Here is a 72,089-nt window from a genome sequence, read left to right as displayed (position 1 = left end):
GTTTTCTTTACAGGCACGATATTGTATGTACGGTTCATTTGAGGCTGGTGCAACCAGACGAACCGCACAGGCACGATATTGTATGTCCGGTTCATTCGCAGCTGGTGGAACCAGACGAGCCACACAGGTATTGTATCCTCCGAGTGAGACGTATTGAGAATTGCATAATTCTCTTACATCCTTTCTGCATTGTAGTGTAGTTTGGTGTATGCTAGCTTAAAGTTGTCGCATGTATGCTTCATTACAGCTTTCTCTACATGATCATAAGTTATGCTCGGCTTCGTGCATTGTCTTGCATTTTGCCCCTGCCTTCGGGCGCATACCTTGTTTGTCTTGCATGTTTGTCTAAGTCTTCGGCCTTGTCAAAAATGGGTCGTCTCTGGGCTTTGACATTTCACTCCTGTCATTATTATGACTTTCGAGTTCTGTCAAAGAGGGGCAACTGTAGACACCCCATTTTTGACCGTCCTCAAGACTTGGACGTCACCGTTTGAACACTCGGTGATCATCCATGTTTGTGTTCGTTTGGAGTTCCCGGAGGTCTCGGCTACGTGCCTTGCCTCAGGATCTCCGAACTCGACCGTTTAGTGTCTGGTTTGCACCAAACACTTGCATTTTGCCTTGGAGGGGCAGGGAATGCCTTGTGAGGCATCCTCACACACCACCGGCCATGGCCAGAGGCCACCGGCTAGTTTTTGCTTCCACCGGCAATGTATATTGCCGGTCGGCACTATTCATTGCCGGTTGGCACTCCCTTTTGCCAAAATGGCATCTTTGGCCGGCCGACTACTGTGCATCTGCTTTTGCAGATATTTTATCACAGCTGTCTTGCATTTGGCTCCCCTCCATACAGTGTATGGAGGGATCTCCCTCTTTAGAAGCTTGTCTTGTAAGCTTTACAAGACAAGAAGCTCTATAAAAGGAGCCCTTCTCTCCCTTGCTTAGGGTTGGTTGGTTAGACATTTTAGAGATAGAAAATACAAAGGAAAGCTCTGGTTTTAGGGTTAGGGTTTGATACATATCCTATCTCTATTTCCCTCTCTTGAGTGTTCTAGGTGTTTTAGTCGATACTATTGCACACAAACACCTAGTGTTTCACCTTCCTTTGGCTACTGAGGTTCTAAGGGGTTGGTTTTGGTGTTTTGGAGTTGGATTCAAGTCAAGGAGGGCTGTTGGAGCATCATTTGTGAAGGGGTCTTCAAGGGTAAGAAACTAGTCCCTTTATTCCCCATTTTTGCATTGCATTTTTACCCACCTTTGAACTGTTTTTGTACTTAGTGTATAACATAAAAAAGTTCTGTTTTTTAGCCCTCTTGATTGTTTATTAAGAGTGTTTTGTGGTTTGAGATTGTTTGACCCCTCTTAAGCCTTGTAAGGCCTCATTTTGTGCTATTTTGAGTGAGTTTTGAGACTTTGGTGTTTGGGCCTCTCCGCCACTGAAATCCGGTGCCTTGAAGTCTCCAAAAGAGAGGGTCACCCCCTCCCCTTGTTGTCCTTGAAAGGGACCCTTTTTGGCCTCTTGAGGGAGCATCATGTTAGAGTGTGTATTGATCATGTCTTGGCTGTTTTCCATGCTTATTGTTCCATGATATAACCTTGTTGTGTGTTGGTTTTGGTACACCATGCATGCTTAGCATACCTACCATGTAATGCCTTGTTATTGCCTCAATATGCCTTAGGTTGTTAGCCTTTGCTCTAGCATGTTTTAGGCTTAGTCTTGTGAAGGTTTTGTGCTCATTTTGCCATGTTTTAGGTCTGTCCTAGGTTGTTTGGGTCGGATTTGGCATGCTTAGTATAGCCCCTTTGCATCCCGGCTTGTTGGCCTTAAGTATGTGAATGTATGACATGATATTTTTGCATTGATTTGGTGGTTTGGAACCACCCTACATGTTATTTCAGTCCCTTTGGCATGCCCATATGTTTGCCTTGGATGTCTCCTTAATGCTTTGAAAGCTTGTGTAGCATGTTCCATGTTTTGGCCATTGTACATGCCTTTGAATTTGAGCCACTTAGATGCCATCTAAGGGGCCCCCTTTGCATGGTCTAGGTCTGTCTTGAACCTATTTTAAGTCCTCTTAGCCTTGTGAGGCTTGGTTGGCTTAGCCATGGTTCAAGTCCCTTTGACTTGCTTCAAGTACTTGGGCCATTCATTGCATGCTTGGTCTATTTTTGTTTGCTTGGTTTGACACCATCCTAACATGATTTTCAATGCTTACCTTGCATGCCATATGTCCATGATTGGCTCATTTAAATGTGCTTGAGAGTTGCCTCATTTGTGCCTAAGTGTTGGCCCTTTAACATGTGCATGCGTGTATGTGTATTTGGTCCTTTATTTTGGTCACTTTGGCCGCTGTTTTGGGCCTACTTAGAGTTGCCTAAATCATGTATAAGTCCACCTTTTCATCAATCCGCATTGCCTCATGTTTGCTTGTATGCTTGCATAAGTGTCTTGCCATGTCATGTTGCATCCTTAGTTTGCATGCCTAGGTTGCATTGCATCTTGCATGCATGCCTTGTCCCTTGACTTGGTGATAGGAATTGGGCCTTGGTTCATTTGTTTGATTTGCATTTCATTTGACATGAAAGTTGCACACTTGATTCTTTGGGCCATCATACATGGAAATGCGTGATTGGTGGTCTGAGAACCAAGGAGCATGTTCCTTTGAGTCATTACCATGATAAGGGACATGATTGGTGCATACATTGCTTGAATTGTATTGCCATGCAAGTTCTGTCCTCTGCTGCTGTGAGTTGCAGGTTCTGCAGGCATTCTTTGCCGACCGGCAGTAAATCACCAGCCGATGGATTCATTTTGTGCCGGTGGCTACAACACACTGCCGGTGGCAATCCTACACAGCCGGTGGCACTCCTCAATGTCCAGAGAAGCAGTCCTGAGACTTTGGAAGTCTCCAGAGGAGTGTATCAAGGAAAACAGAGGCAGACTATGCATGGCGGTGCACTTCTGAGCAGGACCCGAACATGCGCTGCATCTAGCTCTCCTCCTGAGGCGATTTACTGCTTTTCCTAGTTTAAATTAGTTTGTTAACTGATTAGGCAATTTGTAATATTTAATTAGCTTGCGTAGTTAATTAATTTGTATTATTTATTTGGTCCCTCCGAGTGAGGGCAAATCTGTAATAAGTGTGCATGAGTGGTGTGTATGTCTTCCAATCCCCACTTCTTTCTTCCCTTTTATTTACCTGCTTTGATGGTTAGTATTAGGGCACGTTTAAAAGTAGCATACCATATGCTATGCATGCGTGCATTCATGCATTCGTATTGCATACATCAGGCTCGGTACATCACACTAACTGTATTTGTATTTCGATTCTAAATTGAATACGTGCATCAATTGATCGCATTTCATATGCCATGCTTAGGTTAGCCGAGCCCACTTCTATTGCATCCTGTATGTGTTGCATTAGGCAATTTAACATGAGCTAGGACATGCATGTTTGCTAACTAGTTTATTATTTCGGCACGGAGTACGATGTAAGTATTTTCGCTTTAGCATATTGCATGCGTGCGAATGTTGCCATGATAGCATACATATCATGTGGCTAGATGCTTATGTGAGATGAACTGTTTGAATACCTGTGGGTGAAGGTTGGATTGTTTGAGTTGGAAAAACTTGTTGAAATCCGTGTTTTAGCCTACTTGCGAGTAGCAAATTCCAAAGCGCTTTTCAAAACAAACGGATATGCAATGCTTGTTTCCAAATTAGGCAATCTAGTCTATACTTGTTTGCTGTGCGCATAACATAGTAATTCTAGGCTAATAACCGGAATAAGAACACATAACGTTTTCAAAATCAGATATCATGGTTAGTAGAGGCCGGTCTTCGGACCGGGCGAAAGGGGGTGCTCATAGCTGACCTTCCCCGATCGTACCCAAGCTCCCGAGCCGAGGCAACTTTGGCAACGACGGACACGTGGCCTTCGGCACCGAGTCAGGGTTTCTTAAATTTCCCCATTAAAAAATATTTAGGTGGCGACTCTGTATCTGGCAAAGCAGTCCATGTTTGGCACTTCTTTCAAAAATCTGTTTTTCTCAAAACGATTTGCCGGATTTGGACTCTTTGGTTCAGATTAGGAACCGTGACGATTTGAGAGTCCGAGCTGTAGTAACCCCAAATGAACAGAACGGGACTCACCCTCCCGGGGCGTTCGGGGACGTCTACAATCTCTTAAAAAACGATGTCGAATTTCAATATGCTTTGTTCGTGAGTATTGAACCGGATTTTTGCGTAAATTGATGGCACTAGTATTATCACATTTAATAGGGATATGATCATAATACAAATCAAAGTCCTCCAATTGTTGTTTCATCCAAAGTATTTGGGCACAACAACTTCCGGAAGCTATATATTCAGCTTCGGCCGTTGATAACACAACAGAATTTTACTTTTTGCTAAACCAAGATACTAATGAGTTACCAAGAAAGTGACAAGTGCCACTGGTGCTTTTTCTATCAAGTTTGCATCCGGAAAAGGCGGCATCTAAGTAACTAATTAAATCAAATGTAACACCTCTAGGATAAAACAGTCCCAAATTTTAAGTGCCAACAAGATATCTAAAAATTCTTTTAACAGCACTGAGATGTGATTCCTTAAGATTTGATTAATATCTAGCATACATACAAACACTAAAGATAATATCGAGTCTACTTGCAGTTAAACAAAGAAGTGAGCCGATCATATCTCGATATTTTGTTTGATCAATGGACTTACCTTTTTCATTCTTGTTTAGTTTAATGGATGTGCTCATAGGTGTTCTAACTATTTTTGAGTCATACATACCAAACTTTTTTAGTAGATCTTTTGTGTACTTAGCTTGGTTGATAAAAATTCTTTCTTTACATTGTTTGATTTGAAGCCCAAGGAAATAATTTAGCTCCCCCATCATGCTCATCTCAAACTCACCTTGCATACACTTAGCAAATTTCTTGCACAAGGTTTCATTAGTAGCACCAAATATAATGTCATCCACATATATTTGCACAATAAGTAAGTCATCATTTTTATTTTTAACAAAAAGTGTTGTGTCAATCGTTCCTCTAGAAAAATTATTTTCAATCAAAAATTTACTTAATCGTTCATACTATGCACGAGGTGCTTGTTTCAAACCATAAAAAGCTTTTGATAGTTTAAAAACATGATTTGAAAAAGCATAATCTTCAAAACCTGGGGGTTGTTTAACATAAACTTTCTCATTTATAAAACCATTAAGAAAGACACTTTTTACATCCATTTGATAAAGTTTGAAATCTCTAAAACATGCAAATGCAAGTAACATGCGAATGGCTTCTAATCTAGCAACCGGAGCAAAGGTTTCATCGAAATCAATACCTTCTTCTTGATTGTATCCTTGTGCAACAAGTCTAGCCTTGTTTCTTATAATTGCGCCGGATTCATCAAGCTTGTTTCGAAAAATCCATTTGGTACCAATAATGGTATGATCTTTAGGTTTTGGCACAAGTTCCCATACTTTGTTTCTCTCAAATTGGTTAAGCTCTTCATGCATAGCTATCATTCAATGTTCATCGAATTCGGCTTCTTGAAAGTTTTTAGGCTCAATCTGTGAGAGAACAGCCAAGTTACTATAAATGTTTCTAAGTGAAAAGCGAGTTTCAATACCTTTTGTAGGGTCACCTAGGGTTAAATTCTTAGGGTGATTATAAACAAACTTCCATTTTCTTGGCAAATCATCATTGTTTCCTCCTTCTTCTTGAGGTGGGAGAATATGTTGTTTAATCTCTTTGTTCAACTTACATGGTTGGTTCTCTTCTTTGTAGATACTTGAATCTTCCACATTTGGTTCCAAATCTATATTATCACTAACAATTTACTTTTGAGTAAAGATGTCAGTTTCATCAAATGCCACATGTATAGATTTTTCCACAACAAGAGTTCTTTTATTAAAAACACGATAAGCTTTGCTAGTTAAGGAATAGCCAAGAAAAAATTGCTTCATTAGATTTTGAATCAAATTTACCTAAGTTATCCTTACCATTATTATGCACAAAACATTTACAACAAAAAACATGCAAGTGACTAATGTTGGGCTTTCTATCATGCCAAAGTTCATAAAGAGTCTTTTTTAGAATAGGTCTAATTAATGCACGATTTAAAATAAAGCATGCGGTGTGAACGGCTTCGGCCCAAAAATATTTAGGAAGATTATTTTCGCAAAGCATTGTTCTACTCATCTCTTCTAAAGTTCTATTCTTCCTTTCTACAACACCATTTTGTTGAGGGGTTCTAGGTGCTAAAAAATTATGTCCAATACCATGCTCATCACAAAACAATTCAAAATTCTCATTTTCAAGTTCTCTACCATGGTCGGTTCGAAATTAGTAATAAAAGAGCCTTTTTTTCATTTTGAATTCTACGACAGAGTTTTGTGAAAGAAGAAAAGGTTTCATCTTTGTGTGCTAAAAACATAACCCATGTAAATCTTGAATAATCATCAACAATAACAAGACAATAATGTTTACCACCTAGACTAGATGTCCCTGAGGGACCAAATAAATTCATATGCAGTAGTTGTAAAGGTCTAGTTGTGGAAATGTGAGATTTTGATTTAAACGATGTTTTAGTTTGTTTTCCTTGTTGACAAGCACTATAAAGATGATCTTTTTCAAATTTAATTTTTGGAAGTCCAATGACCAAATCCTTTCTCAAAAGTTTAGCAATTAAATCCATATGACCATAACCAAGTCTTCTATGCCATAACCAACTATTTTCATTATTAACATATAGACATTTAACATCACTAGCATAGAGATCATTGAGATGAAAAACATAAACATTATCGTGACGATTACCAATGAATAAAGCTTTATGATCATTTGTGCTTTCAATTGTACAATGTGATTTATCAAAAATAACTCGATTACCTTTATCACATAATTGACTAATACTAAGTATATTATGCTTAAGTCCATCAACAAGTAAAACATTTTCAATAGAAGGGCTGGGAGAAATACCGATGTTACCAATACCGATGATTTTTCCTTTCTTGTTGTCACCAAAAGTAACAAAGCCTCCATCTTTAGATGACAGTGTAGTAAAGAAAGATTTATCTCCGGTCATGTGTCTGGAACATCCACTATCAAGGTACCACTTCCCTTCTTTAGCTTTGGACTTAAAGCAAACCTACAAGATGACAATCAAGTGTTGGTTTTTGGTACCCATAGTTTCTTGGGTCCTTCTTGGTTAGTTTTGTTAGATCCCTTAGCAATCCAAATCTTTTAATTCACATATTTATATTATTTTTGAATGGACAAGAAGATATATAATGGCCTTTCTTTCTACAATAATAACAAGTAATATGAGGGTGAGTCATGAGAGATGCCTTTTTAAAAATTCTATTAAGATTCTTTTGTTTTTTAATAGGGCCATATCCAATGCCCACTTTATCGAAAACACATCTTTGATTTCCAAGAAGCATGTTGAGATTATTTCTACCTTTTACAAAATTTTCAAGTGTTTTTGTTAAATCATCAATATTGTTTTTTAAAGTAGTTTTCTCATTAGAGATAGTATCAAAATCATTTTTCAAAACAATTTTTTCTTTCTTTAATTCTTCTACATTAATAGATAAAGATGCAACAAATTTCTTCAACACATTATTTTTGGCACAAACTTTTCTAAATTCATCTTGTAGTTCATGGAATGCACTTTCAAGTTCTTCATAAAGAGTAGTTACCTCATCTTGAGTAGAGTCTTCATCTTCAAGAGTCATGAGACATAAGTTGACTACTTCATTTTCAATTTCATCACTTGAGCTTTCATCTTCACTTTCTCCCCAAGGTGCTACCATGGCATTTTTGTTTCTTTTGTAGTCCTTTTCATGATTCTTCAATTTTGGACAATCCATTTTCATATGTCCAAGATTTTTGCACTCATAGCAAATAATAGGCTCTTTCTTGTTATCTTCGTTGTACTCTTTCTTGAAAGGTCTTCTTCCCTCCATAATTGTTTTTCTTGAAGTGTTTTTTGAGATTTCTACTAAAAATAGCATAGCTTTTATACTCACTGGAGTTTTCATGTTCTTCTTCATTTGATGAGGCTTTGAATGTAATTCCACTTTTCTTTTCTTTTTCAACATCCTCTTGTCCTTCATGGTGATCTCATGAGTCATAAGGGAACCTATAAGCTTATCTAATCCAAGTGTGGAGAGATTTTTGGCTTCTATAATGGCTGTGACCTTTGCTTCCCAATTCTTTGGTAAACACCTAAGAATTTTTCTTACCAACTCACTGTTAGTATAAGTTTTGCCAAGAGATTTCAAAGAGTTTACAATTTCAGTAAATCTAGTAAACATACTTGAAATAGATTCATCATAATTCATTTTAAACAATTCATAACTATGAACAAGCATATCAATACGAGATTCCTTCACTTGGTTTGTACCTTCATACCTTACCTCAAGTTTGTCCCAAATTTCTTTTGCCGAATCACAACTTGAAATTCTATTATACTCCTTAGAGTCTAATCCACAAATAAGGGTGAGTTTGGCTTTAGCATTGGCTTGCAATCATTTATGATCCCTCTCATCACATTCATCTTCAGTTTTAGGTACACTAATATTGTCTACTAATTTAGTAGAAATTTTTGAACCTTTGGTGACAATAATCCACATGGCATAATCAGTGGCTTGTAGGTATAGGGTCATCTTATCCTTCTAATGACTATAGTTGTTTCCGTCAAATAATGGTGGCCTATTGTGGCTTGTCCTTCAGCTAAGATTGTCATAGATCGAAACTCCTAGATGGTTAAATCTAAAACAAGAGTCTAGGCTTTGATACTAATTGTTACCCAAAAGACAACCTAAGAGGGAGGGTGAATTATGTTTTTACAAATAAAAATAATAATACCCTAATAAAAATTATGTCTAGCACAATAGATAAATATAGTTAATGAAATAAAAATAATTAAAACAAGTGTTCTAACAACTATGTCAGTTAATGATTTTAGCACAGTGAAAATGTGAGACATAGCTATGGCAATTTAAATAAAATAAAGAGATAAGGGAGAGAGAGGCAAACAAATTTATAATGGTTCAGCTTCAACTCAGCCTACGTCCACTCCTCAAGCTTCACTTGAGATTTTTCACTATACTCTAGCTTCACAGGATGCTAGCAACCTTTTCACAGATAGAGCAATCCTCTACAGATTTTACACAGACTTTCTAAGTCAAGAACACTGAGTGTTCTACACTCTTACAAGGTTGAAAAGAATGTGTTTTTGCTTTCACAGAAAGATACAAGAATTATCTCTCAAAGATAGATATAAAAATGAAGCTCTGATTTTTCTGTAAACCTCACACGGGAAAGATGGGCTTAAAGCTATACGACTTAATGTATAATTTCTGAGAGAGGATGTAAACAAAAATTGAAGAACACTTCTCAGAAAATTTTTCAGAGCATAGATGAGAGTGATTTTAGATCAAAGAATATTTTCTGATTTCTGTAACTTATTTGTAGTTGTTGTCTCTTGTTCACATCAAAGGCTTTAGTATATATAATGAAACTTATAGCCGTTTATAGCCGTTGTATTCATTTGAATATCTTCCACTCTATCATTACTAATTTGAATATCTTCCACTTAAATCTTTTGGCCTGCTGTTGTGCTGGGTTGTTTGAACTTTTGTTTTGGACTATTTGAACCTCTGGTTTGGGCATTATTTTTGGGTTGAAATAAATTCCTAATTTAAGCAAATATTAAATACATTCAAATAATATTTAGAATAAAAGTTTAGGTGAGAAATAATGGGATAAAATAAATTTTGATTCTATATTTCTCTTTTAAATAAATTAAAGCATAATTAAATAAATCATCAAAATAAATAAGTCTAGCAAGACTAATACAAGAAAAATATAAGCTAGGAAATGCAAGATTACAACATAATTATTATGAAACTAAAACAAGAAAACAAATATAAGACAGAACATGCAAGATTATAACAAAACTAACATGAACCTAAAATAAATAATTAAAAAAGCAAATATGAGGTAGAATATGCAAAATTACAACAAAACTAATATGAGACTAATACAAGAAAAATATAAGCTAGGAAATTCAAGATTACAACACAATTACTATGAAACTAAAATAAGAAAACAAATATAAGATAGAACATGCAAGATTACAACATTAACTTAAAATAAGAAAACAAATATGAGGTAGAACATGCAAGATTACAACAAAACTAATATGAAATTAAAGCAAGTGAATAAAATAAATAAATAATTATGAGTTAAACAAACCATTTAGATTACAACAACATACTATGAAATATAAAGTTAGAAACTAAATATGAGATAAACAAACCACTTGATTATAACAAAACTCTATGAAATAAGAAGCAAGAAAACAAATATGAGATAGAAAAATAAAAGAAAATGAAAGACTAGAAATTCACCTTCCAAAGAAAGATTGAACTTTTTGATTTCCAAATTTCCTTTTGATCACCCTCAAGTTTAGGAAGTGTGTTCTGAATCCTCAATTTGAAACTAGAATGGAACTCCAGGTATGTATGGTGGAAAAGTGGTTAACTCTCTTATTTTTTCTCACTTTCAACAACACTCACTCTTTCCTTTTATCAATCACTACTGAAAATTAGCTATTTCATAATTTTTGGAGCAGTTTTGGGTGTAGGAAAGATGGAATTTCAGTTTGTATGGAAGGTATTGGGTGTATATGGAAGATAAAAGAATTTTTGGTTCAAAAACTCAATTTTTCTCTATTTTTTCACCATTTTCTCACTATTTTCTCTTTAATTTCGTGGTCCTCTCTCTCTCTCTCTCTCTCAATATGATCATTCTATATAGGCAATGAGGGAGAATGAAAGTCAAAAAGAAGGTGGGAGACAAGAATGTGATAGAAGGGCAAATTTTCAAGGTGGTTGCATAGGATACTCCTTTATAGATGCAAACAAAGTCTCTTTTTGACAATAGAGGATGATTAGGTATGTATTTGGTGATATATGGGTCGGCCAATAGGGTAGGGAAGTGTCTCACACACAAGGAAAAAAATGCAAAAAATACACCTTTGCTTGCTAGTTTAAAATGGTCAAATATTATTTGAAGGGAAATATAACACAAGGCAAAGCTTTGGCAAAGTGGATGTGTTAGGTGTGGAGTCTTAGGTTGGGGGGTTCAAACCCCTTCACTAGCATTCCTTAAATTCATTTTTTTGGGTAAAGACAAGTCAGCGCCACGTCATCAATAAGGACCAATCTAGTCATGCCATGTCAGCAAGACCGCCACGTCAACGTCCTAGTCAACATTGATAGAATATTCTACATATGGACGGAATATTCCCTGAGTTTACAATTTGGTCCAGAAGTTTCAAATAATTTTGGTGTAACCCAGATTTCGGGACAATTTTTCAGTGAGGCCCCCGGAAGTATAGAGAAGGTTGATCCTAGCTAAACGAACCATTCTGGACGCAACTGTGAAGTCAGAATATGCCCTTGAAAAGGTAATTTGTGGCCGTTTAGAGTTGGAAACAGGGCTCAAATTCTAAGTTTTCTTATTGAAGATTCTGTGAGAAACACCTTCTTGTTTTGTCATCATAGGGTAATAAAAAGAAAGCGCCCAAGTCTTAGGGTCGGTCAAAATAGGGTATCTATAGCCCTTTCCCTAGATTGGAAAGGAATCTGCTTACTACTCCAATAGCATGAGCAATATCTGGTCGGGGTGGATTATTGCATACATTAAACTCCCTACAGCAGATGAGTAGGGAATAGCCTCCATCTCTTCTCTTTCTTTAGTAGAGGAAGGACAAGACCTCTTGCTTAGCTTGAAATGATTAGCCAGCGGAGTATTGACTGGCTTGGCATTTTTCATGTTGAACTTCTCAATCACCCGTTCAACGTACTTTTCTTGTGACAACCACAACTTCTTGGTTTCCCTATCACGCATAATTTTCATACCCAAAATTTGTTGTATAGGGCCTAGGTCCTTCATGTTAAAGAATTGTGATAACTCTTTCTTCAGTGACTTGATTGCGGTAGCATCTTGTCTAACAATTAACATGTCATCAAAATAGAACATGAGTATGATAAAGTTTTCACTGGGAAATTTCTTGACATAAACACATTGGTCTGCAGCAGTTCTATTGTACTCATGACCTACCATGAATGAGTCAAACTTCTTGTATCACTGTCTCGGTGTTTATTTGAGGCCGTAGAGACTCTTTTAATCTACAGACTAAGTTTTCTTTCCCTTTGACTTCAAAACCTTCTGGCTGCTCCATGTAAATTTCTTCCTTCAAATTATCATGGAGAAATTCCATCTTCACATCCATCTGTTCAAGTTCCAAATTTAAACTGGCCACTAGTCCCAAAACTACTCGAATAGATGTCATTTTCACAACTGGAGTGAAGATTTCATCAAAATCAATACCTTTTTTCTGTCCAAAACCTTTGACAACCAATCGGGGCCTTATACTTGACTAGCTTCCCGCTGCCATCTTTCTTCAACTTGAACACCCATTTGTTCTTCAGTATTTTTCGACCCTGGGGAAGTTTTACCAAATCATAAGTTTGGTTTTTCTACAAGGACTGCATCTCTTCTTGTATAGCTTGCTGCCAGCTACTATTCTCCCTATGATTCTAAGCTTCTTGAAAGATTTCTGGCTCCCCCTTATCAGTAAGCAAAATATACTCAGAAGCATGGTATTTTGACGACGACTTAGGTGCTCTTGTTGATCTTCGTAACTATGGACCAACAGTCTCTTGCGGAGGGGGTTGTGGCTCCCCCTGCTCAACACCCTTTTCTTCTGGATCTTCTTTTTCTTCTAGAAATCCATCCTACAACTCTACATCATTGGTTTCATGCTACGGCAGCTCTTCTTCGTTGGTAGCATTCTGTAATGGTGTAGGATTGAGAATAATTTCTGAAACATCATCAATTTTGGGTTTGACTGGTTGCCCAAAGTCTTCTAAGGTCTGGCCTTCTTGAAATACCATATCTTGGCTTCGAATGACCTTCTTGTTTTTTAGATCCCATAATCTATATCCAAATTCTTCATCTCCATAGCCAATAAAGATGGATGGAGTGACTTTATGATCTAGCTTCTGTATGTGGCCCTTGGATACATGTGCAAATGCTTTGCACCCAAACACTCTCAAGTGAGAGTAAGAGATCTCTTTTCCAGACCATACTTCTTCTGGAATCTGAAAATTCAGTGGAACAGATGGCGATCTGTTAATATATAGCAGGCAACACGAACAGCTTCTCCCCCAAATGGCTTTGGCAGCTTTACCATTTTGAGCATACATCTGACCTTCTCCACAATGGTTCGGTTTATCCTTTCAACTAGACTATTGTGTTGTGGGGTTCCAGGAATAGCCTTCTTATGTCAGATGCCGCAAGTAGCACAGTAGGCTTCAAACTCCTTTGATGTGTACTCGCCTCTATTATCTGTTTGGAGACACTTCAGCTTCTTTTCGGTCTCTCTTTCCACCATAGCATGGAATGTTTGAAAATTCTGGAACCCCTTAGCTTTGGTCTCTAGGACATAAGCCCATACCTTCCGTGATACGTCATCAATAAATGTCAAGAAGTATTTTCTGCCACCCAAAGATTTCACTTCCATGGGACCGTATACATCAAAGTATACTCTGCTCAACAATTCTAATTTTCTTCTAGATGATAAGTGGAAAGTGACTTTATGATGCTTTCTAAATAAGTAGTAATCACAAGGATTCAATTTTGCATCTTTGGCAAAGGGAATAAGAGACTTCTTTGCTAGAATTTGTAACCCTTTCTCACTCATGTAACCCAGCCTTTTGTGCCACAAATTTGGTGTTGCTTCATCTTCTGCTGCGTTGAGGCTATCTGATTCACCTCCACATGAATCTTGTACAGCGTGCCACTTGCTTGTCCTCTAGCTACCACCAGAAATCCCTTTTTCAACTTCCATATGCCTTTGTCAAAGTAGTTCTTATAGCCTTGTCAATCTAAGGCTATCCCTGAGATAAGATTCAGGTGTAAATCGGGAACATGCTTGACATCTTTCAACACCATCGTGCACCCAACTTTGATTTGGATGCGAACATCACTGATTCCCACAATCTTTAAAAAACTAGAGTTACCCATCTTCACTGTACCAAAATCTCCAGCTTGGTACGTACTGAAAAACTCTTTCTGGGATGTAGCATGGTAGGAAACTGCTATATCTACCACCCACTCGGTGTCGTTGTTTGACATATGGAGGCATTCTTCTTCTCCAACAGAGAATAATGCAATATCCTCTAAGACAGTAATTGTAGTTTTCTCATCTTCGGTCTTTCGCTGTCTATTGCCTTGTTTTTTTTCTCCCTTCAAGGCATAGCAATATTTCTTTATGTGACCCTCCTGGCCACAGTGTAAACACTTGAACTTTGGCCAGCTCATACCTTCTCTGGACTTCCCCTTGTCTTGAGATCTTCCCCTACTACGTCCTCTGCTTTTACTTCTTCTTCTGCTTCTGCCTCTACCTCTACCTCTACCTCTACCTTTACCTTTATTTTCTGTGAGGAGGGCATGGGACTGATCTCTACCCATGTCTTTCTTTCTTGCCTCTTTACTGAATAGAGCATATGTAACCATGCTCATGGTCAGTTTTTCTTCTGGTATAGAGTTGCTGAAGGACACCACCAACGTCTCCCAATTGTTTAGCAAAGAACTGAGCAGCAATAAGGCCTGCATCTCATCATCTAACTCCATTTTGACAGTTTCCAGTTGGTTCACCAGATTTTGAAACTTATTGGCGTGTTTAGTAACAGAGATACTGCCTTTTAGCTTCAAATTTATAAGGGAGGCTTTGTTCTGAGTAGTCTTCAATTGGTACATACTTTCTAACTTTGTCCAGGAAGCATAGGCATCAGTTTCTTGGGCGACATGGTGGAAGACACTGTGATCGATCCATTGTCTGATGTGGCCAATGGTTTTTTGATTCTTTTGCTTCAAGTCTTCGTTGTTTTCCGTTGATGGTTTAACTCCATTAAGTTCAATGTGGTCAAACAAATCTCGGCAATACAGGATATCCTCCATTCTAGGTTTCTAGATTGCATAATTAGAAGCATTCAGCTTTATCATGGATCTCAAAGTCGACATTGATTCCTCCATCAACACTTGTCTCTATAGAAAATGATTTCTATTTGAAAATCGGGCATCGCTGTTGAGTCCGGGCTAATCAAATTAGCCAAAAAAGCACTTCGGATTGCCAAAATAAAAAATGAAATTTTTTTGACATCTGATTTGAAAAATCTAATCGTGCAGATGTGTCCGGAATATTCTAAATAGTTGGAAAGCACTATTGGATCACCCAAATCGAACCTCAAATGGCTTAGATCTAGCTAAAACAGTTCAATGGTTCAGATCGGTGCAATCTGGTATGACTGAGAAGCATCGGATAATTTCTCTAGTTCAGCTAGTGTCAGCGGTGCTGCGGCGTGCCGGCTTGGTCACCGGCTCAGTCAATGCCGGCTTGGTCAGTGACACGGCTTGGTCAACAAATCCGGCTTGGTTCGGCGGCTCAGATGACGTCAGCGTTTGGTGTGTACGCGTGTAGTGCATGCTTGCGCGTGAGATTATGCGTCTTCTTCCTTTGAAAATGCATACGGCGTGTGGAAGCGCGTGAGCATGGCGTCAGGTGGTGCGTGTGACAATGTGGCTACGTCCGATCTCCTTTTTCGACGTGGTTTTCACCGTTATGCTTATCTCGTTGAGGACTTCAACCTGGTGTGATGAAAAGTGGATTTCGATCACTTTGAATTTTGGGTAATTTTTGCAAAACACACTCTGTTTTGTCGAAAAACACACAGCATAGCTCTGATACCACTTGTTAGGATTATGGACACTTAGAAAATAAACAACAAACAATCACACCAACAACCGAGACACAAATATTTACGTGGTTCGGTCCAGTGCCTACGTCCACGGAATAGAAATGAGAATTTCACTAAAATAGAGCAATACAAAAACAGAGGAGGAGAAATACTCTCACTCAACTCACAACTCTCTATCTCTCCAATTTCTGATGATACCATTCACCCTCTCATTCTCGTCTCTATTTATACACAAAGAGAGAGAGAGAGATATAGATAGATACAAACTCACCCAAAATTTTCACCTTTTTTTTTTTGTTGGTGAGGGTCAACAATGGCAAGAATGTGAAGAGAAGGGAGAGATACCCAGCTTAGACTTCCTTCCCTTGTGATGGAGGTCCTCATACGCCATTCTTCTTTGACTCTCTCCTCTACATGCTCGTGGGTTGGAGCTAATAATGAATATTATTGTAATGTGAATTTTAATTTGAGATATTTCAAAACCCATAACCCAATTGTCACCTTTATCATTAAATTTGAATCCTAAACAAGTTTTTTTCTACTAATGATGGTACCTTTATCATTCTTGTCACTTCTTACCCAATTATTGTGGTCTTTAGTGTAACCACGAACTTAATTAGATTGCTTTGCTTAATTAGGTGTAATATAAACAACCTCTAGAATTTTAAATTTTCACCTTACTTTTACTATATTTATTTTAAACCATCTTTGTTAGTTACTACTTACTATGTACCATAGCTCTACTTTGTGCCAAGGTTTATTTTTTTGGGGGCAAAATAAAAAATTTATTTAAAAAAATAAAAAGCATACGAGCGTGTTTTTATTTTCAAATGGCGTAACCAATCCCCCTAGAAAAAATGAAGGAACCATTGCAAACATAACAAAAAAAGTAAATATTGAAGCTAAAATTATAATGGCCTGTTTGGTAACACTTACGTTTTCAGTTTATATTTACAAAAATTTTATAAATTGGTTTTTGTTTATTTTTTGTTTATTTTTAGAAAAACAAAAATTACAAACGCGTTTGGTTTAGACAAAATGTTTAAAAAAAATTAAAAATATAAAAAAGAGCGAGAAATGGCAAGTGGTGGCGGGTGGTGGGTGGTGACGAGTGGTGGCGGCGGAAGACGGTGGTGGAAAATGGTAGCAGGTGGTGGGTGATGGTGGCAAAAGACGGTGGTGGAAAGTGGTGGCAAGTGGCGGGTGGGTGGGTGGTGGTGGCAGAAGACGGTGGTAGAAAGTGGTAGCAAGTGGTGGGTGGTGGCGACGAAAAATTGTGGTAGAAAGTGGTGACGGGTGGGTAGATGGTGGTCGTAGGTAGGTGGTGTTAGATGGTGGCGGGTAGGTGGTGAGTGGTGGTGGTGGGTGAGTGGGTGACAGTGGCGGGTGGTGGGTGGTGGCGAGTGGGTGGTGGTAGTGGCAGGTGAGTGGTGGGTGGTGGGTGGTGGTGGTGGGTGGGTGGCAAGTGGGTGGTGGTGGCTGGTGGCTGGTGGTGGCGGGTGGTGGATGGTGGTGGCAGGTGGGTAGTGAGTGGTGGTGGCGGGCGGATGGATGGTAGTGGTGGGTGGTGGGTGGCGGGTGGTGGGTGATGGGTGGCGGGTGGGTGGCAGGTTGGTGGCGAGTGGGTAGCAGCTGGGTGGGTGGTGGTAGTAGTGGTGGTGGTGGCGGGGGGTGGGTGGTGGTGGCAGGTGGGTGGCAGGTGAGTGGTGGGTGGTGGTAGTGGTGGCGGAGGGTGGGTGGTGGTGGCGAGTGGGTGGTAGATGGTAAGTGGGTGGTAGTGTCGGGTGGTGGGTGGTAGTGGCAGGTGGGTGGTGAGTGGTGGTGGCAGGTGGTGGTGGGGGGTGGGTAGGGGTAGCAGAAGACGGTGGTGGAAAATAGTGGCGGGTGGTGGCTAGTGTTGGGTGGTAAAAAAAAAAAAAACTCAAAACGTAAACTCATTTTTTGAGTTTACATTTTTTGGCCAAATTTATAAACTCAGACCACTAATTTATAAATCAAAAATTTACCAAACAAGTTTTTATTTGAGTTTTTAAAATTTTTGTAAATATAAACTGAAAATGTAAGTGTTACCAAACGGCACCTAAGCAATCAAACTCACAATGAGCATGAACCGCTTGAAATTTTTGTACTCCATCATCCAAAACTGGAGTCCATATCAACTCATTTGAATTCCACTTGTAACAGAAAAAGAATAAACACAAACTATGCAACTTCGAATTTGACATCCTTCTAGAAAACTAGGTTAGCAATCTCATTAGTATCATTCAGTCATAATTTTAAAACTTTGTTTCTCCTTTTGTGGTGGCACTTGAAGATTACTGTGGCTTAAAACTTCATCATTTTAAATATATTCAATGAGTCCAAAGCCAATTATTCAAGTTTATACCCAAATGATGAATGTATATTGTTAAAACTTCAAAAATAAGAATTTACTCCATACTTTTTGTGTGCCCTTTAATTAGTAGAAATATGTGTGAATTTCTAAATACACTCACTTTAATTTCTCTTTACACCCTTCACTTGCATTGTAAAACTTTATTCTTTTGTGAAAAATTACTTTTACATGCCAAAATATAGAGAAAAAAATATTAAGGGTAATTAAAAGTTATCAAAATATATTGAGAGGCTCGACTTTTACTGAGCACATGTAAATTTTATGGTATGAGAGAGAGAGAGAGAGAGAGAGAGAGAGAGTAACATCACCCACAGTAGCACAATAGCTCACTTACCACATACATGTGTGACATGCATGTGTGGTCTCTTTTTCTTTCTTTCTCATTGTTTAGACATTGTTTAGGGTGTGCTACATAAGCATATTTATTTATTTTTTTTATCTTTTTTAGATTATATCATCTTTCTATTTTTCTACATATTTTTTAGTAAAAAATCAAAAAATACACTTATTTGGATCATCTCAAATAACCCCAAGTTAAAATAATTTAAAAAAGAATGGTTTTAGAATTATCTTGTCAAGGGTTAAGACCACCCTAGCTATCTATATATAATTACCATTTTGATTTATTAATATATGTTCTTGAGGCACTCTAGCAAGTATACTTCTCTATTAACAACTAATGGATGCTTGAAAATAGAAGTAAGATTAATTATTGAACTGACAAAACCTTGTTAGGTAAGAAAAATGCTTCAGACCACTAATAGATCACTAATGACGTGGCGCTGGATGTAAACCCACCACTGATATGATAGTTTGGCCTTTGTTTTGTTTTGTTTTGTTTTTTTTCCTTATACTGCCAGCTCATTAGAGCTGGTATTAGTTGTGCAAATTTAGAGCACTAAATCAGTGCTGGTTAGGTAATAATATCCATTGTGTAAATACAGAATTCTTTTATCTTAATCAAAAGCTAAAACATGATACCAATTTCAAGTATCTCATATCAAACTTGTTCATACATGACAAAAAAATAAAAATGATGAAAATGATGCAAAAGAAAGCAAATTAGACAAGTATAAACTCATTTGATCAATGTGTAAATCTAACTATTAACACGCTAACATAACATAATATTTTATACACACAAAAAAAAGGATAAATCACACAAACCTCCCTTGAGATTTGAAAACATTACTAAAAGTTGTAGAGTTTTGACATAATTACATTGACTTTCCTTTCAGTAAGATTAAATGGACCACCTACACTAATATAGATAGTGTTAAAATATAAAAAACAACGTAAAGTATGTATTTTCATCTAAAAGAGATAACAATATTAATTTTTTATCCATATAACTAACAAATTATTAATGAAAATGAAGTTGTATTTTATATGAATTAAAATCTTAAAAGAGCTTAATATAATTATGTCAAAATTATAAAACTTGCTATATTTTCTTTAAATCTCAAGACAGATCAATGCAATATACCTATTAGAAAAAAACAAAATAAAATAAAAAAAAAAAGAAGAAAATAGAAAATAGAAAATTACCTAGAAGACTGCAAGCCTAGTTTTAATAACTTGGGCTTTTGAAAGGTTGAACAACAAAAATCAATTATTTGGGCCTACCAGGTAGATAATGGATTGGGCCTTCACAGTTCACATTCTCGAACTCGAAGTCGCACTCGAAGAAGCTTCACGACCTGTTTCTTCAAGATCTCCTTCTGCAACATTTGGAACCCTAAAAAGTAACAAAAAATCTTCCTGAAAGTCTCAAATCCAACTTGTGAATTTCATAATCTCCAATAATAAAAAAAATGGCGATTTCTAGAGCTATGAAATTGTTTTCAAGAAGCTTTGCTTCTCTCTCTTCAACTCCGCTGCGCGTTTGCGTAGTCGGAAGTGGACCTGCTGGCTTTTACACTGCCGAGAAGGTGCATATCACTCTCTCTCTCTCTCTCTATATATATATATATACACAGAACATGTATAAGCATCTCAGTGAATGTCAGTGTATAATTTCAAATTGATTTGAATTGTTGAATTTACATTACTAGATGTTGAAGAGACATCAAGGAGCTGAGGTTGATATTGTGGACAGGTTGCTGACGACGTATGGAATAGTCCGGTCCGGTGTGGCACCGGACCATCCTGAAACTAAGGTTTGTATGTAGGTACAAGAATTTTTTAGTTTAGCTTCTTATACGTGTTATTTGCTTGTTTTGTGTTGAATTGAATAGTTTTATGTCTACTGATTAATTGTTTGTTCGTAATTTGAGTGATGGAATTCCTGTTTAATCTCATATGCATTGGTATGAAAAGAAACCACAATGTTGTCTGGTCTATTTTTCCCCTAATACTACTTAGTTATAGTTGAAGTGCAGCATCTCTTTATATTGTATTGTAACCAGCGTTTTTAAATAACGGTTATGTATTGTATCACCAATTATGTATTGAGATTTTGGACTTCTGATACTGTTATTCATTGATATGTTCGCTGCTACTATCTGATATCGTATGGTATTGCCAATACCGGTACATATCCTGATACCGTTATCTAAGATCATGATTGTAACTCTTTTTAGAAGCCACCACATTCTGGAGTGAACAACGTAAGCCTTTATGTTGTTGTGTGCTTGATTTAGAATCTTATTCTATTATTGTTTGTGTTTCATATACCTCACCATCTCTAGTTAGGTGTATCAATTCCAAGCACTATGTTCTAAGCCTCCTATTACATAGTGCAACTAAATATGGTTTATCTTAATCTTTAGAGATCCCAAAAGTTAATAAAATAAAACCCATTTAAATTAAGCAAGTGTTATAGTATATATCTGGCCATTTTTAATATCATTGACGGCATAAATTTTTTCTAAATGTTTTATTCTGATTAGCATCTGGCATTTTTTAAAGCTTCTATATTTGTAGAAATCTGATAGTATCTGTATATTAATGAATTACATTGTGTGTTTCTGACTTTCTGTTTTTAAAGAATACATTGTTCAAATAGTCCTCTTAATTGAGCTTAGTTTACCAAAAAACTTGTAACAGATTGTGACCAACCAGTTTTCTCGAGTCGCTCAAAATGAGCGTTGCTCATTCTTTGGAAATGTGTCACTTGGGTCTTCTGTATCATTGTCTGAGCTCAGGGAGATGTATCATGTGGTAAGATGCCAGCTCTAGATGAGATCTTGTGCTGATTTGTATTAATTGATCACAAGTAGTTTTGTTATTTGATGAATATGTGTTTTGCTAACCAGGTTGTGCATGCCTATGGTGCTGAAAGTCATAGAGTTCTTGGTATCGCTGGAGAAGTATGTATAGAATTTTTGGTTTTGTTTCTGTTTTTGTTTAGTCATCTATACAATCGATATGCATAACTATGTTGATGGAAGACTTTGTGGCCTATTATCTTTAAACTGGTGATAGTCAAATGCTTCGAAGGCAGTTATAGTCTCTGTTGTTTATGTCTTTCTTCTTGGTTTTCTTTCTAGGATTTGGCAGGGATACACTCGGCTAGAGAATTTGTTTGGTGGTATAATGGGCACCCTGACTGCAAATATTTGGCTCCAGACTTAAAGAGCACTGATACAGCTGTTATTCTTGGTTAGGTATCTTATTATTTCTCTCTTTCTTTCTTCTTCTTTTTCTTGTGAATTTTTAGGGAGACAGATTATAAGATCTCGTGCAGAACAGGGGCTTTTAACTTATAAGATGAACTGGTGGTTTTCCATTTCTTACTTTTTCGGTCATAATGCACAATTTACAAAATTAATGGAAGTAAGGGCAATGCTAATTGTATAAAATGATGTTTGATTGAGGAGAACACCAATAAGGACATGGGATAACAATGTATGACACTAACAACTTACTTGATAAACGTTAACTTAACAGAAAATAAGACCCAGATAACATGTGGTGGAAAAATAGGTCTTAGGTTACTTGATAGTTATGAATAATGCTTTGTAGGGTTCAATTTATAAATGAACAAGAAGTCAAATTAATGAGGTAAGATAAGTAGAAGTAAAGTTTATATTATTTTAATGTTATTTCAATAGTAAGGATTTCCTTTAGTCAAATATTCTTTTGGTAAATAAACTAGAATAATTGAAACCGCACAAACTTAAATATGTACTTATGACTTGATTGAACATTAAGCAGTAGTGAGATTTAAATATTTACTCAAAAAGTTTTTTTCAACGTTCACTTTTCCTTTACACTTCATCTTGTTATCATACAAAATTTCAATTTATGGTACTTAAAGTGATATGTTGGTTGCTGACAGTATAATGCCATTCTATTTCATTGCTACATCGTTTGGCGCGTTGTATTTGAGGTTTTTATTTTTGAATTGTCAAGTCGAAATTAAAATTCTAACAACTACAATTAGCAAATATACCTGTTCACTTATAATGTGTTTGGTTCATAGATGTGGGAAGCATTAAACAACTAACCATCAAGTAGTAACTCTTCCACTCTTCCCCTTTGGGAAGGGTGGGGGTTTCTCGTTGTTGACCCCTAACCTATGTGGCAAAACCAAAACATGAAAAGGATGAATGAAGATGGGAGACATTGAGCATGACTAAACAACAAGTCACACCACACATCGTACTTCCTTAGTTGACATGGATACTCGCATTACATTCTTGATATTCAGAAGCAAAAAAACTTTATTCTCATTAAATAATTTAAAATTTATTATGCAGCAATGAAGAAGAATAAATTTTTTAAAAGTAGTCATAATAACTGTTTGCAGTTCTGAAGCCCTTCAATCCCAAAATAAGTTTCGACCCCCATAACCATCCACTATGTTTTTTCTTTCAAGGCAATGTAGCTCTGGATGTTGCACATATTCTTTTACGACCAACTGCAGAGTTGGCAACAACTGATATTGCCAGCCATGCTTTAGCTGCTTTGGAGGAGAGCTTTATAAGGTTTTCTGTCCCACCTTTTGATGTCAATTAAACTGGTTTTAGCTGGGCCCTAGTTATATTGCGTCAAAATATACACATATGATTGCAGAAAAGTGTACTTAGTTGGAAGATGTGGACCAGTGCAAGCAGCTTGTACCACAAAAGAGTTACGTGAAGTTCTTGGTAATTCCTAGTTTCCTGTCCTCCACACTACATGATTAGTTCAAAATTTCATTGCTACTTTGTGTTTCAGAACGCATTTTTTTAATTTAATTACCAGAGTAATTATTATATAGGGGGGTTACTAGAATTATTGGACCTGCTTCATCAGATTCTAATAGTAGTGAGCAAACTGAAGTTTGTTTTATATCAAATGCAGAGCAGATCTACTTTTTGCTTGATGTAGGCCTTGGCCCTCGTTAAGTTCAAAATTTTCTTAATATATTATTTGTATCAATTAAGATTGTTTTCTAAAACATCATTGCAACTTTGGTCCCGTGAAAGAAAAATCTAGATCCTGATCTTTAAATTTTTTAAAGACAAGTTCTGGTGTGATCCAATGTTTCGAGCTCAGTGCTCGAGTATTTTCAATTCATTATTTTGATCGTTATCCATATAAAGTAGTTCAACTTGAATACATTCTATTGCTCATAACTCCAATGAAACTCAATCATGTTTACCTGATGGTTCAAGTTAATATGTTTTTTCATATTTTCGTAATGTAATCCATTGAAGATATTCATTGCTGATATTAAATGATTCTGCCTTTAAATGCATTTTTTATGGAGTTATTTGTGTCATTTTTGCAGGTATCAAAGATTTACACATTAACGTTAAGGAAGCTAATCTAGTGAAAACCCCAGCAGATGAGGTATACTTTCCGTTTCAAAAAATTATATGCACTCTGTCTCACAAGTTATTTGGCGAATTTCCTTCCCAAAAATTTATTTGATCTCTTCTTCCTTCTTTTTTTTTTGGCTAAAAATGCCCCGAAAGACCAGAGTTACCTTTTTCTGTTTCCATATGTTTAATAGTCCTCATGTCTGATGTTATTGGTACATTGTATTATTTGGCAAAGGAAGAACAAAAGAATAGTCGAATCCTAAAGAGGGTTTATGAGTTGCTATCTAAGGCAGCCGTGTCGGGACCATTTCATCGCAGTTCAGATCAACACGAACTTCACATTGTTTTCTTCCGAAAGCCAGATGGGTTTCTAGATTCAGACGACAGAAGTGGTCATGTTGTTGGTGTGCGCTTTGAGAAGACAATTCTTAAAGGTAATTTTCTCTGCATATGTTGCTGGTGAGCTGGTTCAGATGGCTTTTTCCATAGTTCTTTGCTTTGTGGTTCATGTGTTTATTGTCTTCCATATCGTCCGATCATGGTCGTTGGTTTAAAAAATGCAGTTAGTATGACATCCACCAAAGGATTATGACAAAATGGAAATCTGGAAACTGTTTTATCTTCAGAGTCAAAGACCTAACATGTTGAGAACCAATAATTTAACTAACTAATTTTTAAATAATTAGAATGATGCCTTTTTGTGAGGAAAATAAGTGCATTGTTTTCCTCAACATTACAAATGTTATGCCCAGTGCAACTGGAATAATTTCACATCTGTAACTGTAACCAATTATTGTGACTTATGTGGTCTCATTCTGCAGAAAGTGTTGGCTCTGGGAAACAAGTTGCAGTTGGTACAGGACAGTTTAAAGACCTTGAATGCAGGTAATCTGTTACTGTTTGGAAGTTAAGCTGACTACATGCCATATTTTATGTACAGAGAAGTTGAGTTATGCTTTACCAGAAGATGTCATTTTGAGTGAATATGTTTTGATGTGTGTGCATATAATAGTATTTGCCTTCCAGTTGCTTCTGATTCCTCTTTTATGTATGCTTATTGTGTTGCCCTACAGTTGCGTTTGATACGCCCTTATGCTCTACTTTGTTTGGTTTTGATTCGTGCCATGTGATAGTAAAAGGGAAATGTTTCCATCACTACCCAAAATGTTTTAATCATTTGAAGTTTAAAATACCTTGTTTCATGATCCCACCCAATCTGCACGGGTTGGGAGAGCAAACTGAACGGCGTAATTGGGGAATTGAAGGCTATCCCAGACTACTCGAGATTTTTGCTCATTTTTAAATTGTTTGCATGAGGTCTTGACTGTTGTGGCAATTTGTTAATGCATTTTTCAGGTTAGTGCTAAAAAGCATTGGTTACAGATCAGTACCAGTTGATGACTTACCCTTTGATGCTCACAAAGGTATATCAAAGAAATTATGCACCAGTGTGAAAAAATTTCAGACAAATCTGCTTATTAAAATTTTTTGCATGCATCACTGCTTAATGTTTGCAAATACTTCTTTTTTCACTAGGTTAGATGGACTTGGGTTTGAGTGTTAGGTGTGGGTATGATTATTAGGTGCAAGATTGTGACCGAAGAAGCATGGACACTTCTAAGAAGGTAACGTGTCAAACACCGACACGATATGACATGACATGACACTCGTCAGACACTTTCTAGCATTTAGACACATAAAACACGTTACAAGTTTGAATAAAATAACTTGGAATCCAATAATAAAACAAAAACAATGTAAATTTATAGCTATTCGTCTTTAAACTTTAGAAATCATTATATTTATTTAAATATTCATACATACGACATATAATAATTATCTTTATATATGACTTAAAATAAATATATAAAACTATATATATTTCATTTCCTCCACCATATAGTGTCTTTACATTTTTTGAAAATTTTCATGTCGGTTTCTTTATCAAAAAAAATAATAATAATAATAAAATAAAAAATTTCATGTTGGTTTGTCTTTGTCCATGCTTCATAGATGCAAACCTTAGGGTGCAAGGATAATGTATCAAAAATTTGGGTATGGATACATCCTGCACATATTAATCTAACATATTCTGTATAGCATTGTCATTTTGAAATTAAATAAAATTTAATGGGAAAGGTGATTTTTTTTTTTGTCTCCCTAGTCACTTTATATGTGTGTGGTGAGACAACTGTCATTTTTTGTCAAATAAAACCTCCTCATTGCCAAACATTAGAAGATTTAAGGTCTGGTATTGGGTCGGACACACTCCAGTCCCTCATTTGTCAGAGTGCCAACTCTGGTACCTTGAGCGGAATAGAAGAATCCGTGTAACAGTGCTCGTCCCTATACACTTAATTAATATCTAATGATAATACTGAGGAGTTATTATTTTGTCTGATGCTTTTTTCCCGTTCAGATTAGAGTGGCAAGTCTGAACCTTGTCATGTGATTAGAAAGCTTCTTGTTAGTATACACAGGCCTCTCAAGGTTGCAAAACCTCATGTTTCCCTTTTCCGTGCTTGACTTGTTTTACAGGAATAGTTCGAAATGTTGGAGGTCATGTGTTAATCAACTCTTCAGGAGATCATACACAACTAGAGGGCGTCTATGTATGTGGGTGGTTGAAAAGGGGACCAACGGGGATCATTGCTACCAACCTTTATTGTGCGGAGGAAACAGTAAGTAGCATTTTGTATACGGTCAAAAAAACGTTGTCTGTACATCATCCTTTATGCATGAAGCATCCTACTAGAAATAACGTTCCATTTGTTTGGGCGCAAAATGTTTTTTGCATTTTCTGATGTTTAGTATAATTTAATACGAAAGTCAATGCATAACAAGTTTATTTAGGCACAAAATATTTTATACTTTAAAAAAGTGGAAAACGTTTCGCATTACCATTGTCACCACCCCACCACCACCACATCCACTATCCCACCACCGCCGCCACACCCCCACCACGTCCACGTCCACGTCCACGTCCACGTCCACTATTTTGCCGCCACCACCATTAATACAAATACTAGTATATTAGTTTCCTTCTAGGATGCAACTAAACATAGGAAAACATCTTCTACGGGAAACATTTTATGCCAAAACAAGTGGAGAGTAAGAGTAAACTAAAACAACATATATTAGGGTTATCTGTAGTGATTACCGGCTACTCTCTAATTGACTGAAGTGGTCACAGAACATGAGCATATCTCAGGACCTTGAGAAAGGAGTATTAGCATCTGCACCGAGCTTGCCAAAGCCAGGCAGAGAGGGACTTCTCCAATTGTTAGATCGAAGGAATGTCAAAGTGATTCCATTCAATTCTTGGGAAAAGATCGACACTGAAGAGAGAAGGCTTGGAAGTTTGAAAAACAAACCCAGAGACAAATTAACCACATGGGAAGAGCTACTGAAAGTTGCCACCAAGGTGTGAAACAATTTCCGACCTATTAATATTGTTTTTGTCATTCATATAATAAATATTTGTGTTATGTTTATATTCAATTTTCAGCAGCCACGAGTTCTTTAGATTAAGTGTATTCATGCTCGCATTTTTGTAAGCCTAACAAGAGAGGCCTAATTTCTTGTCCTTTAAACACAGACAATGTTGGGAAAGTTTGGCTTGAGTCACCTTGCCATTTCATGGCAATGAGAACCTTATTGAATCCTCTCTGTTTCTGTCATTATTTATTTATTTTTATTTTTTTGTGGTTGTTTTTTTTCTTGTTCTTGTTTTTGTTTTTGAAACCAAAATATTTACTTTTAGGGATGAAATAATTTATAATTTGCTAATTCCTACCCTTTTCCTAGTATTGTTCAGTTTCAATTGGATTTGACATTATGGATAGTATATTTCTTTATGCTATGTTTGGTTGGGGGATTTGGGAAGGGATTTGGAAAGGGAAAGGGAAAAGGTGTGTGAAACTATGTGAAATATAAGTATGATTTATTCACATTTCACCTACCATTTCCATTTCCCTTTCCAAATCCCTTCCCAAATCCCCCAACCAAACACAGCATTAGGGTTTGTTTGATTGGGTGGAATGGGATTTTAAATCTATGGGACTCATATTTCTGTGTTTAGTTGTAGCTTTTGTTGTCCAGATTAGATTTTGTTGGATATTCGATCCAACAAAATTGGTAAATTTTTTAATTTTACTTTAAAACTAATAATGCAAAGAAAATATGTAACTGGAAATATATATTTTCTTAGCTATTGTGAAACAAACGTGGACAAGAGGGGACTATATGTCCCACTAATCCATCTAGATAACCAACATTGCACTAACTTTATGAATTGTTAATCCTCTCATTGTTAATTTTGCTAATCAAATTGGGCCTTAAGTTCCGACATCCTTTAGGTATTGTAAGCATATGTGAATAAGCGTGTAACTCTAGCTATCTTGATTATTATTCTCGTTTGTTAACTATACATTTTAGGTAAAAAGTTAAAAAGTTGATTGAAATAGTAATAGTACTTCATAAATCAAATTACTACAAGTTGTAGAGTTTTGACATAATTACATTGACTTTCCTTTCAGTAAGATTAAATGGACCACCTACACTAATGCAGATAGTGTTAAGATATAAAAAAACAACGTAAAGTATGTATTTTCATCTAAAAGAAATAACAATATTAATTTTTTATCCATATAACTAACAAATTATTAATGAAAATGAAGTTAGATTTTATATGAATTAAAATCTTAAAAGAGCTTAATATAATTATGTCAAAATTATAAAACTTGTTATATTTTCTTTAAATCTCAAGACAGATCAATGCAATTTACCTATTAAAAAAAAAGAAAAGAGGAGATAGAAAATTACCTAGAAGACTGCAAGCCCAGTTTTAACAACTTGGGCTTTTGAAAGGTTCAACAACAAAATCAATTATTTGGGCCTACCAGATAGATAATGGATTGGCCTTCACAGTCTCGAACTCGAACTCGAAGAAGCTTCACGACCTGTTTCTTCAAGATCTCCTTCTGTAACATTTGGAATCCTAAAAAGTAACAAAAAATCTTCGTAAAAGTCTCAAATCAAACTTGTGAATTTCATAATCTCCAATAATAATAAAAAATGGCAATTTCTAGAGGTAAGAAATTGTTTTCCATTCTTTAATCATTTAGTCCAAAAATGAGAATTAAGTCCACTAAATGAAGGGAAGGGTCCAACAAGAAGTTGTTCTTGACATCAGAGAGATGTAATGCCTTGGTAATGAACCTCCGAATAGATTAAACCATTAAGCATGGAAGGGTCTCTTTCACATGTTTTAAACAACACTCGTTTGAAACGACTCAAACAAATAAAACCAAAAAAGGAGGGAGAGTGCAGAGATGATTATCACAAGTGTAAAAACATGTATGAAAAGCCCAAAATAAAAGCTATCAACTCAAATAGGTTGGTGTCTAAGGCCTAAACCACCAAACATATGAGGACTACAACACTACAAGCATACTATACAAAACATGAATGAAGTAAACACATTAAAACAATCCTAAAACTCACAAAAATAGTGCTGAAATTAACATGAAAATGCTAGAACAAGTGAGCTAAAATAATGGAGAAATGAAGCTAGTAAGCAAGCCTAAGGAGGTTGTGAGTTTGTGAATCAAAGACTTACTCATCTTCAAGAGGTATAACCTTGGCCTTCTTTACACTACTTCTTCCTACTCTTTTCTTGCTAATTTCATACTATTTTTACACTATTTTGATGGGATGAAACTTGTGGCTTAAAGCTATCAAAGGTGGAGGGGTTAACCACCTTTCTTTGAACCTTATTTTCTAAGCTTTTACCCTTGTGTTTCCCACTTCTTTCTCAAAATTTTTCCAACTTTTTACCACTTTTTTTTTAGAGTTTTTTAGAGGCTAAAAATATGGTTTTCAAGTCTCAAAAATGGATTATGCCATTTTCTTGTGTTGGGCTAGATCCACCAATTTGCATGGCTTCATTGTTAAGTACTGAGGCATTTTGGCCTGCTATAAGCCTCGAAATAGGTTCGTACCAAGACTGAGGTGATGGTCTTTCATAGTTCTGATTACTAGTTTGACCATTAGAATGTCTATTAACTTGCATAGGCTGTTTATCTCTGGCCAATCTTTGTTGAGGGACATTTGAAACTTCCTCCATGTGTCTTGCGTTTGTTGGTTGTTGGTTATTCATTCGATCCAAAAACGATGTTACCTATCTCTCCATTGTGTTCATTAATTATTGTCTCATAGCATCTACTAGGCCACCCTATGGATTTATTGGTTGAGTAGATGGAACAGTGGATGGTCCAATTCCTTGGTCTCGTCCAGTATTACGAACATGTGGTACTTGTTCCGAAGTGCTGTTCTGTTCGACCATAGGTTCTGATAAAATGGGAGTTTCCACAAGATGTGTTATCACATTATCATCTGGATTAGGCATCTCTACCTCTCCTTTCACGCCTTCTTCCAAGCGTTCATTTTTGCCTTGTCTTCTACGTCTAGCCATTTCAATTAGTCCCACTGGGCGTGCCAAAAATATATGTTGGCTTTTTGGCTTTCGAAGGTTATTTTTGTAATTGCGAGCGTGCCAACAAGGATCAATCAGTCCTTACAGAAAATTAATTGCCAACCAATTATCAGACGATTGTGTTTTAGTTCTTTCAGCCTCAATGAAGAGGACTTTTACCGGTGGCTTGATTTAGGAGAATTAAAATGAAGAACAATTGAAGCATTTCATTAAAATGAAAAACTTACAATGATCCAAACTTAGCCTCATAGAGGTTTACAGCAACAATCTACTTGAAACTACTCCTATGAACGAAGTGCAGTGCAGGAATTTTAAAGTGCAGAAATGTAAAGAACTGGAAATGTAAAACTAGAAATGAAATAAAGTAGAATAAGACTGGTTTTTTGGATCCGAGCCTGGGGCTTTTTTCTAGGGCCTTCTCTGCTATTTATACTTCTCAAGGATGACCATCGAATCTGCATTTCCAACCGTCGAACTGCTCCTCCATGATCGCTGATCATGTTGCCTTATAATTAGCTCCACTATGTCATCACTTGCAGTTAGGCTTCCCTCCTAAATTTGAATTTGAATGTGAGTAACCGTTGAAGCCACATCACTTTGCATCTCTTTGCTGATCCAATGCTACTTAGATCTTGTATTAACCAATACTAACTGCCACGTGTACGATCATGATTGAAGACTTGACTATTCTTCCCGTATTACCCTCATTCTGCCACATGTCGAACTGTAATTGGCTTATACAAAGTATGTAGCCAACAGACCATTGGAGCACCATTGCTATAATTTGACAAAATAGCACTATTCATTGCCAAATTATAGCAATAGCAATAGCATTATAGAAACAATGGTTGGAGATACTCTAACATTGTTGTAATTGTACGAGAATTTATAAAATCACCTAGTTTTTTGTTACATAGGACTGTTGGGAATAGACTTTTTTATTTCACCTAACATTGTTGTATTTATACGAAAATTTATATAACCGCCTAATTTGTTACACAGGCCTTTTTTTGATAATAAGTTATTTTAGTTGACTTGTTAATTTTTTTTAATTTTTTTTTTAGTCAAAAAGTCATTATAAATGATTATAAATTTATATAACCACTTAATTTTAATTATTTTTTAATTATTAGTTGTGAGAGAAAAAATAAAATAATTATGAATTAGATGTAATATTAACAATTTAAATATATTTTATTTTTATTGACTATTTTAGTCCAAACCTAACTTTCTAAATAAGGCCACAATATCTTATACTCAATCTAAAAATGTATAAAGTATTAGATTCAGTGGATATTTTTGTTAGTGAGACATTCACACTTTGTGAAATAGTTTGGTTAGAAATCCTTTTGTTCTTTTGAGATGACATTTTCTTTTCAATTTTACCCCTTAATTTATCTGTTGACTTTTTTGACTATTTGTTTAAATTTATATCTATCTATTCAAAAAAATTTGACTATCTGTTCAAATTTATATCTATCCGTTCAAAAAATTTAACTATCTGTTCAATTTTTTCCCTTATCTATACAAATATTTGCCCAAATTTAATTATATGTTCAATTTTTTTCCTCTTATTTGTTCAATAATCTATTCAAATTTTATTATCTGTTCAATTTAACAAATTTTATCTGTTGAAATTCAAATATGTTTATATTTTAAAACTCTGTCTGTTTATATGTTTTAAACTCCATCTATTTATATTTTTAATCTGTTTCATCATCATGATCATCAACAATAACAACAACTACTTTAAAAAAAAGAAAAAGAAAAACACATTGAGGATTTTTTTTAACAGATAAGTATAACAAATCTGTTTAATTTTTTTCTCGAAATTATTCTGTTTGTTCAATTTACAAAAAATAAAAATAAAAAAATGATTGGATCTCAGATCTGAACACCATTGGCAAGAACTAAAAAAGAAATAAATAAATAAATAAAATAAAAAAATTGAACATCTCTTCTTTAATCTTTTCCATCTCAACTGTGCAATTCTCAGCACCACCCTTGTCGCTGTAAGTCGCCTTATCTACCGCTTCTACAACTCAACCTAAGGTCACGTTTATTTAGCGGATTAGGTTGAATGAGATTGTTAGTAAAGGGATAGTTAGTGAAGAGATTGTTAGTGAGGGGATTAAGTAAAAGTGTATTTGTTTTGATGATGGTGGGAGAGATTGTTAGTAATGGAATTGTTAAATTATTTTTATATAAGATAAAAATAAAATTTTTCTATATGAAAAAAAATCTAAAACAAATATAAACAAAATTTACAAATAATAGGTTGCACTTGGGTTAAAAAATAAAATAAAAAAGGCAGTACAACCTAATCCCCTCACTATTTTTTCAATCTCAACTCATCAGAGGCAACCCTAATTCGGTTAGGCTGTGGGAGTGATACTCCAAGTGAAGTAGCAATCCCCTTTAACAAGGAAGTTACCAAATAAGCTACAATGGGACCCACCTCATTACTACTCCAATTCCACTCCCTAATATGCAAAACAAACATGACCTAATAGTGAAACAACTCCTCAACTGTTCAACACAAGAACAAAAAAATAATCTATTTCATCATCAACAACAACAAGAGCAACATTAACAACAACCAAGAAAAAAAAAAAAGATAGAATTTTTATAAATTTTTGGGAAAAAAAGAGAAAGAAGAGAAATCTTGCTTCATATGATGGCAAGGGAACGACGAATCTAAGGGATGATGGCGGGGGAGCAATGGATCTGAAAGAAGAAGGTGAGGGGGTGATAGTAATGAGGCTTTAAAGACTGACGGAGGAGCTAAGGGTAAGGGTCTCTGTAACGCCCCACTTTTTATTACCCGAATCCATTACCAAATCCTTTATATTATTACCAATTTCAAAAATATCATACACATGCCAACATAAATACTAAAAAGGAACATTCTCTCACGATAATGACAATGATGTATATATACACAGCAGGGTACAATGCCTTTAGGCTTACATTGAATTTAAATGAATAAGGGATTTACTCTTATACAATACATGGCACTCAGCCAACAAATAAAAGGCCGTGGCCAAAAAAGCAAAAGACTTCAAGTCTGAATAGTCCCTCCAACCCCAAGTACCTGAAAAGTTTGTCAATATATGGGATGAACACAAAGCCAGTAGAAATCCCAAAGATCCTAAACAATTGCAACAGATAGATAAATATGATCATCCATGCTCCACAATGATACATATATATATATATATATGTAATGTGACATTTTATATCCAAACTATACATACGTAAATACGATTCTTTCTTTTCAAAAATCCCATTCCCATTTACTTACAAATACCCATTCTTATATTTTAACTCACTAGTTCAATTCCTACATTCACAAAATATCTCTAACCACATCTTCTAATCCAACCTCAATAATAACTTCTATGCACACACGTAGACACGAAAGTCACATATAAAAAACACAACCCGTGGTCACACCACTTCCAATACAAACTACACTACTAAGTTTTAAATCTAAATTAAACCATTGTTCTATAATAACACGACACAAACATACCCTGTGGTCATCACTGAGCCCTACGTAACCCCGTGACCATTGCCAAGCGTCACCACAACCTGTAGCCATTGCTGAGTGCTACCAAAACCCCATGGCCATCGCTAAACGCCACCAATCCCGTGGTCAATACGAGTACTGCATCACAAACTGGTGCACTATAAAAAATGCACTCTGCCAGTTGCCATCGCTAAGCACCACCTATCCAACACCAACACAACATAACCAAACATTCACCCTAATCGTTCAATTGAACTAGCTTGTGTTTAATTACAAGAGATGCACCCAAAGGCACCAACCATCACTTGCCACAAAATGTGCTCCATGCATCTTCGTTCAACAACGGGTTTTCAATCTTACCAAAACATTTATACTAAACACAACATGAGTTATCACTCATCAAAATCATACCTAGTTAATGGTTACCATTCACCCAGGCAATCTATTTAATGCCAATATCGCAACACTAACAACATACACAATTGTTTCAATTCCTTTCTAACAACATAATCCGTGATAACACACAAATGGAATTGTCTATTCACAATGTCTACTAACAACCAATAATACATTAATCTAGGTTATAGAATCTAACACATAAACCCTACACATGGCATCTACAATTCAACAAACAATACCATCATCCACCGATGGCTAAGGACGAAACTCTACAGACTCCAATTAATTAATAACAATAATAAATATGTACAAATTAAATCCGAGTTTCCTAGGTTATAACAAAACTAAAAAAAAAAACATCTATTTGTCCCAAAACTCAATTTCCACACCTCCAATTTCCCAACATACTTGTAGCTAGTTTCCCGTGCACCTCGGAGGGTTTTAGTCTCCTCAGATACAATAGCCCTACAGTTTGGACTCCCATAGTTCTAACTCTGGTTTCACAAGTGTAATGTCAAATAGAAAAAAAATATATATATATATATATATATGAGAGTCCAAATTCGACAAATCTTAGAAAATCCATTTATCATTAGAGATGCCATAAATGGACTGCATTGCCAGATTTTAGAGTCGCCACCTAAATATTTTTTTAGGAAATTTAGGAAACACGTGACTCGTGCCAAAGGCCACTTGTCCGTTATAACCAAAGTGTCTTGGCTCGAGAACTTAGGTATGAGAGGGGAATGTCATGAATTGAACACCTCGCTCACTTGATCAAAGATCGGCCTCTACTAATCATGATGTGATTTTTATGTACATTATATACTCTTGTTCTAATTATTAATGCTAACTTTACTATGTGAGGCACACAAGTACAGACTACGTTACCCACTTTGGAATGTTTTGATTTCATATTTGTTTGAAAAGAGTTTGAATATGCGCTACTTGAAAAGTAAGTTCGTATGTACATTAATCAAAATCATCCCAACTTAAGTGACATAGCCTTCATCCACAAGCATTCAAGAGATATTTCAAATAAGCGCTTAGCCTCGTGATAGTATGCTTGATATGGCAACACAAACACACATGCAATATACTAAAGTAAGAAATGCTCACCTAGTACTTAACCGAGGTAAGCCATAGAGAAGAAAATAATTAGAAAAATGCATGCTCTAATATGCAAGTGACTAATGCAACACATACAAAATGCAACTACTAGGTCCGGTTTAGTTTAACATGTCATATGGATCAACTCAAAGCATACGACAATGCACGTATTCAAGTAAGTAGGAAATGACAACAATGTTAGAATGATGAATTGAACCCAATGCATGCAAAACATGGATATTAAGCATGGCAATGATATGAAACGAAAAATATGATGCGGTAGCTTACTTTTCGTGCTCCTTTCGGATATGATAGCCCTACAGTTCGAACTCTTATGGTTCTGAATATGATTTCACAAGTGTAATGTGAAATAGATAAACACAAATGAGTCCAAATCCGACAAATCTTTTTGAAAAATCGATTTTGAATAAAAATATACCAAAAATAGACTGCATTGCCAGATTACGAAGTCGTTACCTAAATATTTTTTTGGAGAAATTTAGAAAACCCTAGACTTGTGCCAAAGGCCATTAGTCCGTCATCACCAAAGTGTCTCGGCTCGAGAACTTAGGTACGAGAAAGGAAGGTCATGAATTGAGCACTCCACTCGCCCAATCAAAGATAGGCATCTATTAATCATGATGTGATTCTTATTTACATGATATGCTCTTATTTTGATTATTAGGCTAATCTTACTATGTGACGCACACAAGTATAGACTAATTTGCGAAAATTGAAACATTTTGATTTTATGTGTGTTTTGAAAAAGAGTTTTGAATAAGTGCCATCTGAAAAGTGGGCTCTTATGTACATTTAAACAAATCATCCCAATTTAAGCAATTAGTCTTTATCCACAGGCATTCAAAACAGTTATATCACCTAAGCACTTAGCTTCATAGAAAATATGCTTGGTATGGCAATAATCATACACATGCGATATGCTAAAGCATAACATGCTCACCTTGTACTCCAAGGCAAGCCAAAAGAAACAAAAGAGTTAGAAAAAATACATGATCCTAACGATACAAGATGTCTAATGTAACACATGCAAAATATAGCTAATAGGTCCGGTTGTCTAATATGTCAAGTGAATCACTTTGATAGCATACGGTAGTGCACGTATTCAAGGTAGTAATAAATGACAATGCCGTTAGAATAATGAACCGAACCTTATGCATGCGAGACGAATGGATGCAAATCATGGAAAATGCTAAGAGAAACATAGTGCTCTATACTATCCATCATAAGCAAGTAAATAAAAGGGAGAAAGAAATGGGGAGTTGGAAGACATACACATTATTACATATTCGCCCTTATACAAGATAGTCCTAGCTAATTACTACGAATTAATTAGCTATTACAAACCAAATAAAATAAATTAACTACATTAGCTAATTATTACAATACAAAAAAACAAATAGCTATCTAATTAATCTAATGAATTAATTACAAAGCAAAATCAGCTAACTACTCTAACTAATTAATCACTTTACAACATGAATTCACTAACTATGTACAACACAAATTAAGTTGCTATCCTAACTAGCTAATTAATTGGAACACATTACTAGTGAACACAATTTTAACAGGCCTCGAGAAACGAGGGATGACTCATGCATGCACGCGGATTTCTACCTAAAAATACTCTCTGTTTGGCTACCAAAATATTTCTATTTTGCAGTCAGAAAAATGCACTGTTTTTACCTCATCCTCTACTCTGTTCTGCAGGAAAAATAACGCTGCCTGGCATAAGAGGTGGTTGGGCAGCCAGAAAAAGTGGTCAGTCGTACAGTAAAGGTGGTCGGTCGGCTACTAATGTTTGGCACTGCCCTGCTGTAACAGACATGAAACAGAGCACTAACAGAGTATTTTTAGGAGATTTTGTCCTCCCTACCTCTCCTTATCATCAAATAGATCAAAGGAGGGGTAAGTTCAATTCACAAACCATCAATCGACGCAAATCCATTGCGTGATGATTTATGGATCAAGGGACAAAAGCTTAATAAATGAAGCTAAAAGACCAACAAAAACCTCTCCCTATCATGATATTGATCAAGGGAAGTGGTTGACATTGACTCTTGCACCATTTTCATCACTAACAAGTATGAAATGACTCAAGACTCAATGGGTTCAATTAATGCCTGATTGAACCCAAGTTGATTTTATTATCTTGTTTTATTTTAGCTCTAATTTTATTAGCCTCTTTTAACTACCTTCCCATTCATTAGTCATTTTAGTCCAAAGTGAAAGTTAAGTCCACTAATGTAGAGAAGTGTCAAATAAAGAGTTGTTTTAGGCATGAGAGAGAGAGATCATGCCTTTGGTAATAAACCTCTGGAGAGATTAAACCATTAAGCACAAGGTCTCCTCTCAAGCTTAAGCATCTCAAGCTTAAACAAAGCTCACTTTGAAACGATTCTCAAAGCCATAAAAACCAAGAAAGGAGGGAGGGATCAAAGGTGATTGTGCCATGAACACAAGTATGAAAGACATTAAATGAATGCCATCAACTCAAATAGATTGGTGTCTAATGCCTAAAACACCAAACCTATGAGGACTATTACACTACAAGCATACTATACAAAGAATAAATGAAATGCATGACTTAAAACAGTCAAAAAAAAGTGCTGGAATCCACATGGCAATGGATGAAAAAGTAAGCTACAATATTGAGGAAATTAAGCTAGTAAGCAAGCACAAGAAGATGAGGCTAACCCCTCCTTTTTTGGGACTTCAAAATAATATTTTTAGCCTCTGAAAACCTCTGAAATTTAGTAGTAAAAAACTCAAAAATAGTTGATGAAAAGATGGGAAACCCAATGGCAAAAGCTTGGAAAACAAGGTTCAAAGAAGGGTGGTCAACCCCTCTACCTTGGATAACTTTTAACCACAAGTTTCAGCCCATAAACACAGTTGAAAAATGATCCAAAAATAGCAAGTAAAGATGGTGAAGAAATAAAAGAAAGAAGGTAGGAGTTATACCTCTTGAAGATGAGTAACTCTTTGAATTATAAACCACCAATTTCTTACCCTCAAGTGCTAATATTCAAGCTCAATAACCTCAGCCAAGAACCCTCAAGAAGCCTGGTTTAAGGAGCCTAGGTAAGGTATGCATAGATGTATATAGGTTGCAAGGAAAAAAGAGAGATATTTTTTCCAAGAATTTGGCTTCACAAAAATTTTCTAACCTAATTTTATGAGAGGGGGTCAAGTATATATAGAAAAATATGTTAGGCTATCGGAAATATCAATACAAAAACAGCTGGTGCAGTGCATTCGTCAAAAATATCATTCAAATGGGACATTCTACAAATAAATATAAATGTCTTTAGAGAAAATATCATTTTGCCCCCCAAATTATTATGCGTTTTTTAATTTGATTCTCATACTTCGATTTATTTCAATTTAGTGCCTGTACTTTGAATAAATTGATCAATTTAACCCCTACCGCCACATTCCGTCTATAATTGAACGGAGCTAACGTGGCACCAAAATGTATTTGGAATTTCATTTATCCCTAAACTAAACCTTAAAAATCAATTTGCCCCCCAAATATAAAAAAAAATAAATTTAAATATTTAATGAATAATTTTTTATCTCAATAATGAAAAAATTAAATTTTCAATAATGAAAAAATTAAATTTTAAATAATATATACGTTGCAAAAAAAATATAAAATATAAAAAATTCTCATTTTGAATTATTTTGAGACTACGAAGCATGGATAATTCGACAAACATGTCGTACCCGTACTTGGTACTTACTGACGTATGATATTTCTGCATACATACCAGGTACACAAAATATGTACTCAAATTTTTCTTTTTTAATTTTTGGCCTACCTAGACATATCTAATATATATCCAAGTCATGTCGTATCTTAGTCGAAAATAATATTTTTCTTCTACTACAAAGATAAAATTCCTTTTACTAAACTTACTTTTACATTTTTAGTTTTGTACTTAGCATGGTTTTAAAATTAAGGTATGATTTATAAGTTATTTAATATAATAATATTTAATTTTATCTTATACCTATGCTTTTGGCATTATGTTGGATAATTTTCTAAACGGTAAAAGCGTACAAATGAACCCCTTAAACTATTGATAAGTATCACATTGCCCTCTACATTATAAAAGCGTACAAATGAACCCCTAAATTATTGATAAGTATCACTTTACCCTCTAAATTATAAAAGCGTACAAATGTTCTTAAATTATAAAAATCTACAAATTTAATCATTAACGAAAGGAGTCAAAGTGAAATAAACTAATAGTTTAGAGGTCTATTTGTACGTTTTTATAGTTTAGGAATAAAGTGATACTTCTCAATAATTTAGGAAATCTATTTGTATATTTTTATAATTTAAGGGGTCAAATTAATATTCCTCAATAATTTAAGAATCTCTGTATAAATAATCCTTAAATTTATGAAAAATTTTAATTTGTATTTTTTTATATAATAATTTTATTATTATTATTATTATTATTATTATTATTATTTTGGATTGAGTAAAGGAAAAACGAAAAAGAACAGAGAAGTCGGTCCCCAAAATCCATGTATCAGAATTTCATCGTCATCACCAGGTAAATTCGTCTATATCTGTATACAGGACTGCAATTTATGCAAGTATATGAATGGTACGTGTTCGATGTCTCCGACGACATCCAACACAACCAACCTCCTCGTCCTCCCAAATACATGAACTGCATTTCTCGATTTCACGACGACGATGACTCCAGAGTTGTAAATCTCTTTCCCAAAGTCACTGCAAACATGGGTTGGATAATTGGTTGGTCGATTTTAAGATCCAAAATGTTATACACTGTTGATGCCTGTATTGGTGTTTGGAGAGGACAATCGGCTTGGAAAGAATCCAATCGAGTGAATCGCATTGACCTTACGACTCCCATGGCGGAATGGGAGCATTTTTTTCGAATGCCTAATCAGTTTGCTTCATCGGCCTACATTTTCGTTCTCGGCAGCATGTTTTATTGCCTCGGTGGTTTTTTGGAGTGGGATTCACTGTCGAACATGGAGTATGATAAGCTTTTCTTGAGCTTAAATGGAGAGCAAGGCGAGTTACCTCCACCTTCATGCCTCGACATTGACAAGTTATTTTCAGTCTCCAAGCCCAGCCCTTTCACCATCCTCACTGATTTGGAGAGATCGTCACCGTAGGCAATGGCTTATGATCCGAGCGTAAATGAATGAGAATCTCTACCTGACCCTCCACGAATTTTGGATACTGTTGACAGTATATTTTCAGTAGCTGGGGAGGTCCCCAATCCATTTGTTATGGTGGGTTTGCCTGAGGATCGTGTCCTTCTAATCTACCATGTAAATACCAAAAAGTGGGAAAGAGGAGAGTTTGAAATATGCCCCAAGTTTAGCCCATATATGTTTAGAGGGCCAGCTTTGGCTGTTGATAGTAAGTTGTATTGGTATTCAGTTCATGGTCTGTGCCTAGTTGGATATGATTTAATAAAAAATATATGGTTTTAGGGTAATATACATATCCATGACTGCGGGGAGGATTTCGGAGTCATGGAGGATGACACTCCTCTGCCCTTGGCTCATATAAGTGGCAATAAGTTCTGCTTGTTATGGGTTTCTGTGTTGCTGCACGGGCCTATGAAGATTCCAGAGTCTACAGATGACTGTATTTCTCGCCTTCACTGTATGAAGCTTCAAGTTACCATTGGAAACCTTGACCCAGATAGTAAAATTTTTCCCTTGGAGGTCTCTATCCTGTCATGCCAATCTTACTTAGTTCCTGGGTTAAAGTTTTTCCACGATGGCTTGGTGGTGTAAGCATCTACTTAAATTTATGCACCTCTTCATTTCATCATGTTATTGTTTACTTATTTATTCTTGTGCCCGTAATCATTTATATACCCGTGCCATTTTGCAAGCTCAAACAACAAAATATTTATCTTAGTTGGGTTTGTGCTTTGATTTTTATACATTTTTTCCAAGCTCAACAAAATATTAATTTTTTAGACAACAATTCAGCAAAATTACAACAGCAAAGCAGCCATGTAATTCATCAAAAACTATAACAAAGTAACCATACAATCAACAAAAATACACCTTATTAAAACTGTAAGTGATGTGGATCCAAACAAACAAACCAAAAAAAAAAAAAAATTGTAAGTGGTAGAAAGGACAAGGTTCCAAAGCAGCATATGATTCACAATTGTAAACATCAACACACCAATCGTACCTATCTTAAAAAAAAATTTCTTCTTCTTGAAAATCATTCATTTTTCTCATTCATGAGCAACATAAGTTTAGCAAAATTAAGAAAAAATTAGAACTTTCAACTTGTAGAAAGAATGCAAAGTTTCAAAAAAAAATTTAAAAAATATTTAAAAATTAGAACTCAATGTGATTTTACTGTTGCGATCCTTCTATGTCACAAAATGCCCCAAAAATGAGTGCTGCAAAAAAATAGAAAGCAAAAACAAAAGTTTTAGGCCAATGAAGAACTCACTGTCCTATGTTGGAGATTAGTGTTGGAGGTTTGCGAATCCATTTTTCTCTTCTTTTCTTCATAAACCATGGTAATCTATTAAGGGTCACAAATATTTATAGTTTGTGCTATCATAAGGTGGGTTAAATATTTGGTACAATCTCAAAAGTCAAACAAAAGGATGGTGTGTTTGTTGTTAAAAGAAAAAGAAGACTGTGGGAAAAGAAGCGCGCTGATATCAGGTGCCTCACGCTAAAGCCTGAAACGCTCATTTTTTCTCACCTAGGTGTCGACTCACCATTTCACTTCGTTTCAGGCCATCAGAAGCGCCATATGGTTGCCTTGAGTGGTAAGGTTTGTCATTAGACTTGATTTATTATTCAATTAAATCCCACTTACTATTTAATGAGACTCTACTTATTATTTCATGGACTCTACTTATTATTTCATTAGACTTGACATACTAATCAATTAAACCATACTTACTACTTAACGAGTCTCCACTTACTATTTTATTAGACTAAGCATACTAATCAATTAAACCTCACTAGATTCCATTTACTACTCAATCAGCTTACACATACAATTTCATTACATTTCACTTACTACTCAATTTTGGTTTCACTTACTACTCAATGAGCTTCCATTTGCTATTTCATTATTCTTCAATTACTACTCAATGAGCTTCCATTTACAACTTCACTAGACTCTACTAACTACTCAATCAACTTTTACTTACTATTTCATTATATTCCACTTATTAATCAATTTTGGTTTCACTTTTTACTATCATGGAATGGTTGTGCCCTTTAACAAACTCAATCACTTCATATTTGCAAATATTTCAATTGTGTTTGATACAAAAGGATGCATAACAACTCTAGTTAATTGTTTTGATTCTCTTTTATGATCTCCCACCTCAAGTTATTCGGATTGTCGATGCCCTTCTTTTGAGCAAACCCATCTCCTCGATATAACCATATTGCTCTTGTCCTTATACAACTGATCTCTTCAAATACTAGAACCTTTCACCTTCGCATACATATCATAGAAACTTTCTCCATTTTCTACTGAATCAAATGCCATTAGTCATTTCAAATACGTCTTTTTCAATTAGTTGATCCATATAGTTAACATCTCTTTCGATTGGGAGATCATTAGAATTAACAATATTCTTTTGATTGCCAATGTTGTTGTACTCACTAGTGTCAATATCATCGTCATCATCATTATGTAATTCATATACGATGTTGGTATGTCCAATGTTGTCTTCCATCTGTGGTAAGTATGATAAAATTAATTAGATCAAACCAAATGGTAAGTAATATTACAATTAGTTAATGAGATTCCATTTATTATTTCATTAGACTTTACTTACTATTCAATTAAATCGTACTTATTACATAATGAGCTTTCACTTACTATTTTATTGGACTTTACTTACTATTTAATAATCTTCCACTTACTACTTCTTTACACTTCACTTACTGTCACGACTCAAACCAGGTACCCAGAGGTTCGGCATCGTGACAAGACAAGAAATTGAAATCATAACAAATTAATAGTCCAGCGGAGTAAACTAAAAATGGTTACCCAAATCATTATTTAATTATAACAAAAACATATATATTGGAGCTTATATTCATTTACAATACCAGAGTTGAACTATGACCATAAAGTGCTTTGTGCATACCTCACGCACTAGTCCTGACAAGTCACTTGAAAGTAGTTAAAAACTATAAGCACATGGCGGAACGAGAAATATTATACTGAGAGCATAAGGATATAAAAATCACCATGGATAATCATTGGGCTAAACAGAGCTTAGTTTGATATTAAAATACAGAGTACATAATACGGAAATCGTTTTGAATAACAAACATATAATGTAGATATCATAATAACAAATAATCATAACTACGGTACAGAATAAAACAGAGGTATGGACTCAAGAGGTAACTCGTACGAACCCTAGGGGTGACTTCCACAATAGTTTAGCTACACAGCACTTTGCTCCACACTAGAAATCAAAAGGTCAGTGGATCCATAACTGACAGAGGGTCACAAAGTAACTAATCAGAGGGTCACCAAAGTGACTAATTAGAGGGTCAATAGTTATTTAAGTCCCCAAGGCGTGGGACCTCGTGGTGGTACTTTTAAAATCATTGTTCAAAAACACATTTAATAAACAGTTTTATTCATGAGTTTCTTTTTTAAGCAAATAGGGTTCATTTAACAAAAATAATATACTTTAAAATCTAATATAAGTTTCAAAACATAATTTACAGAAAACAATTTATGGTAACTTAAAATATAATAAAACTCACCTCAAATTTGACCATTTACTCTCACTTCGCTCACTCTCTCATATATCTGTCGTTTGTTCTTCTTATAATTTTATAACCATGCAACTCACCTATACACCTATTTATAGGTGAGAATACCTTACAATGCAATACTGTGCAACCATGTCAACCACATGGTTGAGCCATGCCATCCACATTTCCTTTCCTCCTCTTTTCTTCCTTTCTTTCCTGACTTTCGTTTCCTTTTTCTTTTCACTTAGGGTTCGTTTGGGATGTGGGTTGACTTTTTAGTTTTTTGGCTTTTTAACTATTTTAGTCTAGGGCTAAAAATCCTCATTTGAGATTGGCTTTTCGACTTTTTTGACTTTTGTGAGAGAAAAAATGAAATGATTATGGGTTGGATATGACATTTTGTCTTATTTGGTTGAAATAGCCTATTTTAGCCCAAATGGACATTCCAAATAGGACTTTATTATTATAATAATATAATATAATATATATTGAGGGGAGTTTAGTAACCAAATAATTTATATTATCATTTATTTTAATAAAACACAATAACACTAAATTTAATTCTAATTAGATTTTATTACACACAATTAAATATTTTGGGGTGTTACAATTTTTTCTCCTTTTAAAATTTCGTCCTCGAAATTAATTTAGAAAATTATCTTTTTATTTCCGCTGCACAATGTGATACAATTATTTCTAACCATTACACTTAATTCACACAGAACAGAATGTACAAATAATTTATAGAAATGTCCTTTCAACTTTTCTTTGCTTGATTGAAGGAGGACAAAACATATATTCTCAACTTTTTTTTGCCTTCAACAAAGTAGTGATTGAAGAAGGACTAATTTTTTTATTTTTTTCATAACATATACGATATCACATTATAGTTTTTAAAATTTTGTATAAACACACAAAATCACACAACTTTATCATATAAGTAAATGGACATATAACATTTTAGGTACTGATCACCCTCCTATCCCACTACTTAATTGTGCGTATGTCCTAGGGCTGGGCATAGGTGTCACGACCCAAACCCGCCCCTATAAGTTTAGTGTCGTAACTGGCCAGTAATCCTTGGATTACCAAAGGCCTCTTAGCATAATAACACATAGATAGGGGCTGCAGAATCAAATACATGAAATATACATAGTCCATCGAGCTGTGAAGACATACATGAAACAGATAATCTTAAACTTTCATAATTATACAGGTGATCAAAACAAAATACGTCACTTCATGTAAATTCAACAGAAAAACTTGTTCGTGATTAGAGGGAACAAAAACTTATACATCCACAAAACACAGCCACGAGACTTGACTTAAACCGGAACCTCCTCGGGAGGCACAACGGCTGGCTGACAAAATAACTGAGGCACCAGGTCTTTAACTCTGAGCCTGGTCACGTGTTTGATCACCTACATACATAATATAGATAGTGAGCGAAAGCCCAGTGAATAACAACAGAGTAAAGGGTTAAATGAATGATGTCCCGTAATTAAATCCATACATAAAACCAATTCATATTCGTGTTCTCATTCAGTGCGTATACAAAATTCAGGAACCATGCTTGATCATTCATAGTTCATTCGTTAGCGCTAACAGATCATATACAGAACATCATAGATTATACTTGTCAGTTCCATAGATGAACCTCCGGCCGGGTACTGACAACTTGCCAGTTCTATAAAGGAACCTCCGAACTGGGTACAGATAACTTGTCAGTTCCATAAAGGAATCTCTAGCCGGGTACAAATAACTTGCAAGTTCCATTAAGGAACCTCTGGGCTGGGAACGGATAACTTGTCAGTTCCATAAAGGAACCTCCAGCCGGATACATATAACTTGCCAGTTCCATAAGGAACCTCCGATCCGGGTATATATAGAATACTTAAATCACAGCATTAATGTCACAAATATTTGCCAAAGTTAGACAATCATTCATAGTACAAAACATAGCATTTCATAGAACAGATCTTATTTCATTTACAGAAAATAATTTAACTTGAAAATAGCTTTACTAAGTTATTACTCACAGATAACTGGTGGCTCCAAACAGACGAGTAGAGTAGGCAATTCATTTAACTTGAGGTGCGTAACCTACATAACATGACAGATACATACATTGGAGCACACGCTCGGATTGTACATAATTTATTTCATTTGTTTTTAGTATGTTTCTAGCCTTTATCCTCATTATAGTGTCTTGATCCTGGCCCAGGATGGAATGAGGATGCAAAAATGTACTTGAAAACATTTTTCAAAACTTGCTGGAAACAGAGTCTACGTTCGAGCGTGGCTTTCCTCACTCGAGCGAACATGCAAAATATGAGGGTCCGCTCAAGCGCAACTTCCTTTGCTCGAGCGGTTTACAAACTTTGAAAAATGGTTGCTTGTTTTTCCCGCTCGACGCTCACTCGAGCGTGAGAGACATGCCCTCGCTCGAGCACATCTTTTGGCGTTCAAGCGTGCTGCAAAAAATAAGAACTTTTAGGAGGATGCATTTCACGCTCGAGCGAAAGTGTGAGACACAGAGTGGTCACTCGAATGTGGAATCTATCACTTGAGCGTGGAAGCAGAATTCTGGAATTTCCAGAAGTGCTTCCAAGCTTCAAAACTCAATCTTAAAGCATCAAAGCTCAATTTTTCTGGGCCAAAACTTGAGGAAACATTGAGAAACTCATAAAACACTATGAATTAAGGATCATTACAAGAAATCATGGCCCAATAGCTTGCCAATTGTGCAAAACTTCAACTTGAAATTTATGAGTCTTCCATGAACATGACATGCATGAATTTCTTTGAGTTTATGGCTTCTAAAACATGAGCAAATGTGATCCATTGATGAGAAATGTTATGAATTCTTCAACTTATGCTAGAATTACAACATGCATGGAGAAAATCTTTGAAAACAACTTCAAAATGCTATAATTATGCATGCATGTATGGAATGACTTATCTTTTTTCAATTCTAGCTCAATCCTTACATGAATTTATCTAATTCACTTGTTTTCATACATTATTCAACTACATTACAATGCCAAAGACTAAAACTCTTACCTAGAGTCTAGATTGCACAAGTGAGGAAGTTTTAATTCCCAAATTCTTTGCAAATCTCTAATAATTCCTAGCAATTCTCCCTTATCCCAACTTTTGCTCCCAATTTTCCTTCTATCTCTTTCTCTCTCCCACGTTTTTGCTTGTGTGTGTGTGACCTCAAATGTATTCAAAAATGAAGAAAAGAAAAGGGTGAGGGTATATAAGAAGCCTTATATAGGCTCACTTAATGATAATTAATTAAGGTTAATTAAGTGGACATTAATTTAATCTAATTTAATCGTTCTAAATTGAATTTTGATTAAACCTACCATAATGTTCTAAAAATTCCAAATAGCACATAAATCAAATCAATTTCTGAATCGGATGCCGATAAGGCCTTCAATTCGCAAACTGAATAAAAACATGAGCAGATCTTTCTATGTTAAACAGATATAAACACAAGATAATGCGATGCATATGTGATTAACTCAGGATTTCTTCTTAATTACTTGTTAGGCATACTTAAGCATGAATTAGCGCTAATCATGGGTCGGGGTTGTTACAATAGGGTTATCCGACCCGCAAAAATCGTCCAATCCGAACTGTCCACGCCTATTTAGGTGGTTTCGCAAAATTGTTAGAGTCGGATGTAGTTTAAGATTTTTCCTATTTTGCGGGTTGCGGTTTACCCGCACTCGCACTCACCCGTCCGCATCTGTATATATATATTTTTTAAAAACCTGGACCATCAAAGCTTTAGAGCGATCAAAGAAGAGGAATGCATTAGTGTTGGGCACTCCAAAGGACAAATAAACAAGCAATGCTAACTCATTCAACTTTTTATGCTCTAATGCTCTATTGTACCTCAAGTAGTATTAGTAGTTTGAAGTTGTCTAGCATTTACATTTTGCTGCTGGAAAAGTTTTAAGTTGTAAAGAGCAGATAATGAGGTTTCTTTATACAAAAAATTCATGTCTGCCTGTTGAACAGATTATTGAATGTGTGAATGATTCTTCTATAGGTTCCTAATGTAAAGAATGATGAGCTTGTATTAGTTTATGATTTGATTTAAAAATTTAGGATTTTGAATGTTTTGCTTGTATTAGGAATTGATTTTGTTGTGTTTTTAATTTTATAAGTTTTAATTCATTAATTATTGTTGTTTTAAAATAACGGGAAAAAACAGGCCAAAGTTTTGGCTTTTAAAGGAAAAAGTTCAATCCGCAAACCGTCCGCAACCACCTGCATATCCGCGAACCTTATTCGCATAAACCGCAACTCCCAATGCGGGCAGTTACGGATTCAATTTTTCCCAAACCGTAGACATGCGGGCGGGTCCAAACCGCAAACTAAACCGTTCAAAACCGATTTGCGACCACCCCTAGTATGTCTTATGCTCTAATGTTTTTAAAAATAAAAATAAAAATAAACCATTGCTCGGATATCACTTTTGTCATGACCCAAACCCGGTACCTGGAGGTTCAGCGTCTCAACAAGACAAAAATTGAAGTCATAACAAATAAATAGTAAAGGATACCCAAATCATTATTTAATTATAACAAAAACATTTACATTGGAGCTTCTATTCATTTACAATGCTAGAGTTGAACTATGACCATAAAGTGCTTTGTAACTACCCAACGCATTGGTCCTGACACATCACCTAAAAATGGTTAAAAATTATAAGCACATGGCAAAGTGAGAAATATTGGACTTGTTTGGTTTGTATCTCAAGATATAATTTTTGAGAAAAATTTTCAAAACCAGCTTCTCTCTCCTACACATCAATCAATCACTTTTTCTCTTTCCTTTCTCCTTCTTAATCACTTTTTCTCTCATACACATCTACTCAATTACAACAAAATATCAAATCATTTCAAACTCCTAAATTCTAAAACTATTTTCAAAATATACAACCAAACAAATCAAAAAAATTCTGAACTCTTTCCCCTAATTTTTTTTTTTTGAAAATTTATTTCAAAACACAAACTAAACACACCCATTATACTGAGAGCATAAGGGTATAAAAATCATCATGAATAATCATTGGGCTAAACAGAGCTTAGTTTGATATTAAAATACATAGTGCATAATACGGAAATCATTTTGAATAACTGACATATAATGTAGAAATCATAATAACAAAATAAACATAACCATAGTACAGAACAGAACAGATGTATGGGCTCAAGAGGTGGCTTATATGGACCTTAGGGGGGCTCACAATAGTGTAGCACTTAGTTTCGCACAACACTTTGCTTAGAACAGAACAAAATAGATGTATGGACTCAAGAGGTGGCTCATACGGACCCTAGGGGTGGCTTCCACAATAGTGTAGCACTTAAATCTGCATAGCATTTTGCTTCACACAGGAAATCTGAGGGTCAGTAGATCCATAACAGACAGAGGGTCACAAAGTGACTAATCAGAGGGTCACCAAAGTGACTAATCAAAAGACCAATGGTTATTTAAGTCCCTAAGGCGTAGGACCCTCGTGGTGGTACTTACAAAATCATTATTCAAAAACACATTTAATAAATAGTTTTATTCATGGGTTTCCTTTTTAAGCAAACAGGGTTCGTTTAACAAAAATAATATACTTTAAAAACTAATATACACTCCGCTAACTTGATCGTCAGAAGGTCCACAAGGAGGAACCACTCCCACTTCGGAACCTTTCTACTGGACTTATTGTAGGTGTGACTAGGAAGACGAAGGCAAGTTGACTCGTGGAGTGCTTAGATCAGTCCGATCCATCTCCTGCCGACCAAACTACATTATCAAATAATAGTGACAATTACAAGGAGGCATGATAGCTTGTGTTGCCTGGTGCATAAAAAGTTAAATTAGCAATCTAGGTGTTTTTTTTTTTTTCCTGGTGAATAACAATCTAGGTTATGTTTCATAATAGTTGAATTTTTATAAAAGAAAATAAAATAAATTCATTGTTACCCTGTCCAAATCTAATGCTAGTTCTAACTGTAAGAAATGGTCTGGGAAAGAAAAAAAAAAATTGTTTGGCAAAAAACAGATTTTTCTTAAAACTTTGGTCTAATTTTTAAGTGAGACCCATACGCTGAGGTTGGTGGATATTGGTGGTAACGCATTTTATGCCGCATTGTGATTCACGTAGTATATTTGGTTATTCAAAACCATTATCGGGTAAATGGAAAATTGATGCCAAAGTAAGCTCCATGAAAATTGTGGTTTGGTGGGTTTCCCAAATTGAAAGAAGGAAAGCTTGTCCCACATTGCTTGGCTAGACTAACATTATATGGGTTTATAAGTCTTGAGTTTACAATTTGGGGAGGGCCCTAAGGGATACCCAAGTTTTGTGAAAGGGTGAGATTATGGGCAAAGTGGGCTTGACCCATTGGACCCAAAACAAACACACACATGCCGTTGTCCATTTGGCCAGTCTGGCGGAGTGTGAGGTTGGGTTGGGCTTGTCCTGTCCAATGCTTATCTTTTTGGGCCAAAAACATTTGAATTTTATTTTTCTAAAATTAAATTCTTACCTTTTGGAATTTGAATTTCGAAATTAATTCTGAAATGACAGTTTAGTCCAACACACCTTTCCAGATTTTTTTCCTCCACCCGAACAGGTTCATGTCTGTTTAAATTTAAACCGAACAAGTTCATATATGTTTAATTCAAATTGAACAGGTTTTGTACTTGTTCAAACTTGTCCAAACTGGTTTTCTACCTATTCTGAAAAGCCACTAGGTCTTTTATAAATAGACAGTCCCTCATTTGGATTTTGCGTCAATAATTTTCGTTCTTGCTTTTGCTTTGCTCTCTATATTTTGCTGCATTTATTTTTCCTGTAAAAAAGTGTATAAACACAAAGTATATTCGTTGTGCGAATAGTTTGTAGTGCTGGTACTGTTCATCGTTGATCATTTTATCCTGGGAGATAAACGTCCATAATCTGAAAGCACTGAGGAGAGGACGAATATGTCTTAAGGACACAGTGTAAAACATTGGACTTGATCAAAATTTTGTTCGAGAAAATAATAAGGTAAGTGATTAGTTTACTTTTCTGTTTAATTAATTTTTTCCTTTTCAGATTCAGATTTTGTTTTTTGCAACAAAATAAAAATTAGTTGTTTTTTTTTAATATACTGTTTTGATTTTTGTAATTAAACAGTCTCTCTCCTTTCTTTGAATACATTAAAATTTGTCTAATACTAACTATGATTATTTAATATAATATAATAGTGGCTCCCTAGCTTGCTCATCAAATTGACATCTATCTTTTTGTAATTCTACTCACAAGTTTTTTTTTCTTTTTTTTTTATATTTAAATTTCTGTTATTTTATGTATTTTTCTACGTTTTGGCATCTCAGGTGAAGCTCTCAACTGTTTGGTGTCTATCCAAACCAAACTAGGAGAGTATGATATTGAGTTACTAGAGCTTCTGAAGAGGGTTCTGGCAATTCAAGAGAAAGGGTTTGATTATGAGAGTGAGAAGGTTATGCAAACCTTGAACAAAATTGTATTCTACCTAGACAAAATGGGAACAAGAGATGAAAAATTTCCTATGCAAAGAAGGTTGTCTATGCTTAGAACCAAATACAAACATGTGGTTCAGTATTAGGTTGTCAATGCTAAACCTACTCTTTTGCTTTAAAATGTCTATATGGGACTTCACCTTTCATCGTGTCTCATGGTGATATCAATCTTCCATGTCATAATGTTTAAATGAGAAACAAATTATACGTTCAATTCGAGCCATAGTTGTTACAAGTGGTTGGAGCAGCCAAACTGTCAAGGCAACATTACCCAAGCAACTAGTAGGCTACACTATCATCATCATCAACCTCATCATTCTCACCATCATCGTCATTTTCTGATGCTCCTCTACCTAAGAGTATAGATTTTATTTTCTGAATGTGAGGAAAAAAATTATTTTTAATAAATTTTAGTGTGTATTTGTAATTTATCTAAAATTTAGGGCAAATTATGTTTTCCCTTACACTATTTTATATCATTTTATCCTTTTAAACTAAAAATTACAACACTTAACTTCCCTTGTCTATTAATTTTTTTTTTCAATTTAGATGTTAATAACGAAAATATCCTTTTAATTATAGGATTAAATTACATTTTACCCCCTTGAACTATCACTTAATATTACTCTACCCCTTCAACTAAAAGAATGTTTAATTTTTAATTCAAATTTTAAGCTTTCATTTAATAATTTTTTTTTTTGTATTTTTTAGTTTTATTATTTAAAAAAAAAATTAATTTTAAACTAAAAATTGTAACACTTAACTTCCCTCGTTTATTAATTTTTTTTTAAATTTAGATCTTAATAACGAAAACATGCTTTTAATTGTAGGAGTAAATTATATTTTACCTCCTCGAACTATCAGTCAATATTACTATACTTCTTCAACTTAAAGAATGTTTAATTTTTAAGCTTTTATTTAATAATTTTTTGGTATTTTTTAGTTTTAGTAATTTTTTTTTTAAATTAATAAAACATTCCTTAGAACATCTTTACCAGCTTACCTAAATTTTACCCTAAAATATTATTAAAAAATTTATTCCCTTTTAGAAATCATTTTTTTATCTACTTCTCCCAACAAATTTCTTGTTTTTTTTTTCTCTATTTTATTAAAACAATCTTTTTAATTACTTTCAAATTTGAATATTTTTTTAATAATAAAATAATGAAAGATGATGCCAACAAAGCAGCAACAAGTAGGAGCAAAGCAGGAGAGGAATTGAAAGATATTGGTCGACTGACTAGTCGATCGGTCAGATCAATTTTGGACATTTTTCTTTTTCAGTTATAAGTATTTATGGGACATTCAAAAGAATATCTAGGGGACGTCTCCTTCATGCCTTCAACGAAATAAAACAAGAATTTATCAGATATGAGGAAACTAAAATGATTCCCTTCAAATAGAAAGTTACTGTAACAATACTTATATTTAGGGGCCCTAATGAGAAAAAATTTATGAAGAATTCACTTCTTATAATAACAAAAAGCTATTATAAAGGAGATGATACTCTTTCCAATGGGGCTGAGTAAGGAATTCATATAATTTGTAATCCGATTGGATCCAGTCCAATCCGAGAGATTTGGATTTTTTTTTGAATTCGTGGATCGGTTCCAAATTAAAATTTTAAAAATTCATAATTTATGGATCGATTTCGAATTAAATCCCAGAGTTCTGAATTAGAACTGATTCAGACCATGTACAAATAGTCTATATTTATACATTCTCGTACATAGCCTCTATTTGGCAAGTTGCTTCATGGGCTTTTTTGGCTATTTTAGCCACAAAAGACAAAATAGGCTATTTTAGCCATAACAAACAAAATATCACATTCAATCCATAATCATTACACTCTTTTCTCACAAAAAAAAGTAAAAAAAGCTTAAAAACCAAAAAGTCATTCCTAAACTAAGTTTTTTAACCCAAACTAAAATAACCAAAAAAATCAAAAAGTCAAAAAGCCAACCCACTTCCCAGACGAAGCCATAATATCATTTCGTAGTAAAAAAAGCTTAAAAACCAAAAAGTCATTCCTAAACTAAGTTTTTTAACCCAAACTAAAATAACTAAAAAAATCAAAAAATCAAAAAGCCAACCCACCATAATATCATTTCGTTTTCCATATAAAAGGTAAACGCTAACCCTAATTCGTTACACGCCTCTTATCTCTATCTCGGTACTCTATCTCCTCTTTCTCAGCGTCTCTCCCTCTGATTTCATCTCAGATCAGATCGGTTGTAGTGGCTTGGTCTCTCTCTCCCTCGGTGACACTGTGTTGGTTTTTTTCTTAGACTCGGCAAGCTCCCTCTCTCTTCTCTTTCCCAGACTTAGTTCTCTCTATTTATTATTGTGATTTCATCTCAGATCAAATCGGTGGTACTGGCTTGGTCTCTGATTTTCCTCTTCCCTCCTTTGGCCGATCAGAAAATGAATGGAAGTTAAGATTTTGTTTCATATATAGACAGTGAAATTATGTGATTCGAAACTTCAATTTAGTTTCTCTCTACTCATTCATCTTAACCTTTGTGTACTTTAGATTTTGGGGTTTCTGCTTAAATTTATTTTATCTTTGTTGTGGGTTTGGGATTGTTGGAAAAGACCCAGATGGATTTCTTTGTTTCTTTCCCCAAATTAAGCTTTGATGTTTTGTTTCCTTTGTACTTGGTGAATGTGTTTTTAGAATCTGCATTTTGGAACACTTTTGGTTGTTTTCACCGAAAATTTGTACCTTTTCTTCAATTAATTTCGCCTATAGTATGTGTGTGGACCATATCATTTTCGTTTTTTGCTTTTGTGGGTGTGTGTTTTAAGGCTTCTTATTAGTAATCTGTTTCATTGTTTTTGTTTTTTGTTTGTTTATTCAGAGTCCATTGTATAGACGACTATGGGCTTCAGTTAGGCAGCTTGAATATATATATCCACATGCAAATCCCAGAGGAAACTATAATGCAGGTTAGATTTTGTGCATTTTGTTGCTCCCTGTTTCGATCTTGGATTTGTTCATGTCAGATCTTGAATTCCAATATTCAATTTATTGCTTTTGTTTGTTGCTTTTGTTTATTGTTTTTAAATGTTTTATATTTTTTTTGTTGTTTAATTATGTGAATCCATGGTTCTAAACCGATCCAATCCGTGTTTAAATGGATTGGTTCGGATTGATTTCACGATTTAAACGGATTGGATTGGTTCCAATTTTTTAGGAATCGTAGATAGCGGATTGGTCCTAATTTTACCCCAATGCGCACCCCTACTTCCCAACTTATGGTGGAAGAAGTCTTAACATATATATATATATATTTTGTAATTAGTTTAGGTTCCTCACATTGATCACATACACACCCACACATTGACCACATACACACCCACACATCATACATCCATGGCAATACATCTAGAGAGAGAGAGAGAGAGAGAATCGCCTCTTGGACAGCTTCATCATCGCCATCCAGATCCTAGCTTCGCGCTCTTCCTAAGCCTTCCATCGGTCAGATCTTTTCGTCCTTTAATAGATCTGAACCACATCATACCACCGTCGACGATCTCGCTGTCGTGGTGCTTCTATTGGCGACGGTAGGAGTCGGACATGGGGAGATAGAGGCTGTGGGGGGGGGAGAGAGAGAGACGAGTGATGGTGATGAAGAACATACTCAGGGCAACTTGTAGATTGCAAACTGTCAGGACAAAATTACATTATTGTGATTTGTATGACGCAAACAGAGAGTTGGAGTTTGTGAAGGTTTTGATAGCAGTGGCTCAAACTTCAATGATGTTCAAAGTTTTACATGACCTTCACTATACATACACGTATATATATGCACGATATATTTCAAGTTTTGATCTAAATGTTGATCATAACAACATTTTTTTTCCCTTTGGATTTACTCAGGGCAGTAAAGAACTGACTCTCTCTCTCTCTCTCTCTCTCTCTATCTATATATATATATATCATGTGTAAAAATCTAGATTTTGTGTTTAATTGTTAGATTTATTGAATGTTAAATTTGGTTTTTAAGAAAATAGAGAGAGAACATGACATTTGGACTGAATCAGTGAAATTTTGAAGTTGTACATTTGCAAATTTTGATGCTATGCTTAACTCTATTTTGTTCGAAGGATTGAAAGTTTGAATGTTAACATGCTTATAAAGATGCAAACTAGGTAAAATTATGAGCAAATCGCAGAGAAATATGTGAGCAAACTAGAGAAATTTCAAAACACAAATTTCTCTGGTTTGAATTTTCTCTGATTTGAAAACATAGAGAATCAAACAAATTTCTCTGTATTTTGAAATTTCTCTAAAAAAATATTGAGACTTCAACCATTATGAAAATATTGTATATTATATCTTTTAAAATCTGAATATCAGGACCTTAAAAAAAAATCCCTAATTTTTTTCATTTTTCGTAACAGTTCACATTCTCTAACAGTTCACATTCTCGAACTCGAAGTCGCACTCGAAGAAGCTTCACGACCTGTTTCTTCAAGATCTCCTTCTGCAACATTTGGAACCCTAAAAAGTAACAAAAAATCTTCCTAGAAGTCTCAAATCAAACTTGTGAATTTCATAATCTCCAATAATAAAAAAAATGGCGATTTCTAGAGCTATGAAATTGTTTTCAAGAAGCTTTGCTTCTCTCTCTTCAACTCCGCTGCGCGTTTGTGTAGTCGGAAGTGGACCTGCTGGCTTTTACACTGCCGAGAAGGTGCATATCACTCTCTCTCTGTATATATATATGTATATATACACAGAACATGTATAAGCATTTCAGTGAATGTCAGTGTATAATTTCAAATTGATTTGAATTGTTGAATTTACATTACTAGATGTTGAAGAGACATCAAGGAGCTGAGGTTGATATTGTGGACAGGTTGCCGACGCCGTATGGATTAGTTCGGTCCGGTGTGGCACCGGATCATCCTGAAACTAAGGTTTGTATGTAGGTACAAGAATTTTGTAGTTTAGCTTCTTATACGTGTTATGTGCTTGTTTTGTGTTGAATTGAATAGTTTTATGTCTACTGATTAATTGTTTGTTCATAATTTGAGTGATGGAATTCTTGTTTAATCTTATACGCATTGGTATGAAAAGAAACCAAAATGTTGTCTGGTCTATTTTTTCCCCTAATACTACTTAGTTAAAGTTGAAGTGCAGCATCTCTTTATATTGTATTGTAACCAGCGTTTTTAAATATCGGTTATGTATTGTATCACCCATTACGTATTGAGATTTTGGACTTTTGATACCGTTATTCATTGATATGTTCGCTGCTACTATCTGATATCATATGGTATTGCCAATACCGGTACATATCGTGATACCGTTATCTAAGATCATGATTGTTACTCTTTTTAGAAGCCACCACATTCTGGAGTGAACAACGTAAATCTTTATGTTGTTGTGTGCTTGATTTAGAATCTTATTCTATTCCTGTTTATGTTTCATATATCTCACCGTCTCTAGTTAGGTGTATCAATTAGCCTCCTATTACATAGTGCAACTAAATATGGTTTATCTTAATCTTTAGAGATCCCAAAAGCTAATAAAATAAAAACCATTTAAATTAAGCAAGTGTTATAGTATATATCTGGCCATTTTTAATATCATTGACGGCATAAATTTTCTCAATGTTTTATTCTGATTAGCATCTGGCATTTTTTAAAGCTTCTATATTTGTAGAAATCTGACAGTATCTGTATATTAATGAATTACATTGTGTGTTTCTGACTTTTTGTTTTTAAAGAATACATTGTTCAAATAGTCCTCTTAATTGAGCTTAGTTTACCAGAAAACTTGTAACAGATTGTGACCAACCAGTTTTCTCGGGTTGCTCAAAATGAACGATGCTCATTCTTTGGAAATGTGTCACTTGGGTCTTCTGTATCATTGTCTGAGCTCAGGGAGATGTATCATGTGGTAAGATGCCAGCTCTGGATGAGATCTTGTGCTGATTTGTATTAATTGATCACAAGTAGTTTTGTTATTTGATGAATGTGTTTTGCTGACCAGGTTGTACTTTCCTATGGTGCTGAAAGTGATAGAGTTCTTGGTATCGCTGGAGAAGTATGTATAGAATTTTTGGTTTTGTTTTTGTTTTTGTTTAGTCATCTATACAATCGATATGCATAACTGTGTTGATGGAAGACTTTGTGGCCTATTATCTTTAAACTGGTGATAGTCAAATGCTTCGAAGGCAGTTGTAGTCTCTGTTGTTTATGTCTTTCTTCTTGGTTTTCTTTCTAGGATTTGGCAGGGATACACTCGGCTAGAGAATTTGTTTGGTGGTATAATGGGCACCCTGATTGCAAATATTTGACTCCAGACTTAAAGGGCACTGATACAGCTGTTATTCTTGGTCAAGTATCTTATTATTTCTCTCTTTCTTTCTTCTTCTTTTTCTTGTGAATTTTTAGGGAGACAGATTATAACATCTTGTGTGGAACAGGGGCTTTTAACTTATAAGATGAACTGGTGGTTTTCCATTTCTTACTTTTTCGGCCATAATGCACAATTTACAGAATTAATAAAAGTAAGGGCAATGCTAATTGTATAAAATGATGTTTGATTGAAGAGAACACCAATAAGGACATGGGATAACAATGTATGACACTAACAACTTACTTGATAAACGTTAACTTAACAGAAAATAAGGCCTAGATAACATGTGGTGGAAAAATAGGTCTTAGGTTACTTGATAGTTATGAATAATGCTTTGTAGGGTTCAATTTATAAATGAGCAACAAGTCAAATTAATGAGGTAAGATAAGTAGAAGTAAATTTTCTATTATTTTAATGTTATTTCAATAGTAAGGATTTCCTTTAGTCAAATATTCTTTTGGTAAATAAACTAGAATAATTGAAACCTTACAAACTTAAATATGTACTTATAAGCAGCAGTGAGATTTAAATATTTACTCAAAAAGTTTTTTTCAACGTTCACTTTTCCTTTCCACTTCATCTTGCTATCATACAAAATTGCAATTTATGGTACTTAGAAGTGATATGTTGGTTGCTGACAGTATAATGCCATTCTATTTCATTGCTACATTTGGCGTGTTGTATTTAAGGTTTTATTTCTGAATTGTCAAGTCAAAATTAAAATTCTAACAACTACAATTAGCAAATATACCTGTTCACTTATGATGTGTTTGGTTCATAGATTTGGGAAGCATTAAACAACTAACCATCAAGTAGTAACTCTTCCACTCTTCCCCTTTGGGAAGGGTGGGGGTTTCTTGTTGTTGACCCCTTACCTATGCGGCAAAACCAAAACATAAAAAGGATGAATGAAGATGGGAGACATTGAGCATGACTAAACAAGAAGTTGCACCACACATCGTACTTCCTTAGTTGACATGGATACTCGCATTACATTCTTGATATTCAGAAGCAAAAAAACCTTATTCTCATTAAATAATTTAAAATTTATTATGCAGCAATGAAGAAGAATAATTTTTTTAAAAGTAGTCATAATAACTGTTTGCAGTTCTGAAGCCCTTCAATCCCAAAATAAGTTTCGACCCCTATAACCATCCACCATGTTTTTTCTTTCAGGGCAATGTAGCTCTGGATGTTGCACGTATTCTTTTACGACCAACTGCAGAGTTGGCAACAACTGATATTGCCAGCCATGCTTTAGCTGCTCTGGAGGAGAGCTCTATAAGGTTTTCTGTCCCACCTTTTGATGTCAATTGAACTGGTTTTAGCCGGGCCCAAGGTTTTAAAAAGCGGCCGCAACCGTTACGTAACGCCGTTACGTAACGGTTTTGGCATTTACTGCCACCCGTTATGGCCGCTTTTGCAGTGTGATTGAGAATCACAGGTGTGTCGGCCGTAGCGGCTGCCATAGCGGTCGTAACGGTGTCGTAATGGCCTGTTACGCACCGTTACGTAACGGTTTCAAACTGTTTCTTTCGAAAAAACACACAAAAAAAGCTGAAAATAGGGGAAGAGGGATAGAGAGAAGAGAGAAGATAAAGAGAGAATGGAGGGGCAAGAGATAGAGAGAGAGAAGAGGGAAGATGAAGAACATGTTATTGATTTGTTGAAACTGTAAGACCTATGCTATTCTATTCAACTGCTATTACTAAACCATTTTGTTTGTGTGTGTCTATCTATATATTGTTTGAAAATAATAATAATAATAATAATAAGTGTGGTCATTATCTATTTAGTTTGGTTAAAATATGTATATATATATTTAGGCTCTTATTTATTCTCTTACTTTTGTCATTGTTTATCTTATATATAATAGTTAGTAATTGATTTTTTATATAATATAAAGTTATTAATTATTAAAATAAAATGTAAAAAATTCAGTTTATAATGATTTAAAAATATGAAATATATTGAATCATACTTAAAAATTTACAAAAATTGATCAATATTTATTTTTAACCCAATAAATATGATTATGGAAAAAAATATGCGTATCGGTAAATTTTTTTCAAATTGTGCGAAAAATAAAAAAATTCACGTTTCCGATTACCGCAACCGTTACACTACGGCCTTTACACCCCGCAACCGCAACTGCGTCACCGCTACCGTTACGGCGACCGCAACCGCTTTTCAGAACCTTGGCCGGGCCCTAGTTATATTGCGTCAAAATATACAAATATGATTGCAGAAAAGTGTACTTAGTTGGAAGACGTGGACCAGTGCAAGCAGCTTGTACCACAAAAGAGTTACGTGAAGTTCTTGGTAATTCCTAGTTTCCTATCCTCTACACTACATGATTAGTTCAAAATTTCATTGCTACTTTGTGTTTCAGAACGCATTTTTTTAATTTAATTACCAGAGTAATTATTATATAGGGGGGTTACTAGAATTATTGGACCTGCTTCATCAGATTCTACTAGTAGTGAGCAAACTGAAGTTTGTTTTATATCAGATTCGGAGCAGATCTACTTTTTGCTTGATGTAGGCCTTGGCCCTCGTTAAGTTCAAAAATTTCTTAATATATTATTTGTATCAATTAAGATTGTTTTCTAGAACATCATTGCAACTTTGGTGCCCCGAAAGAAAAATCTAGATCCTGATCTTTAAATTTTTTAAAGACAAGTTTTGGTGTGATCCAATGTTTTCGAGCTCAGTGCTCGAGTATTTTCAATTCATTATTTTGATCGTTATCCATATAAAGTAGTTCAACTTGAATACATTCTATTGCTCATAACTCCAATGAAACTCAATCATGTTTACCTAATGGTTCAAGTTAATATGTTTTTTCATATTTTCGTAATGTAATCCATTGAAGATATTCATTGCTGATATTAAATGATTCTGCCTTTAAATGCGTTTTTTATGGAGTTATTGGTGTCATTTTTGCAGGTATCAAAGATTTACAAATTAACATTAAGGAAGTTGATCTAGTGAAAACCCCAGCAGATGAGGTATACTTCCCGTTTCAAAAAATTATATGCACTCTGTCTCACAAGTTATTTGGCGAATTTCCTTCCCAAAAATTTATTTGATCTCTTCTTCCTTCTTTTTTTTTTGGCTGAAAATGCCCCGAAAGACCAGAGTTACCTTTTTCTGTTTCCCTATGTTTAATAGTCCTCATGTCTGATGTTATTGGTACATTGTATTATTTGGCAAAGGAAGAACTAAAGAATAGTCGAATCCAAAAGAGGGTTTATGAGTTGCTATCTAAGGCAGCCGTGTCGGGACCATCTCATCGCAGTTCAGATCAACGCGAACTCCACTTTGTTTTCTTCCGGAAGCCGGATGGGTTTCTAGATTCAGACGATAGAGGTGGTCATGTTGTTGGTGTGCGCTTTGAGAAGACAATTCTTAAAGGTAATTTTCTCTGCATATGTTTGTGGTGTGCTGGTGCAGATGGCTCTTTCCATAGTTCTTCGCTTTGTGGTTCATGTGTTTATTGTCTTCCATATCGTCCGATCATGGTCGTTGGTTTAAAAAATGCAGTTAGTATGACATCCACCAAAGGATTATGACAAAATGGAAATCTGGAAACTGTTTTATCTTCGGAGTCAGAGACTTAACATGTTGAGAACCAATAATTTAACTAACTAATTTTTAAATAATTAAAATGATGCCTTTTTAATACACACCTTTTTTGTGAGGAAAATAAGGACATTGTTTTCCTCAACATTACAAATGTTATGCCTAGTGCACCTGGAATAATTTCACATCTGTAACTGTAACCAATTATTGTGACTTATGTGGTCTCATTCTGCAGAAAGTGTTGGCTCTGGGAAACAAGTTGCAGTTGGTACAGGACTGTTTGAAGACCTTGAATGCAGGTAATCTGTTACTGTTTGGAAGTTGAGCTGACTACATGCCATATTTTATGTACAGAGAAGTTGAGTTATGCTTTACCAGAAGATGTCATTTTGAGTGAATATGTTTTGCTATGTGTGCATATAATAGTATTTGTCTTCCAGTTGCTTCTGATTCCTCTTTTATGTATGCTTATTGTGTTGCCCTACAGTTGCCTTTGATACCCCTTTATGCTCTACTTTGTTTGGTTTTGATTCGTGCCGTGTGATAGTAGAAGGGAAATGTTTCCATCACTACCCAAAATGTATTAATCATTTGAAGTTTAAAATACCTTGTTTCATGATCCCACCCAGTCTGCACGGGTTGGGAGAGCAAACTGAACGGCGTAATTGGGGAATTGAAGGCTATCCCAGACTACTCGAGATTTTTGCTCATTTTTAAGTTGTTTGCATGAGGTCTTGACTGTTGTGGCAATTTGTTAATGCATTTTTCAGGTTAGTGCTAAAGAGCATTGGTTACAGATCAGTACCAGTTGATGACTTACCCTTTGATGCTCACAAAGGTATATCAAAGAAATTATGCACCAGTGTGAAAAAATTTCAGACAAATCTGCTTATTAAAATTTTTAGCATGCATCACTGCTTAATGTTTGCAAATACTTTTTTTTTCACTAGGTTAGATGGACTTGGGTTTGAGTATTAGGTGTGGTATGATTATTAGGTGCAAGAGTGTGACCGAAGAAGCATGGACACTTCCAAGAAGGTAACGTGTCAGACACCGACATGATATGACATGACATGACACTCGTCAGACACTTTCTAGCATTTAGACACATATAACACGTTACAAGTTTGAATAAAATAACTTGGAATCCAATAATAAAACAAAAACAATGTAAATTTATAGCTATTCGTCTTTAAACTTTAGAAACCATTTTATATATTTAAATATTCATACATACGACATGTAATAATTATCTTTATATATGACTTATAATAAATATATAAAATTATATATATTTCATGTCCTCCACCATATAGTGTCTTTACATTTTTTGAAAATTTTCATGTCGGTTTCTTTATCAAAATAATAATAATAATAATAATAATAATAATAATAATAATAATAATAAAATAAAATATTTCATGTCGGTTTGTCTTTGTCCATGCTTCATAGATGCAAACCTTAGGGTACAAGGATAATGTATCAAAAATTTGGGTATGGATACACTCTGCACATTAATCTAACATATTTTGTATAGCATTGTCATTTTGAAATTAAATAAAATTTAATGGGAAAGGTGATTTTTTTTTCCGTCTTTCTAGTCACTTTATATGTGTGGCGAGACAATTGTCATTTTTTGTCAAATAAAACCTCCTCATTGCCAAACATTAGAAGATTTAAGGTCTGGAATTGGGTCGGACACACTCCAATCCCTCATTTGTCAGAGTGCCAACTCAGGTACCTTGAGCGGAATAGAAGACTCCGTGTAACAGTGCTCCTCCCTATACACTTAATTAATATCTAATGATAATACTGAGGAGTTATTATTTTGTCTCATGCTTTTTTCCCATTCAGATCAGAGTGGCAAGTCTGAACCTTGTCATGTGATTAGAAAGTTTCTTGTTAGTATACACAGGCCTCTCAAGGTTGCAAAACCTCATGTTTCCCTTTTCCGTGCTTGACTTGTTTTACAGGAATAGTTCCAAATGTTGGAGGTCGTGTGTTAATCAACCCTTCAGGAGATCATACACAACTAGAGGGCGTCTATGTATGTGGGTGGTTGAAAAGGGGACCAACGGGGATCATTGCTACCAACCTTTATTGTGCGGAGGAAACAGTAAGTAGCATTTTGTATACGGTCAAGAAAACGTTGTCTGTCCATCGTCTTTTATGCATGAAGCAGCCTGCTAGAAATAACGTTCCATTTGTTTGGGCGCAAAATGTTTTTTGCATTTTCTGATGTTTAGTATAATTTAATACGAAAGTCAATGGATAACAAGTTTATTTAGGCACAAAATATTTTATACTTTAAAAAAGTGGAAAACGTTTCGCATTACCATTGTCACCACCCCACCACCGCCACATCCACCATCCCACCACCGTCGCCACACCCCCATCACTCCCACGTCCACGTCCACGTCCACGTCCACTATTTTACCGCCACCACCACCATTAATACAAATACTAGTATATTAGTTTCCTTCTAGGATGCAACTAAACATAGGAAAACATCTTCTACGGGAGACATTTTATGCCAAAACAAGTGGAGTGTAAGAGTAAACTAAAACAACATATATTAGGGTTATCTGTAGTGATTACCGGCTACTCTCTAATTGACTGAAGTGGTCACAGATCATGAGCATATCTGAGGACCTTGAGAAAGGAGTATTAGCATCTGCACTAAGCTTGCCAAAGCCAGGCAGAGAGGGACTTCTCCAATTGTTAGATCGGAGGAATGTCAAAGTGATTCCATTCAGTTCTTGGGAAAAGATCGACACTGAAGAGAGAAGACTTGGAAGTTTGAAAAACAAACCCAGAGACAAATTAACCACATGGGAAGAGCTACTGAAAGTTGTCATCAAGGTGTGAAACAATTTCCGACCTATTAATATTGTTTTTGTCATTCATATAATAAATATTTGTGTTGTGTTTATATTCAATTTTCAGCAGCCTCGAGTTCTTTAGATTAAGTGTATTCATGCTCGCATTTTTGTAAGCCTGACAAGAGAGGCCTAATTTCTTATCCTTTAAACACAGACAATGTTGGGAAAGTTTGGCTTGAGTCACCTTGCCATTTCATGGCAAAGAGAACCTTATTGAATCCTCTCTGTTTCTGTCATTATTTATTTATTTATTTTTATTTTTTTGTGGTTGTTTTTGTTCTTGTCTTGTTCTTGTTCTTGTTTTTGAAACCAAAATATTTACTTTTAGGGATGAAATAATTTATAATTTGCTAATTCCTACCCTTTTTCTAGTATTGTTCAGTTTCAATTGGATTTGACATTATGGACAAGTATATTTCTTTAGGGTTTGTTTGATTGGGCGGATTGGGATTTTAAATCTATGGGACTCATATTTCTGTGTTTAGTTGCAACTTTTGTTGTCCGGATTAGATTTTGTTGGATATTCGATCCAACAAAATTGGTAAATTTTTTAATTTTACTTTAAAACTAATAATGCAAAGAAAATATGTAACTAGGAATATATATTTTCAATATGTTTTCTTAGCTACTGTGAAACAAACGTGGACAAGAGGGGTTTATATGTCCTGCTAATCCATCTAGATAACCAACATTGCACTAACTTTATGAATTGTTAATCCTCTCATTGTTAATTTTGCTAATCAAATAGGGCCTTAAGTTACGACATCCTTTAGGTATTGTAAGCATTTGTGAATAAGCGTGTAACTCTAGCTATCTTGATTACTATTCTCGTTTGTTAACTAAACATTTTAGGTAAAAAGTTAAAAAGTTGATTGAAATAGTAATAGTACTTCATAAATCAAATTATTACAAGTTGCAGAGTTTTGACATAATTACATTGACTTTCTTTTCAGTAAGATTAAATGGATCACCTACACTAATGCGGATAGTGTTAAAATATAAAAAACAACGTCCAGTATGTATTTTCATCTAAAAGAGATAATATTAATCTTTTATCCATATAACTAACAAATTATTAATGAAAATGAAGTTAGATTTTATATGAATTAGAATCTTAAAAGAGTTTAATATAATTATGTCAAAATTATAAAATTTGTTATATTTTCTTTAAATCTCAAGACAGATCAATGCAATTTACCTATTACCTAGAAGATTGCAAGCCCAGTTTTAATAACTTGGGCTTTTGAAAGGTTCAACAACAAAATCAATTATTTGGGCCTACCAGATAGATAATGGATTGGGCCTTCACAGTCTCGAACTCGAAGAAGCTTCACGACCTGTTTCTTCAAGATCTCGTTCTGCAACGTTTGGAACCCTAAAAAGTAACAAAAAATCTTCCTAAAAGTCTCAAATCAAACTTGTGAATTTCATAATCTCCAATAATAATAAAAATTGGCGATTTCTAGAGCTAAGAAATTGTTTTCCATTCTTTAATCATTTAGTCCAAAAATGAGAATTAAGTCCACTAAATGAAGGAAAGGGTCAAACAAGAAGTTGTTCTTGACATCAGAGAGATGTAATGCCTTGGTAATGAACCTCCGAATAGATTAAACCATTAAGTATGGAAGGGTCTCTTTCGCATGTCTTAAACAACACTCGTTTGAAACGACTCAAACAAATAAAACCAAGAAAGGAGGGAGAGTGCAGAGACGATTATCACAAGTGTAAAAACATGTATGAAAAGCCCAAAATAAAAGCTATCAACTCAAATAGGTTGGTGTCTAAGGTCTAAACCACCAAACATATGAGGACTACAACACTACAAACATACTATACAAGGCATGAATGAAGTAAACACATTAAAACAGTCCTAAAACTCACAAAAATAGTGCTGAAATTAACATTAAAATGTTAGAACAAGTGAGCTAAAATAATGGAAAAATGAAGTTAGTAAGCAAGCCTAAGGAGGTTGTGAGTTTGTGAATCAAAGAGTTACTCATCTTCAAGAGGTATAACCTTGGCCTTCTTTACACTACTTCTTCCTACTCTTTTCTTGCTGATTTCATACTATTTTTACACTATTTTGATGGGATGAAACTTGTGGCTTAAAGCTATCAAAGGTGGAGGGGTTAACCACCTTTCTTTGAACCTTATTTTCTAAGCTTTTACCATTGTGTTTCCCACTTATTTCTCAAAATTTTTCCAACTTTTTACCACTTTTTTTTAGAGTTTTTTAGAGGCTAAAAATGTGGTTTTCAAGTCTCAAATATGGATTATGCCATTTTCTTGTGCTGGGCTAGATCCACCAATTTGCATGGCTTCATTGTTAAGTACTGAGGCATTTTGACCTGCTATAAGCCTCGGAATAGGCTCGTACCAAGACTGAGGTGATGGTCTTTCATAGTTCTGATTACTAGTTTGACCATTAGAATGTCCATTAACTTGTATAAGCTGTTTATCTCTAGTCAATCTTTGCTGAGGGACATTTGAAACTTCCTCCATGTGTCTTGCGTTTGTTGGTTGGTGGTTATTCATTCGATCCAAAAAGGATGTTGCCCATCTCTCCATTGTGTTCATTAATTATTGTCCCATAGCATCTACTAGGCCACCCTATGGATTTATTGGTTGAGTAGATGGAACAGTGGATGGTCCAATTCCTTGGTCTCGTCCAGTATTATGAACATGTGGTACTTGTTCCGAAGTGCTGGTCTGTTCAACCATAGGTTCTGATAAAATGAGAGTTTCCACAGGATGTGTTATCACATTATCCTCTAGATTAGGTATCTCTACCTCTCCTTCCACGCCTTTTTCTAAGCGTTCATTTTCTCTCTGTCTTCTACGTCTAGCTATTTCAATTAGTCCCACTGGGTGTGCCAAAAATATATGTTGGCTTTTTGACTTTCGAAAGTTATTTTTGTAATTGCGAGCGTGCCAGCAAGGATCAACCAGTCCTTATAGAAAATTAATTTCCAACCAATTATCAGACGATTGTGTTTTAGTTCTTTCAGCATCAATGAAGAGGACTTTTACTGGTGGCTTGATTTAGGAGAATTAAGCAAAATAACAATTAAATGAAGAATAATTGAAGCATTTCATTAAAATGAAAAACTTACAATGATCCAAACTCAACCTCGTAGAGGTTTACAGCAACAATCTACTTAAAACTACTCCTATGAATGAAGTGCAGTGCAGGAATTTTAAAGTGCAGAAATGTAAAGAACTGGAAATGAAATAAAGTAGAATAAGACTGTTTTTTTGGATTCGAGTGTGGGGCTTTTTTCTGGGGCCTTCTCTACTATTTATACTTCTCAAGGATGACCATCGAATCTGCATTTCCAACCGTCAAACTGCTCCTCCATGATCGCTGATCATGTTGCCTTATAATTAGCTCCACTATGCCATCACTTGCAGTTAGGCTTCCCTCCTAAATTTGAATTTGAATGTGAGTAACTGTTGAAGCCACATCACTTTGCATCTCTTTGCTGATCCAATGCTACTCAGATCTTGTATTAACCAATACTAACTGTCACGTGTACGATCATGATTGAAGACTTGAATATTCTTTCCGTATTACCCTCATTCTGCCACGTGTCAAATTGTAATTGACTTATACAAAATATGTAGCCAACAGACTATTGGAGCACCATTGCTATAATTTGGCAAAATAACATTATTTATTGTCAAATTATAGCAATAGCAATAGCATTATAGAAACAATGGTTGGAGATGTTCTAACATTGTTGTAATTGTACGAGAATTTATAAAATCACCTAATTTTTTTGTTACACAGGACTGTTGGGAATAGGCTTTTTTATTTCACCTAACATTGTTGAATTTGTATGAAAATTTATATAACCGCCTAATTTGTTACACAGGCCTTTTTTTGATAATAAGTTATTTTAGTTGACTTGTTAATTTTTTTTAATTATTTTTTTTAATCAAAAAGTCATTATAAATGATTATAAATTTATATAACCACTTAATTTTAATTATTAGTTGTGAGAGAAAAAATAAAATAATTATGAATTAGATGTAATATTAACAATTTAAATATATTTTATTTTTATTGGCTATTTTAGTCCAAACCTAACTTTCTAAACAAGGCCACAATATCTTATACACACTTGCCTCTCGTTTGATAATTAATTTTTTTAATATTTTTTAAAAGAAATTTTTTTAAATATATATATATATATATATATTTAAATAAAACAAAAAAATTGGTAATAAACTCAATCTAAAAAGGTATAAAGTATTAGATTCAGTGGATATTTTTGTTAGTGAGACATTCACACTTTGTGAAATAGTTTGGTTAGAAATCCTTTTGTTCTTTTGAGATGACATTTTCTTTTCAATTTTACCTCTTAATTTATCTGTTGACTTTTTTGACTATCTGTTTAAATTTATATCTATCTATTTAAAAAAAATTGACTATCTGTTCAAATTTATATCTATTCGTTCAAAAAATTTAACTATCTGTTCAATTTTTTCCCTTATCTATACAAATATTTGTCCAAATTTTATTATATGTTCAATTTTTTTTCTCTTATTTGTTCAATAATCTATCCAAATTTTATTATCTGTTCAATTTAACAAATTTGATCTGTTGAAATTCAAATATGTTTATATTTTAAAACTCTGTCTGTTTATATGTTTTAAACTCCATCTATTTATATTTTCAATCTGTTTCATCATCATAATCATCAACAATAACAACAACTACTTTAAAAAAAGAAAAAGAAAAACACATTGAGGATTTATTGAATAGATAATAAGTATAACAAATCTGTTTAATTTTTTTCTCGAAATTATTCTGTTTGTTCAATTTACAAAAAATAAAAGTAAAAAAATGATTGGATCTCAGATCTGAACACCATTGGCAAGAACTAAAAAAGAAATAAATAAATAAATAAAATAAAAAAATTGAACATCTCTTCATTAATCTTTTCCATCTCAACTGTGCAATTCTCAGCACCACCCCTGTCGTTGTAGGTCGCCTTATCTGCCGCTTTTACAACTCAACCCTAGGTCACGTTTATTTGGCGGATTAGGTTGGATGAGACTGTTAGTAAAGGGATAGTTAGTGAAGAGATTGTTAATGTGGTGATTGTTAGTGAGGGGATTAAGTAAAAGTGTATTTGTTTTGATGATGGTGGGAGAGATTGTAGTAATGAAATTGTTAAATTATTTTTATATAAGATAAAAACAAAATATTTCTATATGGAAAAAAATCTAAAACAAATATAAACAAAATTTACAAATAACAGGTTGCACTTGGGTTAAAAAAAAAAAAAAAAAGGCAGTACAACCTAATCCCCTCACTATTTTTTCAATCTCAACTCATCAGAGGCAACCCTAATTCGGTGGTCGGTCGGCTACTAATGTTTGGTACTGCCCTACTATAACAGACATGAAACAGAGCATTAATAGAGTATTTTTAGGAGATTTTGTCCTCCCTACCTCTCCTTATCATCAAATAGATCAAAGGAGGGGTAAGTTCAATTCACAAACCATCAATCGACGCAAATCCATTGCGTGATGATTTATGGATCAAGGGACAAAAGCTTAATAAATGAAGCTAAAAGACCAACAAAAACCTCTCCCTATCATGATATTGATCAAAGGAAGTGGTTGACATTGACTCTTGAACCATTTTCATCACTAACAAGTATGAAACGACCCAAGACTCAATGGGTTCAATTAATGCCTGATTGAACCCAAGTTGATTTTATTATCTTGTTTTATTTTAGCTCTAATTTTATTATCCTCTTTTAACTACCTTCCCATTCATTAGTCATTTTAGTCCAAAGTGAAAGTTAAGTCCACTAATGTAGAGAAGTGTCAAACAAAGAGTTGTTTTAGGCATGAGAGAGAGATCATGCCTTTGGTAATAAACCTCTGGAGAGATTAAACCATTAAGCACAAGGTCTCCTCTCAAGCTTAAACAACGCTAACTTTGAAATGATTCTCAAAGCCATAAAAACCAAGAAAGGAGGGAGGGTGCAAAGGTGATTGTGCCATGAACACAAGTATGAAAGACATTAAATGAATGCCATCAACTCAAATAGATTGGTGTCTAATTGTCACGACCCAAACCCGCCCCTATAGGTTTAGCACCGTAATCGGCCAGTAATCCGTGGATTACCAAAGGCCTTTGAACAGATTAGCAAGTAATAAGGGGCTACGGAAGCAATAATACAAAATAGACAAGGTCCAATGAGCTGTGATAATGTACATGAGACAGAACATTTCAAAACTTACTTATATATATATAAACATGCTAGTCTAGATACACAATATTTACAAAAGATTTACAGAAGTGAACTTCCCAAGTTCTGACTTTACAAACAGTTACAAAGACTAGCATGAAATACAAAAACAGCCTTGGCATTAAACTTCGATCAGAACCTCCTCGGGAGGCACAAGGGTTGGCTGACAAAACGTACAGAGGGCCGTCAACTCTGGCCCTGGTCATATGCCGGCTCACCTACATACATAATATAAACCGTAAGTGAAAGCCCAGTGAATGATAACAGAGTAAAGGAGTTATATGAATGATGTCCGGCACAAGTTAGAATCCAGCATTTAAATCAGAGCATAATCAGACTTCAAGACAGAAACAGATTCATATACATTTTCATATTCAGATTTTGCATAAGATCATACGTGACACACCCATTAGCTATCAGAACAGATTGGTCCAGAGACCCATATACATAGTTGGTACCAACGACCATAAAGGTCCATATCTTGCGCGCAAGTAGCCATGGTATTGTTAACCCCAGGGCCACGTGCAGATTGGCCGCGGTATTGTTACCCCCGGGCGAGGGCCACATGCAGATTGGCCGCGGTATTGTTACCCCCGGGCGAGGGCCACGTGAACTAAGGATGCCACAAATACTTTTCAGAAAATTGGACATTCATTCATCATTAGTAAGATAGCATTTCAGAAAACAGATAATACCATACCAGTCAGAAAATACTTAGGTTAAACATAACTTTACAGAGTTATTACTCGCAGTGGGCCTTGAGTCAGACAGACGGAGTAAACTTGGTCAAACGGTACGTGGCACGTGACCTACACAACACATAACAGATGCACACTTAAAACACACGTTCTAATTGTACAGAACTTATTTCATTGGCTCTTAGTGTGTTTCTAATCTCTTACCCTCACTATAGAGTCCAAAACATGGCCTAGGAATGCCTAGGATGGAATGAGGATGCAAAGGTGCACTTTAAAACACTTTTCAAAATTTTACTGAAACAGGGGTCCCACTCGAGCGTGTCCTTCTATGCTCGAGCGGACATGCAGACAAAAGGAATCCGCTCGAGCGTGGATTACTCCGCTCAAGCGGACTGCAAGCTA

General features: G+C 34.9%; 1 protein-coding gene across 1 annotated transcript; it reads left to right on the top strand.

The window, feature by feature from the left end:
• The first annotated feature begins 20,038 nt into the window (after positions 1-20,038).
• On the top strand, positions 20,039-64,956 carry LOC114320893 (NADPH:adrenodoxin oxidoreductase, mitochondrial). Its single transcript, XM_082909278.1, has 25 exons — positions 20,039-20,171; positions 20,295-20,399; positions 21,289-21,402; positions 21,498-21,551; positions 21,732-21,844; positions 23,058-23,171; positions 23,260-23,333; positions 23,960-24,021; positions 24,229-24,427; positions 24,815-24,878; positions 25,350-25,417; positions 26,532-26,674; positions 27,187-27,417; positions 56,702-56,806; positions 57,678-57,791; positions 57,885-57,938; positions 58,119-58,235; positions 59,430-59,539; positions 60,502-60,575; positions 61,203-61,264; positions 61,472-61,670; positions 62,074-62,137; positions 62,609-62,676; positions 63,812-63,954; positions 64,470-64,956. Exons 1-25 carry the CDS (start codon positions 20,055-20,057, stop codon positions 64,704-64,706), a joined length of 2,805 nt encoding a protein of 934 aa, XP_082765404.1. The 5' UTR covers positions 20,039-20,054; the 3' UTR covers positions 64,707-64,956.
• The last annotated feature ends 7,133 nt before the right edge of the window (positions 64,957-72,089 follow it).

The sequence above is a fragment of the Camellia sinensis genome, chromosome 15 (genome assembly GCF_055761805.1).
Source record: "Camellia sinensis isolate YWXY chromosome 15, ASM5576180v1, whole genome shotgun sequence".
Lineage (NCBI taxonomy): Eukaryota > Viridiplantae > Streptophyta > Magnoliopsida > Ericales > Theaceae > Camellia > Camellia sinensis.
This window is presented reverse-complemented; position numbering and strand designations above follow the sequence as displayed.

Excerpts from the sequence above, each read along its gene's own strand:
- LOC114320893 (XM_082909278.1), top strand. The coding sequence starts at position 20,055 with ATGGCGATTTCTAGAGCTATGAAATTGTTTTCAAGAAGCTTTGCTTCT. Across the intron at positions 21,552-21,731 it reads TTCTTGGTATCGCTGGAGAA|GATTTGGCAGGGATACACTC; the intron begins GTATGTATAGAA and ends TTTTCTTTCTAG. Across the intron at positions 59,540-60,501 it reads CTGGAGGAGAGCTCTATAAG|AAAAGTGTACTTAGTTGGAA; the intron begins GTTTTCTGTCCC and ends ATATGATTGCAG.